Source organism: Photinus pyralis, unplaced genomic scaffold (assembly GCF_008802855.1).
Source record: "Photinus pyralis isolate 1611_PpyrPB1 unplaced genomic scaffold, Ppyr1.3 Ppyr1.4_unclustered_Scaffold3577, whole genome shotgun sequence".
Classification (NCBI taxonomy): domain Eukaryota; kingdom Metazoa; phylum Arthropoda; class Insecta; order Coleoptera; family Lampyridae; genus Photinus; species Photinus pyralis.
In genome coordinates, this window is record NW_022171424.1 from 18,980 (window position 1) to 91,068 (window position 72,089).

The following is a 72,089-nucleotide window of genomic DNA, read 5'->3' on the forward strand; positions in this document are numbered from 1 at the left end:
TGGAGTTCGGTCTTCGACTCGGTGAACTGACAAAAATTTACGGGAAATGTAATGCAACCAGTCGAAATATCAACGGGGATGTTGCCATTGCCAATGTCCAACAATTGTTTTGAAAATAATTCTCCAGCTTGATCGTTCTGCAACACGACACGCATGTTCATATTTAATTTGAGAACCTTGACGTGTTTCCACCAAACGGACGACTTCAAACATGCATTAAGTTCATAGGCTGGCGTTGACCGTGGAATCACCGGTAATGTTTGACGAAAATCACCTGCTAAAAGAATCATCGCTCCACCAAACCGGTGTTGATTGTTTCGTAGATCTTGCATTGTTCGGTCTAATGCCTCTAAAGACTTTTTATGCGCCATTGTACATTCATCCCAAACGATCAACTTGCATTGCTGCAATACTTTGGACATCGCACAGTTTTTCGAAAGGTTGCACGTTGGTGTTTCAATGATTTGCATATTCAACGGCAACTTGAGAGCCGAATGAGCTGTTCGACCGCCTTCCAACAACGTAGCTGCAATTCCTGATGAAGCAAGTGCAACTGCAATTTCATTCTGGGGGCGAATCGTTGCCAAAATCAACGCGATCAAAAACGTTTTTCCAGTTCCACCAGGAGCGTCTAAGAAGAAAATCCCTCCAGTCCCATCGTTAGCAACTTTCATAAGAGTGTCGTATGCATATTTCTGTTCTTGATTCAATAGCGGAACATTTGCTCGAACTGACTCTATCAACACATCGTAGTCATATTGCCTTTCGCGTGTCAGCTCCTGATTAAATGCGTCGTGCATCGGACGATTGGGCGCTGTGATGCCTAATTGCGCTAGTACCTTGTTCGACATCATCAAGCACATGTCCTCAATTAATATCAATACCTCATTGTAAATTTCATCGCTCAGTTGCAATTCTAGATTTGATGTTGTAGTACGCATCCGATGTAAAATATCGTCAGACATGTTATCTTTGTATTTTGTCCACAAATCAATTGGGTTTGATGGAAAGCACGTTGAGATCGCAAACAATGTTCGCACTTGATGAGCATTTGATGAAATCACAGCATCTGCAAGGGTGCAATCCCAATGAATGTCATTTTCTAACAATAACAAACGTTGACAGGCTTCTCGGTATGTGCCACACAGTACACCATTAACAGTTCGTAAATGTTGAAATGATGTTGGGCCACGAACGTTGACTAATAGTAAACGCAAATAGAAACACTCGTCGTTGCTTGGATGAATTGTATAAATGCGACCTAAGGCATCGGTGGAAAATACATGTGGGTAACCTGGAACCGGATTTCCTTGTTTTCGTCTTTGGAATTTCTTTAACGATTGATTCCAAGTATAATATCTTGGCATTTCGGAATATAGCAGCGTTCTTGCGAAATGATCATTTTGGCACATTTCAAAAAAACTGGTCAATGTTGTAGATGGCGGTCGATCAGATCGTTGTAATGCATTCTCCGCAGTGAAGTATACTCTTTGACCATTTTCCAAATGTACGGCCAAATGAACAACAGTGGGATGTCTTTCGTGAATGGCGAACGAAAAAATGCGCCAAACTGCTTCGTTGCTGCTAACATAGCGACCTAGTTGATATTGTGTGACTTCATCGTTGGAATTCTCCGTACTAACTCCAATCACAGCCATATCACTTCCTTTCGTCACATATTTGCAGATGTATTTGATGGATTTTACGGAATGGCAAGATTCGACATTGATATGCGCTTTGAATGTCTTAGAGAGTAACGGCGAATACGGAACAATCCAGCGATTATCAACTTCCATGTCCTGTTTATTCACATTAATAGTTGTTGATCTGCCATTGTCCATAGTGGATCGACGACGATACAGTGGATAACCATCATTTCCGGTAATTGTTTCTGCTACTAATGCGCGTGGATAACGCTTTGAACATTTTCCGTCGACCATACACGGAGCATTGATATTAAATATTCCGCAGGGACCATGAATCATGTTCTTAGTAACAACTTCATGCAGACTTGGATCTTCTTGTTCATCAGGAATTTCCGCTGATATCACATCATCGATTTCATTGGATCTTAACTTTTCAACCAACCAAATGAGAATATGTGCGTGTGGCAATCCGCGTTTCTGCCACTCCACGGAATACATCCAGCAGCGCGTCTCGCCGAAAACGCAATGCTTCACAATGAAATCCATCAGTGATTTCAATTTCTGTTTGAAGACTCTCGCTGTGATGTCATGACCATCGATGGGTGATTGGCCAGGAAACAACTCCTGTTGGATTTCTGTCCACTTGGGATTGCAGGTAAACGTGATGAATAAATCTGCTGTGCCATAATTGCGAACATACGACATGGCATCTTGAGCATATTCATGCATATGTCGCGGACTCCCGACGTAGGTTGCTGGGAGAATCGTCAATCGGCCCACATTTCGTGCATTTCCATCAGTCCTAATGGCATCTCGAAGATGAATATACTCTTCAGAGCGGAGTTTTTTTCTGGTTCAATCTGATGAATAACAATCGCTCAGTTTCAACTTTGACATACATACCGACTGCATATTGGTGAAATAGACGCCGGCATTTCAAGATGTGATTGTCCTCACCTTCACGAACCATCAGTCGATATGAATAATAGTTCATAGAACTGATATTTTTGTTCGATTCAGCGCCTGTCAATAAGTTTACTTCAATAAAATGAACTAAAAAAATTTGGTCTGGTATTTACCTGGACGTGGATTTATCATCTTGATCGAGAAATGACAGCCGTCTTCACCTTGCCAAAATATGATGGGATATTGCAAAGCATCATATGACCGGTGCGTTTCATACACACGCTGCAGTTGATCATTTCGCCGGTGTAGAATGATATCACGGGATTCAAAATGTTCATCAACGACGACAATGGCGACTTCATCAATAGTTGGCACATTGAGACGTCTTGGGTGTTCTTTCGTAGGCCTCTTGTCGGCTCTGATTACAATTTTGTGATCATCAGATGGCATGCGGTCCAGTGCAGCTTTGAACAATTTAACCAGTTTATTGTGTTCATGGAAAAAAGTTTGCAATTGTTTCACTACTGATTTTTTCACCGAACTGTTAATCGCACAACGCGTATCTAGTTCTTCTGATGAATTACCCATGAAATAAATCTGCAGGAATTTATAGTCTGCATCCGACGGTGGCAATAGCGAACCTGCTCGATGATATATCTGACCTTGAATCTGTAATTAATATTAATAATGTTGTTGTGGAATAACCATAACATAAAAGTGTCGAATTTTGTGAAAGATGATTGTGTTAGAAATACCTTAAAAGTGGGCATGAAATTGTCCCGAACTATATTTGTTGCGCCAAACGAAGTCATTTGGAAGCAACTGTTGTAACTTTGGATGTGGCTGAGGAATTGGTTGGATTCGGTTCCTTTTCCAGAAACCAATGAGCGCAGTGGCTCCGGTGGGGGAACCAATGGCGCCAATTTCACTTTGCCATTTGCACAACACAATCCAGGGGTTTCATGTCTGTATTTCAATGCTGTACAATGTGAACATACAACACTCATCGATCCGATAGCAACGGATTGATCTGCACTGTAATCAGTTGTCGCGTTGTAACGGAATGCTGCTCGATAAGTATTCAACGCACTATATGTTTGTCTTCATACACATTGCAGCGCGATTGGCTTCAACCGACCGATAACGTCTCATTCGAAGCATATCATCTTCGTTTGAATTTTCTCTCTGTTCTTGCGTATATGTTGAACGTGTTCGTGATAATCGATTCCGTTCAATTTCATTTCGATGTTCGCGTTGCTCTGCATTTTGTGCAGATCGAAAATTGCTTTGATGTGCAGCATTGCGAGTACGGCGACCTAATTTACTTCGTCTTATGGGCGGCATTGCAATGCGAAGACGCGAACACACAGCACTTACACTAAACTGAAACAATGTAATCGTATTGTCCGCGACAAAGAACCATGGAACGCACACGCGAACACACAGCACTTAAAGTGAACTGAAATAATACAAAGAACCATGGAAAGCAGCTAAGCGCGGGGCAAGTCGGGCAAGCGCGACGACCGAAGCAAACGATTTAGTTCGAAAACCTGCCACCGAGTATCGTAGATGGCGCTCGAAGTGCGAGCGTCACGGTAGCGCTACGGGTGCCCCGTTTTTTCAAATTCGTGCTCCCCGGAGCTCCGTCTCAGGACATAGAGCGGCCAAAAACCTTCTCTGGTTCGTTGTCCGTCTTTAAAAAAAAAATCAGCCAAATCGGTCCAGCCATTCTCAAGTGATGCTCTTACCAACGAACAACATTTCATTTTATTAATGATAAAATATAATAAACCTCTCGCCAGGAAAGATTGCCGGTCACAGAAGACCTGATCACGGTCTACAATCTGTTTTTCAAAAGATGTGAGCAACTTCCGGGATCCTATTCCGGAAGTCGCTCGCATCTTTAAAAAAACATACATTGTAAATTGACACAAGGTGTGCTGTGATCGGCAATCTTTCCTGGCGAGAGTTATATGTAAGATGGGTAGGGTTAAACGCAATCTTTCCCATGACCATTTTACGTATGACAAAAAAGTCAGGTAATATTGTTTAGTTAATGCTTAAGTTGGTAGAAATTAGTGTGGCAACCGTGCATTAATCAAAATTCTTCGCCCATTTAAACCTGGACTGCTAGCGTCGTATAATATTTAATATAAAAATTGAAGCCAACATCTGCAGCGCGATCACTGGGTATGACTAAAATGAGAACTAAATCTGAGGCGCTAAATATGCAATTTGCAAGGACAAGTATATCCACACAAAATATTTATACGATAACTGTTTAACTTTATACCTGATGAATTAATTTATATAATAAATAAATTTGAAGTAGATATAATTTTTGGATAATGATATCAATAGATCGTGGAATAAACTTTTATTTAACAAATGTACATGTTTATTGCAGCGTCGTCACCATTCCATGACGATGAGGGAAAGTGTGTAGGTACATTTTCATCTACTGTCATTTCTTCAACTTGTTCTTGGTCGGAGAAACTATCGACATTTTCATTTGATGTATTTGGGAAAATTGAAGGAACCGTTTCTGTTTTAATGTCCTTGTTTTTAAGGTTATAAACTACATCACATTTTTTTACCAAACAACTTCAGCGTCTCATTTTTAATTAATTATATAAAAGAACACAACTAACTAACACAAAATTACATAAAATCGCTATAAAACACCCAAATTAAATCTCGTAACATTGACGTGTGCCAAATTTCGTTTCACAAAACGCACAACTGCCCTGTGATGGCGCTGTAGATGTTGGCTTCATTAATTTGACTTTGCTAGCAATACAGTTATTTTTTCATCCAAGTCAAAATTATTCCTTTTATTCAGACTGAGTGTCATTTTAAAATTCAGCGACAACGGGTGATCTCGTAAGCCGGATTGTAACAATGAGGAGTTAGTACATTTTATAACATGAGGAATGAAGTAGTAGTGTAACTTTTTTAAAGAACTGATTGAGTCTAGCACATTAAGGAAGATTTAAAACTCTTGGGGGAGTAAATAATGTAGCGTAGACCAAAAGTTCTTACTTTCATTTGCAGCTGTCACAGTAGTTTCTACCAGTTTACCTTAATACTAGACAAAATATGGTTGAATGACTAATACCGAAAATGAATCAAAAACAGTAAGTGAATTGAAGAATGTCTGAGGAAAGCAATACTTAGTTGAAACTGCTGCGGAAAGTAGAAAAAGGCGAGCAGTTGACGGAGGTTAACGCGCAAGCTAAAAAATAGGTCCAAGTAAACCTAAAAAAATTATGTTTCTGCAAAATAATAATGTAAAATCTTGTCGGGGGCTACCATATTCCATTTGTCATAATTAATAATAATTTATTTTTTGATAATAATTTTATTTATTTATGGTGGAACCCTTGAAAACCGGAAAACAACTGGAACCTGAATCCAATATTACTAAAGCCATAGAACTTGAATCGGTACCCTATCCCTTAAAAATAATGCCGGCCAGTGTGGCGCAGTTGTGTGGAACCCCGTCTGCAGCACTTGTGCTAAGTTTAAAGTCAACATTTCCACCATATGTAAATGATGTGTTTCCAGTTTGCCATATAAAGTGTTCATGACGAAGCATCAAATGGACACAGTATTCGAGAGGGGGAGAGATAGTGGCGACGTTAGCGGATAAATGTTGTAACTAACGTATTCCGGGTAAACAACATGACCAAGTGCACAAATCCCACGAAAAATGAAAGTAAAAATTATTGTAGCGTTCCGCAGTGTTATACATCATATGAAAAAGGTGTATCTATGCATCGTTTTCCCATTAAAAATATAATACTTACCTACTCGCGAGTGGAAAAACCAATCACACCAACAATGCAAGTGTGTAGTAAACATTTTACCTTTGGGCACCGTTTAAATAAATTATTAAATCTGCCAAACTAATCATTATTGCGTACAGGAACACACATTTAACAGGTTAGAAGCAATGTAAACACTCTTGTAACCCCGTTTAAACCAACCATTTTGGATTATTGTAGCGCCATCTATTATTACTTCCTTTCTCGAATAATGCTAAACTCTTAGATCATATACAGTCTTGTTTCAAATTAAGTTAAGAAAACAAAACAACATCGCATTTGTTAGATAACAAAAATATGATTAGAACACCCTGTATATTATTACACCGTATGACAGCTTATTAAATTCTTCACATAATTACACAAGTTCTTAAAGAATAACTGGAACTAAGACTTATTATAATATGTGAAATAAGTAATACATAATAAGAATAACTTACCATAGATAGGTACCTACCTATGTTGAACAAGTTAAAAAAGTAATCGTTAATGATTTACAAACTGCGCATTTCCACTTACATTCATTTCCCATTTGTAAGATTCAACTTCTGTTACAATGTCGTAAAAATCTGGCCACAAAGAAGAAAATGAGCATGGCAATCTATTTTTAATGCTCTATTTGAATTTCAGTTTACAAGAAGAAAAATTTTTAGTCAGATCGAATTTTATGATTCAGCATTAGATTTACCCTTATTCAAGGTGTCTACATACAAAATTTCATTTAATTATCTTCACAAATAAAAAAAATCGAATTGTGCATCTGCAAAACAAATTTTTTGATTCGGCATTAATTTAACTTTTATTTATTTTTTATTTACCTACATACAATATTTCATTTAAGTATTTTGACAAATAAAAAAATTGCAAAAGTTATCGTGGACAACTGCACACGGACAGTCAGACGGGCAGAGGATCGTTAATAAACGACACAAGTGTAAAATTATGGTACATGATAAACCTTTTTTTGTAAGTGGCACAGACAAAATTTCTTTTTTGGTGCAAGTCTCGACACCATAACGAATCAAATAGCGAAAAAAGTAGAACAATAGCTCTTAAGAAAAAGAACTAGTAGCGACCAAATGGCTGTAGGGACGGACAGACAGCATAGTGCATTTTCTTTAAATTCATGTTGAAATGCGCTAAAAAGGTATTCAAAAACGTTTCCATTTTCTCCGCATAGGACGGGTAAAAAGTATATCTTCTAGGAAATAAACTATAACAGCACTATGTAAAAGTTGGCTGTCGGATACTTACAACTTTAGAGAAGGAAAGAAAGAAGAGAAATAAACGTGGGTTCACTTAACATCCCCCAATGAATATCTGACGCCCTCGAATAAATTCTGTTTTCTACCCTTCCGTACAGCCTCCCCTGCCATGCAAATTGGCATATTAACATACCTCCAATATCAGAGACACTACCTATCAATATCTGACGCGCTCGAGTATTTTAATGTAACTTTTTTGCGTTCAATAGGTCCCTACAGCACTCGAGTAAATTCCCATTACTATTAAGTATAAAAGTAAGAAGGAAGGTATAAAATACTACTTCGTGACATAAAAGTTGACAGCATAACTTCCAAGATGGCGACTGTGCGCTTTTATCTGCAGATTACCACCCCGCTCAGATGACGCTTCGTCAAAATTGATTGTTTCTAAAATGTATGGTTACAACATACCTGTAATTCTAGTTTTCCCACGCAAACTTTATTTTTTAGTACAAAAAGTACCAAATATGTTCTTAAAACTATCTTGCTACCTACCCTAATGTTGTCTATTGCGGTGCACAACTTACCTCTGAAGAAAATAATCTTGTAACACTACCTATGCTGTTAGCACTAACTAAATTTGAATTTAGCGATGCAAATCATCACTACTGAATATATTGATTATGTTATTGCATCTGCATTTCTTTAAACAAAGATTGTTTTGCCAAATCTTTAATAACCAAATTTCTGTTACAGGATAATTATAGGATGTTCCAAGAAACAAAACCAAAGAAATTACGTAAAAAAGTCAAACCTTCCGCAATGATACGTTCACAAAAACGCAACAAAAAGAAAAAACGGCCTCTTAAAACGATAGATGGTGTTCACTTCAAATGTAAGTTAGAACCGGTGTCCAATTCTGGTACGCACTGCATTCTCGTACTGGTGAATTAATTAACGCATTTTTTTCTGCAGTGGTATCAGAAGAACGGACGGAGATTGCTAGTGGTGATATCGTCGAGCATGCACTTTCGTTGCAAGAATCTGACGGTTTGGAGTTGGTATCTGTAGAGCAAGTACTTGTGAATCAGGCTTCAAACCTGTTGGAGGAGAGCGAAATTAATAATGTTTTAAGTACGATTCAAGCAGATGAGTTTAACGATTTCTTTGCCGGTATGTACTCTTGATTGTGTAATAGAAGGTCAATTAATAATATTCTCAATTTAGTGGATCGTAACGGAGAATACGATGAACCCACCAGAGAAGAAACGGAAGAATTGGAGAGAGCGCTGGCGGCAGTAGATAATGATGTAAAGTCGTTAGAAAAGCTAACTCAGTCTCGTGGCTTGTTAGATTCGTTTTTAGAAGAAGATACATTGGTAGAATCCTTGGTACAAATTCCTGACGTCTTTCACAATGGTTATTCCTCATGTGGAGATAACATAATAACACAAACCTCAAGATTTCTTTCGGTGGAACCACATTCGCAATCTTAATACTTGTATTATATTTTAGCATTGTACAAAGGTGTTATATATATAATAGTGTAAATTATAAGTTATTTTCTTTTTTGTACTGTTAAAGACTGTTTCAGAAAAAGTGTTTTAGGAATATTTTCTTTTAGATGTGTAAATAATAAAAAAAGTGTTTCGGTAGTAATGATGAACTGGTAAAATTTCATGTAATACTGTTTTTGTGACATGGTTGTAAAGATTTCGAAAATAATTAACACAGTTTATAATAGTACAACTTTTCACTAACGCTTCTCTTTCACAATAGTTTAACAAATGGCAAGTATCATGATTCAAGAGTGGGAGTCGAGTAGGTAGTGTTGATTCCAGGTGACGCTACAGTAAATTCTTTAGGGAAAAGGAAAAACTAACTTAATTCATATGATATTTAACCATGTTTTTTAACAAGTACCTACTTTAATTCTGTTATAGTCACATCCTAGACTTAATCATGATAAAAAGGTTTTCAATGGCCCGTATGAATAAAATGAAGCATATGCTTATACTTGCAAAATTCAAAGTAAATACTCGTAAGTGCTCCTTCACACTGGGCGACTTAGCAGCGCTGCTGAGCAGCAGGACAGGACGCAGTGCAGCGCTGCTAAAGAGACCAGTATGAAGGGGCACTTCTAAGTATTTACTTTGAATTTTGCAAGTATAAGCATATGCATCATTTTATTCATACGGGCCAATGTTTTGCAATGAAATTCATAGCAAAAATCAAACATTCCAACCTACTGGGTGATAACCATAATGAGACTCAAAATCTACCATCCAGTTGAATTATGCAATGTGAATCATCCATCTATCGTTCAATGATAATTAGTTCAATATAATCAAATTTTGAATTGGTCTACGCCACTGACTGTTTCCTAAAATTATGAATATTCAAATCTGCCAATCAGGAAGTAATAATAAAAAACGGATTTATGGCTCAGTGGTAAGAGCATTGGGTTATAAATCCGGAGGTCGGGTGTTCGAACCTGGGTTGAGGTGAATTTTTCATCTGTGGCGGAGATGGAAATTACCTTAGACCAGTTCCGAGCATTCTACCGGCTACTCCGAATTAGGTTTTCCTGCAGTTTTCCTAATTCGTAAGGTAAATACCGGAGTAGTATAGACCATCTTAAGACCTTCTGCAGAGGCACCTCTAAATAGCATTATGCGGGTCACTCTGTAATTGGGCGCATGCCTGTCGAGGGCCCAAAACAAGAGAGGGATAATAAAATAAAATAAAAAATAATTTTCTTTGAAAAGTATAATTACAGGTAGTAATCATTTTATTCTTTCCCTTACTAACTACTCTTCTGTGTAAGTAAGTATTTACCTACCATTACCTAAAACTGAATCATATTTTTTGTTGTGATCGATAGGATGGTTATGCCTTTAAATAATTTTATTAAAAATGTATTTATGTAGCTATTTTCACGAGAGGATATTATATAGTGTGAGTTGCCCTGTATGATTCGATCAACCGTTTATTCTGTGCAGACAGCACCTAGTACAGTTCCAATTTTTTGCTGTATCTGTTCCCTTATCATCTCGTGGGCGCTGGCGGACTGTGCGCAAGCAATACGAGAAGGGGAGCACTCTGATTAGTTTTTCTTCTGTTTAGTATGGGAGTTTGTTTGTGTGGTAATAGACTTGAACTTAAATACTACTTCCAGTCTCATCTGCACTTTTTCGTGTTAAATTAATGGTAGACTATGACGGAGCAGCGCCATTCTCAGTGTTTTAAAGAACATGCAATTTATCATTTTGTGAGTTGTTTTGTCTAAATTGAACCGTAAATGTGTTGCATGTTTTTGGTACTAAATTTATCTTTTTTCCATTTGTATTCATTAAGAATGTCACTTTGTATACTTATATCTCGTTTTTATTTGTTTCGCTACATTTGACGTTGACTTGATTATCTGATTTTCATTCCACGTTCTGTGTTCCACGTATATAAGTACAATTTCCATTTCGTACCAAGTTTCCGAATCGACTGGTACCAAGTTTTAAAAGTGGCGCGAAACGTCCATCATTATTATGACCTAACAGTTAGATGGCGCTGCTTGTAATTTTTCTCAGCGTTGCCAACTCTGTATGTATACGGTAAGTCAAAATAGTAGTCTCGGATCGGAAGTCCTTAAGATTAGCACAAGTTGGTGGTCCGTGGTGAAATGTTTCTTTGTGCAGGTATAATTCGTTGGCAATCTGGAATGGAAAATCTGTTATCAGTATATTTGGGTTGTTTGTCGTTGGAGTCATAGACATATGCTAACACCATTGAATTTATGCTAATACTTATATGTCTATGGTTGGAGTCTGCAACCCAGGGTTGGAAAGTTCCACGAAGGCCAGACTTGGACCATACACCAACTAAGTACCGAACTGAGACCATCGACTGTATGCGTGCACACACGATCGCGAGCAGAATCCCCAACGCGCCCAGCGCCCACACTAATGAATTTTATAGCGTTTTCGATTGGCAAAACTCGTACTGCACGAGTGTTGCACGAGAAACTGAAGAAATGCATGTGAAAATTGCTCTCAATGGAACATAAATATTTGTTATCATTTGTCCATAACCTCATTTTAGATTTGTATTTATACAATGATTTAGGTAATCGACAAATCTGTATTCTAAAAAATGACTGAAACGATTTCACTATTATTTATGATAAACAATGAGGAATATAAATTTGAAATTCCTGTAAAGAACCAATTTTTGGCGTTCAGTTTAAAGAGTAAATGCAACTTTTTGTAAAGTAGAAGTTATATGGCTAGTTCATCATCTTCGCTATCGCTAGATGACAACAAAAAACTCTCCAACGCAAGAAACAAATTCAAATTGTCGCACTTCGACATTCGGCTTTAAGCTGTGTCTTTGCATTAGTTTTATCCAAATGTTAATGGCAATAACTTCGCTTTTCATTGGGAAATAAAATAAAATCGGAAATGTTGTATAAATGATTAAGTATGTTTTCAAATGTTACGGACAAGATTTGAAACCCGATTTTGTCCCGCATAGCTATTGTAAAAAGTTGGCAGCCTTACCTCCGGCCCGAGGGATAAGTATCGAGTAATGGCATGAGAACATGCGTTTTTAGCGCATTTCCACAATTTAAAAAAATGCGCTATTGTGGCAACTTTGTCCGTCCGTTCGTTTTGAGACGCTACTAGTTTTTTTATCTTAAGAGCTATTGTTCTACTGTTTTCGCTATTTGGTTCGTTATGGTGTCGAGTCTTGCACCAAGGAAAGAATTTTTTCTGTACCGCTTACAAAAAAGTTATTGTAAAAAAACAAAAAACCGTTTTTTACATGTTCCATAATTTTACACTTTTGCCGTTTATTAACGATCCTAGAGATCGTTTATAATTTTGTATTGCTGTCTGTCGTCTGTCTTTTGGTCTGTCCGTCTGTTCCTTTGTCTGTCTGTTCCTCTATCTGTCCGTGTGAACGATAACTTTGTTTAGAAATATCCGATCGCTGTTACATCTTCGTTAGTTATGAACTGAATTGCATGAAATTCAGTATGGGCATAGCTTTAGCCATATAATACGCAGTGCCAAAAGTTGAGTCGAATCGATTCAAAATTCACAGTGCCCTTTTTGCATCTCGGCCATTTGTAAACCGAATTGCAAACTTTTTTAATTATAAAAGTATTTAAATGAAATTTGATATATAGCCACTTGGAATAAAAGCAAATTTAACGCATAATGCTTTTTAGAGGTGCCTCTGCAGACGGTCTTAAGTTGTTCTATACTACTCCGGTATTTACCTTACGAATTAGATTCGGAGTAGCCGGCAACTTGGAATACTTTGGAATAAAGGAAAAGCTAATGCCAATTTAAAAATTTGGTTTTGCGCATACGCAGTGCCAACTTTTTTATTTATGGAAGCATTTAAATGAAATTTGATACATAGCCACTTGGAACAAAGGAAAATCTAACGTTAGCTTCAAAATTTAGGTTTGCGCATGCGCAGTTCCAACTTTCTTATTTAGAAAAGCATTGAAATGAAACTCTTCTTATAAACTGAAATTGAAGTAGCACGTCAAAAATGGATTGCACATGTGCAACGCTATCTGTCATATTTGTGGCCGGATTTTTACAATTTTAACAAAAGTTGCATCTTACAAATGGGAAATGAATGCAAGTGGAAATGCGCTTTATGTAAATCGTTTACGATTACTTTTTAACTTGTTGTTGCTATGTCCGATATTCCATTCGATTAAGTACCTAAATCGTTAACGATCTTGACATACACTATCGCTTCGTCATTTCGATCGGTCTGAAGCGACGGATCGAATAGATCGATCGTACCGTGTATGGGTTCTTTAAAACACTTGTAAAACTATTTTGCGGTAAACAAAATGCTATCAATTATTGTCCTATCCAAATAAACCCATTTATTTTTAAGGTACATTTCCAATTTTATACATAAAATAGTGCCCAACAAATAATTTGTAAAGATAAGGAAATTCTATACAAGGGAAAATCTGCAAACTAAATGTCTCTTCAAATTAAATAAAAATAATCATTTCGCCTTTTTATCTAATAATACCCTACACTCAATTTAAATAAACATAGACGAATCGTCGATAGCGTAACCTACGGAAGCGCAGAGGAGCCACATCAATTTGATATGTTATTTTTTGCCGAATTTCGTGTTGTACTTAGGTCGAAATTTCGTGTTGCAAAAATGTTGACTTCAAGAAGAAATATTGTTGGGGCTCCTCCTGCGCTTCCGTAGTAACCAGTCTTTCTCATAATATAAAACCAGGTGTCAAATTCTTGACAGAATAGCTTCCTAGCTGAAACCAAAAATTGCCAACATATGTACGCACTTGCGCATGCATTTTGTTAGCTTTTATTAAAAGGACCTACCATCTAAATTTCGTTAAAATTGTTCCATAAATAAGAAAGTTGCATTTCTGCGCATGCGCAACACGATTTTTGCGCATGCATTTTGTTTGCTTTTATTAGAGGGACCTACCATCCAAATTTCGTTAAAATTGCTCCATAAATAAGAAAGTTGGATGTTGCACATGCGCAACTCAATTTTTTGCGCATGCATTTTGTTTTCTTTTATTAGGAGGACCTACCATCCAAATTTCGTTTTAATTGTTCCATAAATAAGAAAATTGCATTTCTGCGCATGCGCAACACGATTTTTGCGCATGAATTTTGTTTGCTTTTATTAAAGGGACTTACCATAGAAATTTCGTTTAAATTGCTTCAGAAACAAGATCGTTGCGTTTTGCACATATGCAACACAATTTTTTGACTTTGACAATTTTTTTCTCCGTTTTTTGATAATATAACCCGGCCCAATTTTTTGTAGGTTGTACACAGGAAAATAAGGTCTTCCAAACAATAGAATAAAAATTTTAGGTTGCTATTTGAAAAAAAAAGTTCAATGCCGTTACGGCGCTCCAAAATTTTTTTTCAAAAATCCGGCCCGTTATTTTTCTGTTCGGTATGCCTAAAACATATATACAAAATTTCAACAAAATCCGTCGAGCCGTTTTCTCAGAAAATTGCCAACAAACGTACGTACGTACGTACATACGTACGTACATACAGACGGAAAAAAATTTTATTCTTTAAAAGTTGCTTAAAATGGTCTAAAACGTCGACATTTGATGAAATTTTGAAATGTTCAAAAAACGGCTATCGCAATAGCTACCTAGCACTACAGTGGCACACTGATCGAGGATCGAGGCTGCAAGTCCGATGTTTTCCAAGCAAAATAGAGTCATAAATTGCAAACCGAATCTGAGAACGGATTCTAATAAGTTAGTATCTGTATCATTCAGGAGCTTTCAAAAGTTTCTTGTTGAAGAAATAATATCCCCAAAAAGCGAACACAAGTCTCGAAAATATTTACTGAATCGACCTAACGCAACAAAATATAAATTAAGGCTGTCATTACAGCAATCTCGCTAACTTGTGGATAACTCTAATTGCCAATTTTAGTAACCATAGCGACCCTTATAAGAGGATTTTAAATCATGTTAAAGCACTTTTTACATAGTAACTCTTTTAGTATAATCTAATAAACGCAAACTTCTATTATTATTATACATATTTACAAAATCGATTACAACTGACGTCAGAATTGCGCGTCCATGGCGTCGCAGTGTAACCCGAACTGCATTGATGGTTTAACATGCCTCTGTACTGGAGGCTTTTTTCGTTATTCTATTTAGTGTGTTTATCTTCATCAGCAACCGATTTCTTCAGTAACTCCTTCCTCGTACGCTTTCGCAGAGATGTGGACGCGGACGAAGCTCACACAATTGCTCGTAGAAACGGATTCGTCAATATGGGACCGGTAAATATAAAAACATATGTTCAATGTTATTTACATGCAATTTTGAATTTCTGCTCATCTTTCTGTTAAAATTGCTTGTGTAGATGTTTGTTCGGTGTAACACCGCAAAGCCACTGCCTAATTTTTCCAAAAATTCGTTACATGTATCTATAATTTTGAATAATCAAAGCCTTGTGGTATTTTTCTAGTACAACACCCACAATGCAAGGTTAATTTTTCTATAGGTATGTTGAATTGAACCAATGAGACACAAATAGTTCCATATGTTACCTTATATTTTGTAAACAGGCAGCGCTGATGTCGTGGTACCTACGTTAAAAAAAGGCAAATCAGAAGTTTTATTTTATTTTATTATTATTGTCTATTCATAACTACTACCCTCTTGGGGTACTGTAGTAAATAATTAACAAAAGTAGCAGAAATGTATTGCTGTGTAACCCCCTGGTTGTCCCGTATGACCCATGCACAAATGTGCAAAATGTCACTTCAGGTCTACTATTTATCAAAATAAAGCCACATTCTTCATCACTGAAAATGACTTCAATAACTCAAAAATTAGATTTTAAAACAAATGTCATTGTTTTTTGTTAAAACAATCGGCTTGCCCAAATTAACAAAAGCCTTACAACCTTACTAGTTTCATAAACACACGTGAAATATTAAAAACAAAACAAATACCCCAAGGACAAAGAAACACCCTCGAAAATACCATAAATTACATAGAAATACAATATACTTATGTTACAACAGGTTAAAATGGGCGAAAAGAAAAAAAATGAAAAAGAAGTTGTAGCCTTATGGCGAGTAAGTAACTTTAGCGCATTTTCCATGGTTAATCAGGTCATGTATAACGGACTATTTACGTGTACAAAGAAAAATAAGTTATGGCATACATTATATTCATTATAAATAAGAAACTTAGCATTGTAGAGTCTGCGCATATGCGGTGGCGATAATGGGCCAACATTAAGTTGGAAAATGCGCTAAAAGGTATGTCGAATAGGTTTCCGTTTTTGCGCAAGCGCATCGCAACCGTGTAACGAAATTTTAAATAGGTACCTATATGTACTTACTTCTGACAAAGTAGGCATGTGGAGAACTAATAGAAAATTATTCAACTTTCACCGTGGTCCGTGTAGGTACTTAATTTATAACTGTCAACGAAGTTAATTAGATGGGTGAAACCAGCGACGTCAGAAGTGGAGTTGGTGAGTGGGGGGGGGGGGGGGGGGATCAGCGACCAGGGAGTCCGAAAGGTCCCTCCCATGAAAAGTTGTGTACAAATTAATGCAAAGCAGTGGGTTTTTTAGTGACCTTGAAACCTGTTTATTTAATCAATCAAATAATGTGTTTAAAATTTTTTAAAAAAGTGTCGGATGATGTTTAGTGATGCAACTGAGCAACTCAGAGATACTTGACTCGATTGAGAAAACCATAGCCATAGATCATTAATATTTATTTAAAAAATAATGAAGAACAATAAGAATATACAACAGTCATGCGCAAACCCAAATTTTGAAACTGGTTTTAAATTTTCTTTCTTGGAGATCTTTCATTAGAGTACCATGAAGGATAAAACTAGTTCCACTCTCCCCCCTTCCCCCTCCACCCCGTACTTTGATAGGAGGACAAAAAGAAGAGCAGTAGTTTGTAGAAAACTGTTCCTTTCGTTGAGACCTTTAATTAGAATACAATGAGAGATAAAATCCCCCCCCCCCCTCAGGCCCTGTCGCTCACTGATCTCGAAAAAGAGACGCGCGGCAAAGTTATAGTTTGTACAAACCAATTTATTTCGATGAGACCTTCCATTATAGAATACCATGAAGGGTAGAACATGTGCCCCCCCCCCCCATTTCCTATAGTTTACCTTGGCACCATTAAAGGCATGCGTATGCAAAATCTGAGACCAATTGGTTATTGTATGTAAAAGCTATGCATCTTTTACTTTCAAAAACAGCATGTCAGGAAATAATTCGTCGGAGGGACTCCCTTTTAGACAGCGAAATTTGATGGCCGTCTGGCACACCTTCAAGGTATAGGCTACCTACTGCAAAAAATTTCAGGACTCTTTTATCGAATTAAGCAAAAGGTCCTTAGAAACTTTAGCAATAGGTACCTACCTACTTGCTTCTAACAATTTTGGTATAACTCTCGCCAGGAAAGATTGCCGGTCACAGCACACCTTGTGTCGAGTTATATTCTCTATTTTTCTTAAGATGCGAGCGATTTCCGGAATACGTTCGGGCCAATGTTCAGTGAAAAGTCTTTTTGTTTAACATTGACATGATACTTTCCCGGAAGTTGCTCACATCTTTAGAAAAACATAGATTGTACACCGAGATCAAGTGTTCTGTGACCGGCAACCTTTCCTGGCGAGAGGTTTATGTACTTATGGGTATGCGTAGTTACTGGAAGGAGATACAAAGACCATTTAATCAGATTTACCCCTACCTGTACACCAACTTTACCCTCAGACACTTTGGTGTTAATGTAGGATTGTGATGGGCACCGCGTGCCTACTTGATATGCGCCCTCCATAAATGCGGAATTGCGACATTTCTCAAAAACAAAACAAGTAGGGAGGTAGGAAAACGCAATTTGAATTTTTAACATGTAAATTTTAAAAGTGTTTCAGCACCTCGTCGAGGGAAAGAAATTTTAATTTGCGTGCCTAATGCTAATGAGGATATAACAATACATAAGAGACATTCATGAGCGTATTATGTTGCAACTGCCTTGATATCTTTTTTTTATTTTTGAGAGAATATTATACAAACTTCCGCCCGTTACGTTAGCTAAATTAACATTTTACATATGGGAACCTTTAGAATGAAAGAAAACAAGTATAAATTGTGCACAACTCTTGTGCAGATAAAGCGCATTTTTTTAAACTGAAATACCTTTCGTTTTGACATCACCGATCGCCCTTTGTGAGTACCCTATGCCGACAATCCGTTCTGGAGGTATAAGGGAATATATCCGATCACGATAAGAGGTCGAGGAGGACAACTATGGTTGGTAGAAATTAATTCCTTTCGTTGAGACCTTTCATTAGAATACCATGAAGGATAAAACTAGTTCCACCTCCCCCCACCACCACCCCGTACTTTGATAAGAGGACAGAAAGAAGGGCAGTAATTGGTAGAAACGGTTCCTTTCGTTGAGACCTTTAATTAGAATACCCCCCCCCCCTTCAGGCCTCGTCGCGCACTGATCTCGAAAAAGAGTCGCACGGGAAAGTTATAGTTTGTACAAACCAATTTATTTCGATGAGACTTTTCATTAGAAGGGTAGAAGTAGAACATGCGTTTACCCCCATGCGTAAGTGGGTCCGGACGGACGGACGGATAAAACGGAAACAATAGCACATTTTTTTAATTCTTAAAAAATGCGTTAAAAAGTTACGAAGTATAGGCAAATATCGAAAAGCAACAATAACATTTAAGCTGGATTCACATGCATACGAAATCCGACGATACGATCATCCGAAATGACTATTGACCAATCATAAGCATTTCGGATGACCGTATCGTCGGATTACGTATTTATATGAATCCAGCTTAATGCTTAGATCTTCGCAGTTCTTACCGGAATAAATCAAGGAGTTTGTTGGTTTTCAATTCCAAGGGTTTTTTAAAAAATATGATTGTCGTATTATCATTATATCATCCATAATTTTTTTGGGTGTTTAGGCCGCTATAAGCGGGTGTTTTATTCCTATGTAAGACCTCATTTTGTTTCGGAAAAGGGCACTTTTTCCAAATAAACCAAGGGTCCAACGTGTTTCGACCTAAATCGTTATTTTTTTGGTTATTTGCGACATTTTCAATTTACTACATGCGAAATTGGACCACCCACTAGTAGGCGGGGGACACTTTGTAACTCGAAGGCCCAATTCAAATAAGTATAACTTTTGTTTGAAACGTGATTTTAAAAAACTGTTCGACAATTTTGTTCCTTAACTCATCAAGTATATACACAACGAATTTCGTGGAATTATCTCCATTTTCGTTGTCTTTTTTTTGAATATTCAAAAACTAATTTCAAAATCGTGATATTCATGTTCAAAATACCTAGATACCAAATTTCGTCCAAATCAGAATTTTTTCGCCCCCCATGCAGATGAAGAAATAGAAAAAGGGCAATCTAAAATTGAGTTGGTCAAACTTTTACCAATACTTATGCAAAATCTAAAGCGTTCCCTCTTTCCCTTTCTCTCTTTCCCTCTTTTCCCTTTCCCTTTCCATTTCCCTTTCCCCTTCCCTTTCCCTTTCCCTTTCCCTTTCCCTTTCCCTTTCCCTTTCCCTTTCCCTTTCCCTTTCCCTTTCCCCTTTCCCTTTCCCTTTCCCTTTCCCCCTTTCCCTTTCCCTTTCCCTTTCCCTTTCCCTTTCCCTTTCCCTTTCCCTTTCCCTTTCCCTTTCCTCCCCTCACCCTCTCCCTCTCCCTCTCCCTCTCCCTCTCCCTCTCTCACTCCCTCTCCCTTTCCCCAATATAATTTATTTTTGAAATTCTATAAACAAATTAATTCATTTAAAAAGATCCCAAGAATTTTTGGGTGAGATTTGTTTCACGTAGCCCGAGTGTAGTAGATTGCATTATATAGCTAAAATTAAAATACGAGAACTCAGTTTGCATGTTAAAACCACATTATGGATAACCCACCCTAATGATTATTTCCTTATTGGCATATTTATGCGTTCCCGATGTGAGATAGCAAATCTTTTTAATTAATGGCCTATATATTGAAATAGCCAGTGGCGTAGGATTCTCACGTTTTAAAATGTCTGGATGGTAAACAGTGAAGACAGGTAAAATTGGTGTCATTAGGTTCTGGAAGATTTTGCATATTGAGAAATAGTAAAACAGTTTTGACAGACTCTTGCAGAAGCCTGTTTCTCTTACTATTTTATTTTCATCCTTAAACCTTTGGCGCTCGCCCCCACAAAAATGCTCATTGAGGAAGCGTTATTTCAGTTTCTACACGGGAAATCATTAGCGTCCATCAATAGTTATTTGTATACTTAGGCCGCGAAGTCATTCTTTAACGTACCGAAAAGAAGATTGACGCCGAGGCCGCTTGCGGCCGAGGCAAGGCAACTTTGAGGGCGTTAAAGAATGACGCGGCCGTGGTATACACAACATTTTTTGTGCAATTGCGTAGAATCGTCAATAAATAAAAATGAGATTTCAAAAATAATAATTTTCTTCGCAAATAGAAAGACGGCCAGTTTTCATTTTACCATGGAAATGAGATAAACAATGAATAATTTTTCGTGATAGAAAAGTCAAAATGTGTGACTCCGAAAGTGATTCTTCGATATCCGGAACTCCTCCGGAAATAAAACTTGTTGCGAATTCTGCTGTGTTGCAGTTATGAGTTAGTACCTGAAAAATCGAAGCGGCAGTACGAAAAATGCTACAAGAACTTCAAGTGTACCTGTCAGTTTGAGTTCTAATGAAAATCAAAATGTTACAGTTTCAAAGTATAACGCTTCTAACACTTTAGACTTTATTTCAGGAGTAAGTATAAGTAACAATACGAACTGTACGCTTAATATTAACATTTATCCAAAAGATTTGTAATTGCCTACATGCTGATTGTCAAAATATATGTGACAATGGCCCATATGAATAAAAGGAAGCAAATGCTTATACTTGCAAAATTCAAAGTAAATACTCGTAATTGCTCCTTCACACTGGGCGATTTAGCAGCGCTTCTAAGCAGAAGGACAGGACGCAGTGCAGCGCTGCTAAACCATGCTAAACAGACCAGTATGAAGGGGCAGTTACGAGTATTTACTTTGAATTTTGTAAGTATAAGCATTTGCTTCCTTTTATTCATACGGCCCATTGTCTTACTTTAACGGCCGTCGCTATGACAGCGGCCGCGAAAGTGAATTTCGCGGCCGCCATGGCGAACGCGAAGTTGTTGTTTCGCGTCCAATTGCACAAAAAAGTATTTTATTTCATGCATCTCCCATTTATCCATAACAAAATACAACGCAATAAAAACGTACCTATGTATAGGTAAATAAATGTCTAATAAGTGATTTCATTGGATTATATCAACGATTATATGCAATAGAAACATTTTTGAAAATTGTCACTCGGATAATATCAGACGCAGAAGGTTCTCGGCGCAAGAAATTGTTATGCGATGTCAAACAATGGGTACTTCGAGATCGATCAAACCCGTGCAACAGAAAAATTGACAGAATGTCAGATTAGAATGCGTTATGCAATCACTAAGAACCGAAAGGTACAAGGAAGCTATACAAAACTGTAAATTATTGGAAAAATAATGGATTACGAAATTAATGCATTGAATGAAAGTAACAGAATTGCGTAATGAAAACATTCACCTAGGGCAAGGTCAGCGTTCTTTGGTATGTGCAGTTTATTTCTTTACGGAAAATGGAAAATCCGCGACATAAGTTGATAATTTGAATTGTAGTCTTTGATTAAGTGGCGTCACACCCATGTGGTCAACCAATCTCAGCATTCCACCAGGTCATTCCACAAGTTGGTGCTGGCGATGTGGATCAAAGTTTATAAATATACGCGCTGTTTCGGATATAATGTCGCGATTTGACTGACAATATTTTGCAACTTCATTCTTTTATACACTACGGCCACAAAAGAATTAAATTTTCCGTAAGGAAATTTTTGTATGAATATTTCCAGAAACGAAACGAGTAATTATAGCGTGCACCGCAATAAATACAATTCACGCACAGAAGTAGTCACGTCAAATAATCTTAAATTCATTTTATTTACTCCGAAGCTATTCATGTGCATATTAGTCAATTTCAAAGACACATTCACGATTTCAATGCCATATTTCTTTCAAATGCGCTGAGCTCGCATTCAGCTGCCGGGCGTTACGCGTGACATTCACAGAATGGAAGTAGTCACTTCAAAAATAAAGAATTTTTTAATACATATTATTATACGGCCAAACAGCACTATATAGTAACGGGCGATCAAAAATGAGTCGCTATCGAGTCGGCTTTGAAAGTTCAAGTTAAATACGAATTCCCATGTACTTAAACAAAAATTTCAAAAGTGACTCGACAGCAACTCATTTTTGATCGCATTGTATGTTATAGACGAGAGCCGATAACACGTTGCGTTGATTATTTATTTATTGTCCATTTCTTGCTCTAGGCCCTCAACAGGCTTGCGGCCAATTACAGAGTGATCCGCATAATCAGGGCTGGATTTAGCATGGGACCATGTGAGCCCGGGCCCATAGCGACAAATTTTTAGGGGCCGCAAAAAACAAAATCTGGGAAATAATTCTACAATAATATTTTAGAAAACCTTTTAAGAAATTGAAGTAGGAATGTTACGCACACTCTTACCAACTTACAAAATAATCATGAATGTGAAGTAACATATTAACCTCACATTTCGACGAAATTATGTGAACTTTGTATTAAAATTGGTGAAAATTTAGGGCTTCTCCCGCAAATTTTTTTGTTGAAAACGCTTAATTCAAGTGCGCTCTACTCTCTAAAATCTAACGGTTACGTGACGTTATTAAGCCTCCCAGGTGCGATGATGAAATTGATAAAAATCAATTCAGTGGTTACATTTACACGTTTGTACGTTGGATTTCATTGTTAAAACTATCTATAACATAAACTTGAAATACATTAGTTAAAAATTGATTTCTGAATTTCACAATGTACCTTATTCCTACTGCACGTGAATTCCCAGATTATATTTATTATGATAATTGAAAATTCAAGCAATATACCTACCTACATGAAATAACACCAGAAATGATAAATAATGCTATTCATCATGTCCAAACACGTGCAGTGCAGAAGCATGTTTAGCAGCAAATGGTGCACATTTTGAACAGCTATTATAATCTAAATTTATATGTGCCACAATTTCGTTTTATTATTAGTTATTACCTACTAATTCAAATAAAAAATATTTCGCTTCATTTATTTCTCATTTTCTTACAACCTCGTATTTATTTATTAATTTATTAACCCTCTCTTGAAAAGTACCTATTTGTCTGAAACGGTCTAATGTAGATACGATCATGGATACGATATGAAATACTAAGGCTATGTTCAGACTGGACGGTATCAAGCGATGGGCGATGAGATTTCCGATGCCATCAGCCATGCGATTAGTCGCAAGCAAATTTCCTTTCATTTTCTAACACGTTGCGATCAGATGTAATTAATCGCAAGCAATTTCTAGGGGTCCGTGAAGTTAACAGCACATTGAAGGCACAAATGTCGAGACTAGGTGGGTTGGTTAGTGCTTCGTTTGTGCCGTAAAAAGTTTGCCAGCAAAACATACGGTTTGGAAATTATTTCGATTGTTAAAGGTTCTGCTAATAGGCCAGTCATTGAGGATTTTTACCTGGAAATAACTCGGGAAGTACAGAAATTTTGTATGCTTGAGTGCGTAGAACTAAAATTCATAAAATGCACAATTCTAAACTTGCCGCCGGGGCCGCCATCTTATGGACTCCTCACAGTCGCTTGAAAGGAAAATTTCTTTTTTCCATTAATAATAATAAAATACTGCCTTGAAGGAATTGTTTTATGGACTAAAATCTCCAAAATAAATTACTATAGCATGGAATGGTCAGAATAAACGCTTTCCATTATTATATTATTATATGAATTAGAAATGACAGTAAAAAAATTTCAGATAATGATCCACCGTCAAAAAAACCTTACGGTTTGGATTCCAGTTTAAAGCTTTTAAATGAGTATTTGAAGTTGTTCTTTGATCAATTTCAATATCAATATCAAAAATCAAAACTTAACTTTTCCGCACGGTAGCATCTGTTGAGACCCAACACTTTCTTTTCATTGGATTTACTTCTCATACATCGCTTCGCCTTTTATTGAGCGAAGTATGTAATCGATTTGGCAATTAACTACATGGATGTTCAATTTGATTTACCGTTAAAATTTCACAAAAATTGGTCAACAAATAAGAAATTTACTTTTGCACATGCGCATAAGATTACGGCCTACCAGTTTGGAAATTAATGGGTGCCTTCTCCACGCGGCAAGGACTGAAAAAATGTACGCAATTTGTCCCATTCAATTTTGAGTTATCGTGCTAATTACAGCCCGGACAACGACAACGGACTTTTTTCTGTGATGAAAACAATACTTTACTTACCCATATATGGGTGCGGAAAAGTAATATCATAGATGATACCTATATGCGATTTATGTACACTTTATATACTACTTTAAACCACAGTAGGCGATGTGAAACAAAAGCTGATCTAGAAAGTAAACTGTGTTGACATTGTAACTGGAAACATTTTAACAGACAGAGTCTGGCACAAGAAAGTAAATAAAAAAATTATAGAAACTTGAGAACGAAATAAAAGATTATTTTTCATAGCCTACTGTGACTTAAAGTAATAAAGTTTAAAAAAATCGTATAGAAAACCAGTATCATTCATGGTGTGTTATATTTTTATCGGGCCGTGTGGCGCAATTCATAGCAGATTTTGACTTATATAACAGTTATCCCCTGAGTTCTTTACCATTTGGAGACCCAATCTCACGAATGACTAAGTACACCACAGACAGATGCTAATTGTAACTTCAATTATTTTACATTTGGTACAACACGCCGCGAAAGGCTTTCATTGAAAAAACGAAGCTAACACACACGTTCTTCTCCAACACAAGGATGATCTTATATAAACAAACCATCTGCAAATCTATGGCATACAATTGTCAACAAATTAGACAATAAAGTGTCATTAAAAGCACACTACACTTGTGTGAAAGCTATAATACTTATTAAAAACATGCTGGGAGTTTTCACACATTCCCTTTTTTGGTCAAACATTTTACTATACATTCCGGCACAAAGATAGCATTAACCCATGCGTGACATTAACATTATACTCACTTTCAACAGTATAGCGACAAAAGTGTACAAGGTTTCCAGAACATCTAAAAATTGAGATAACCTTCAAAGGCAATGCTTTGCTGGCAAACTTTTTACCCCACAAACCGGCACAAACGTAGCACTAACCAATCCATCTAGTCTCGAAATTTATGCCGACAAAAGTGTACGAAGTTATAGAAAACATCTACAGACATCTAAAAATCGAAATAACTTCTTCCAGGAAAATATTTTCCTGGCGATACAGCACAAACCGGCACAAACGTAATTTGTGGAATAAGTATCGAAGTAGTAATATATAGCCGCTACGAAATCTCACTAGATGAAAATCCCTAGAAAAGTCACTAGAATTGAGTGGTTCTGAACTGTGGTAGCGAGGTTTGCGCCTGTGCTAACGTCAAGGTCAAGGGGTTGAGGTTTGTGCTCAAGATAAAGTATCAGAGGTTATAATAATAATAATAATGCTTTTATTAATCCAGGTGATCCATTATAATAGATATAGGACATGTCAGAAATCATAAGTATAATTTAATGTAACTATGATATTGATAAACATAATATATTATGAGTACTTAATTTAATTTACTTAATACCTAAATTATCGCTAATAAACTCTTCCAGGGAATAGTAGGCTTTGAGAACTAGGATTTGTTTTATCGTCTTGACAAATTTATGATACAGTAATTGTCTTACGGCGGGCGGGAGTTTATTGAACAGTGTAACGCGCATGTAAAAAGGATTCGATTCAAAAAGAGCCAATTTGTGGTTCGGGTATTTTAGGTCAAAGCCCTTTCTCGTATGATAAGAGTGGTTTTGATTTAAATGACAAAATTTGTGTGTATTCAACCGAAACAAACTTTAGTACTTCAAGTATGTATACAGGGTAATGTCAGAATTTTTTGTTTACAAATGTTGTTCTACAAGTATCACGGAAAGGAATATTAAACATACAACGTATGATTCGTTTTTGTACAATAAAGACTCTGCCTACATTTGAGGAATTTCCCCAGAATATAACGGCATAGCTTAATAATGACGCAATATGCGCGTAATAATAGGTTTTGCATACATCCTTATTTGTTATGTGAGATAGTCTCTTAAGTGCAAACAATTTGGTGCAATTTTTTGCACAGATAGGCAATGTGATCCTTCCAGTTGAGAGACATGTCAATGTAACAACCCAACAATTTAAATGCACTGACGTGTTCGATGGATTTTTCACCTGTTTGAATAGGGCGCTTTCCCTGTATTTGCTTTGCTTGGTATAAAACTGCATAAAGCAAGTTTTGGATTTATTTAGTATCAATTTAATATCATCTAAATGATTATGAACAGATCGCATGGTTTTGTTCATGTCAATTACCATGTCTGACATGTTATTCTTAGATGCTAATATTGTCAAGTCGTCAGCAACATACAGTGATCACTACTCATGACATTACCAATGCTATTTACATATAATAAAAATAGCAGGGGTCTAGTACGCTACCTTGGGCCCCTCTGTATATCCAAAATCAGAATTGCAAATTTGCAAGCGTGACGTACTGTTTCCTATTTGATAAGTATCTAATAATTTCATTGCTTTTTTCCTCATTAGACCAAGTGTCCAGTTGTCACAAGTATTCTAATGATCAACTAGTCAAAAGCCTTAGTAAGATCGATAAAAACAGCTGTTACTTATTTCCATAGTCAAGATTTTTGTAGACAAAATCCAGCACTGAGGCTAGCCCAGTAATGGTAGAGTGGTTGGACCGAAACCCATGTGGTTTGCCGATAATAATTCATTATTATTTACGAATTCGATAATTTCGTTTCGCAATTAACTTTTCAAGTATTTTGGAAAATATTGCGTCCGAGCTAAAGTAAGTCGGTTTGTGCCTGACGGTTCTTGTCGATGGTAGTGTACGGCCGATTCTAAATCTCACTAGATGAAAATCCCCTAGAAAAGGCACTAGAATTGAGTGGTTCTGAACTGTGCTAGCGAGGTTTGCGCCTGTGCTAACGTCAAGGTCAAGGGGTTGAGGTTTGTGCTCAAGATAAAGTATCAGAGGTTTGCGTCCGAGCTAAAGTAAGTCGGTTTGTGCCTGACGGTTCTTGTCGATGGTAGTGTACGGCCGATTCTAAATCTCACTAGATGAAAATCCCCTAGAAAAGTCACTAGAATTGAGTGGTTCTGAACTGTGGTAGCGAGGTTTGCGCCTGTGCTAATGTCAGGGGGGTCGAGGTTTGCGCTCAAGATAAAGTATCGGAGGTTTGCGCCTGTGCTAAAGTTAAGGTCAAGGGGGTCGAGGTTTGCGCTCGAGATAAAGTATCGGAGGTTTGCGTCCGAGCTAAAGTAATTTGGTTTGCGCCTGAGTCGAGAGTAATATATGACCGATTCTAAATCTCACTAGATGAAAATCCCTAGAAAAGTCACTAGAATTGAGTGGTTCTGAACTGTGGTAGCGAGGTTTGCGCCTGTGCTAACGTCAAGGGGGTCGAGGTTTGCGCTCCAGATAAAGTATCGGAGGTTTGCGTCCGAGCTAAAGTAATTTGGTTTGCGCCTGAGTCGAGGGGTATTGTCGATGGCAGTGTACGGGTGATTCTAAATCACACTAAAATCCCCCTAGAAAAGTCACTAGGATTGAGTGGTTCTGAACTGCGCTAGCGAGGTTTGCACCTGTGCTAACGTCAATGTCAAGGAGTCGAGGTTTGTGCTCGATATAAAGTATCGGAGGTTTGCGTCCGAGCTATTTGGGCTGGAGGTTTGTTGTCAGGTGACGGTGAAGTTTCAAGGTCGTTTAAGGCAATTTGATCGTGGTGGTTTACTTCCGGGGTAGGATAATTTGATCGGGGCCTTCAAGTAACTAGGTTTGTATATGTGCTGCGTGGGTTCGAATGTGTTGCTTGTACGGTTCTGGACTGGGGTTTGTAAAACTAGTAAAGCTACTCTCAATAATGTAGGACTGAAATCACACTAAGTTGCTTTCGGGGTTTGCGTCCGGGCTAACAATTCTATCTCCTGTCAATCACCGTGCAGAAATCTATTACTGTAGATTTCAAGGCCACACTTTGGAAATATAAGGTGAGCTGCAGGGCGTTTTTTCATTCAGTCCGATAGTGCTTTCCAAACAGTTAAAAAATGGATCTTAATGCGCTCAACAATGAAACATTCTGTAAAGCATTTAAGAACGTTAAGGATATGGAAGTGGAGGAAAAGTTTAAAATTCTGAATATCGATATCATAAACACAAAGTATGGTGACCGAATAGTACTGGAAACAGAAAATTATAAATGCGTACTACCACTGCGGTTCTACGAGTATTTCAAAGTAGGTAATCGGCTGAGCGAGTTCCAAGAATCCTTGAAGACAAACGAGGTGTTCATTACAAGTGCAGGACCGTCAGGAAAGACCACAAACTTAAAATTTATGTAAACATTAGCTATTTTTGAAAAAAGATTATGTAAATAGTGTTGTAAATAAAACCATTAGACTACAAATAATCGTGTTTCATTAAGAAAAGAAAAAATGCCATCTCTGGTCATCCTTTGAATTCCATCCCGCCTCTTGTGTTGAAATATGTAGTTTGCGCTGCAATCCCCTCGAAGGTGTAGGTTGCGAATATCCCTTGGATCGTTAAATGGGCTCCAACCACAACGTACCTTTGGTGCGGAAAAACGACGAAGGGCATCGAGAGAGATTCAAGTTGTTTTGCGTCCCTGTAAGCAATAATTCGCCCGTTACGATAAAGTTTCAACCATGGGCTCCACCTGAGCTGTTGGTAGTGGAGGCAGTGTAGGTGATCTCATCGTTTCCAGCAATTTGAGGGATTATTTTCAACTTTAAAAAAGAAAATTGGAGAATGAAAAAAAATCGTTTATTGAAGGTACTAACCCACCAGGCAAACAGAAAATCTGTAGCAAATCCTCCTTCTAACCGCGCTACGGATGTGTGTCCACTAAATTTTCTGTTCTGTAAAAACAAGAAAACAATTACTTTTAACGTAGTATCTACATGCCCCAACTCAAAAGGTATCAGAGTAATGTTGTATACTTACACAATCGTGGGGCGAATTGATTGTGATGACACGGGCATCTATTTCAATGGAATCCCATTTTGATACGAATTTACCTAAGAGACACCGCGTTGTTTACCACAGCGTTTATTTCTGGAGCCAACGCCAACGTGTCGTTGATAGCCGTTGTTGATCGACAGGTGGCTTTAGAAATGTTTGTTGCGAAATTTTCGCGCCCGATGCTCGAAACGTTGAGAATTTTCGTGATGTCATATTGTGTGTGACTCGCGCGCGCACTTTACGTTTAACTATAGTAAATAGGAGGCAAATTGCGATCGTAGCGGAAAACTAAAGACGGAACGTGTAACGAGTGAGAAAACGATACATTCTTTGTTTTAGATCTGAAATGCATACTCCCATTTCCAGGAATAACGGTCGGAAACAAGGGCGCTTTGTTTTTTTGAAAACGCCTTACGCGGTAAAATACGTCAAGGAAGTCACCTATTTATTCTTTAGGATATCTAGGTAAGTAGTTTTGGTTAAAATCAAATAAAACATGTCTCGTTAGGGTAATTAATATTGGACGTACCTACTAGCATTTCGTAATATATATTCCTCATTAGAAATAGTGGTTTCGGAGAACTAGAATACAGTTTCGCATTTTGCGGTAGCCCTTCATACGAAATAAATTTTAAATTGGTTTTTTTTTTTCGTAATACCTATCTGTCTATAAAGCGCAGTTGGCCAGTTAGCTGTTAGCGGAACATCAAAAAACAATGACAGGATTTTGCGAGTCGTTTGTTTTTTGTCAAAAAGTTGGAAGAGTAATTTTTTCCCCATCACCTTTTAATTAATCATTACTTCGCGAGAATGCTTGCAATAGTTAAGGCAGTAAAGAAATGCAGCAGCAGCAGTTAGATAAGCACCTTTTCCATTAGCGTTTAGTGGGGGCATTTGCCTATATATACGTAGGTACTTATGCACCTACATCGCGTTTTCCTTGTTCTTGTATAAAGGGCACTACATTGCTCGGGGGAAAATTTCCAAAAAGCAAGGATATAATTTACGTGTGGCTGTAATTGGTTTCCACGAATTGCTTATCATTGAGAATCTATTTTGTAGACATACAACTACGTATGGAACTAAATAAGAGTAGGTACGTATAAGAGGGTAAATACGAATATTAGTAAATCTTCATTTACAGTAGGTAAACCGGCAAGTTGCGCTATAGGTATAATTGGTAAATTAGAAAAGTATACCAAAGAAAAATTGTATAGCGCGCTTGCACTTTGGAATCTAAATCGAATACATTCCCCCCCGGACCCTGCAGGTGTTGAAACAAAGACGTCTGTTGCAAGCATCATGTAGCAGCTCATCCCTCTTCTCTCCGCTAAAGACACTGGTTGAAATTTTCCATTAGTTCATTCGCGTCTCTCTTCTTACATACGTCATGGCGAAAAAGTACCCAAACCTTACAACCAAAAACCGGAAATGCAAAGGAAGAGTTTACAAAAAAAACGGCAACCAAATTAACAACAACAGTCCTTAACTAAAATAATGCGAGGACTGCAGAAAAACGCAGTGGCAGTGCACCCCCGGCGACCTCCCCGCTTCCCCCCGGTATTATACGAAGGACGACGATAATTTGAATCTAATAATTAAAAAATTTGGTCAACTATTGCGGAAGTAGGTACAAACTGTTTTATATTTCTCTCCCACCCCTACTATTTTTGCGCACGCATGTTAAAAATAATAACTTGTTTACAGTAAATATGGGGGAACATTTCGAGTAGGGTCATAGCACAGCTGATAGAATGGAGTTGCTGCTGCATATTTTCTTTTTGCATAGCTTTATCACTTTGGGATACCAGCACCATCGCATGCCTTAAATTAACTTCAATTAATATCTACTCAGGTGGTGTGGAACCAATCCTACGAATGTACCGTAAGTTTTTGTGGAAATATTTTGTAGAACCGTAACCGATGATTGATTACAGTCACACAACCACATCAACAACCCTCGAGCGGCAAAGGTCAAGAAGACCTAATGAAAAGCGTCAGCCTACTTTTCGGCTCTGGAAGCGACCGACCTGTAAGGAACTGGCGCACAAGACCTACGGGCGGGCCTAAAAAATATGGATACCGCTGCAAACTGGTGGATGCGCAAACCGTCGACAAAACAACTGGACTCTTCCAAAAGAGAGGCGCTTGGAAAAAAGGATTTTCAATTTGTTGAAGAATTTCTTAAGTTCACTTTTAAAATATATTTATATTGAAAGATGTAAATTAATAGCTTTGTTATGCAACCCAGAATGCAGAAGCGAGCTAGTATGGTTGCAACACTGCATCCGACATTTCGCGAAGATGCAGTTAATGCAACTAAACACAGTATCATACTTTTCCGAATGCAGAATGGGACTGTCACTAGTGTGGTTGCATAATCACAGTTGCATCCGAGCATATATTGTGCGTATGTTCTATCCATGATTTCATAAATATTTTAAGGTGGATAACCGACTTCAATAACTCCTTGCCCCCTACAAATAAGTCTTCATGAGTGCTGATAGGATGGCGCAGAAATTTAGCATGAAGAAAAAAAAGGATGTGCATGAATTATTTAAAAAATAAACTGTATATAAGAAAGCTCTCTTAACGGCGCTCCCCCCTATAACATTTCCTATAATAGCAAAACAATTTCTTACCCCCCTAAGATAAACATTCCCAAAAGTAGTAGATTACATACCGAGGTGGGAAGTGGTTCATTACCTACGCCGAGAGGCTTTGGGCAATTATTTTGAGGAATATAATATGAGGTACCCGTGACATCCACGCCTGTCGGTCAATGAATTATTTTTATTTGTTACTCAGTTGTAAACGTTGATTAACAAGACAAAACGCAAACGGGTAAACGTCATCTTTAAACGCTACTGACTTGTAAAACTGACAGCTGACGTGTAAAAATTTTACAAGTTAGTAATCTAGTAATTGCATTGGCCAGAATTAATGCGAAGTCTCGGTTACATGGATAATATGATATTTTAGAAATTTCTTCGAGATCAATTTAAGAACTAATTATTTACGTTTACCAATGAGTAACAAATAAAATATTGTACATTATACGCCAGGTAATAGTTTTTACTGGCTCTAGGAGATGACAGGCTCGCCTGACGGCTCGCCAGTCAACTTCTCCTATCGCCAGTAAAAACTCACTTACCTGGCTAATAATGTAAAATACTATTACATTACAGTATACATATAAGCAAAAGTACCTATACCTCGTTTTGGTCTAAGATTTTGGTATTCAACGTTACAGATTCTATTTTCCCCTAGACACTACAAAACTAATTAGAATTACGGTTGGGGGCCTTTTCGGTAATGTGCTTGGCGTTTGAAATTCGCACCTTTGTAAATCGTATCGACGTAGCAGTGGAGTCATGCTATTTAGAGAACTGGAAACGGAAGAGGTGACAGGTGAATAGATTGAGGCTGTGTATATTTATGAGATCCTCATTTTTGGCAGTTGTAATAATTCCACCACCGCTGCCGAGGGCTCCTTTCTGCGTAAGAGGAACCCGCGCTACCCGAATTTGTTTGCCGTTGATACAATTCCTTTCGGAATAACTGAGGCAGTTCACATATAACAAGCGCCAATCATCGCAGTCAACCACTTTCAAGGTTACGGGTTGGAAATATAAGCTATATCGATGCTTTCAATCAGTACAGTAGTGCTAGTAGTCCAGTAGTACCTATAGTGCTCGCAACAGTTGGTGAATCAATAGCAGAAAATGGTTATTGCGATTGACGTTCAAGGATTTAAATCATCCACAACGACATTTACGCCAAAGGAGTTGGCGGTATTTAATGGGCACCAAGTTGCACATTTTGTGTTCAAACCTCCATTTTCATTTAGCAGCTTAGATGTGAACTACCAGAGACAAGCAATCTGGCTGATGCACAACCACCATTGTATTAAATGGGAAGAAGGACATACACCGCCCCACTTATTTCCGATTATATACATTGCCGGACTAGATATACCAATGGAAGGCTATATATTTGAACAGGAAAGGAGAAGGCAGAAATTTATACGAAAAAACTTATCGCAGGATTAGTCGAAATCAAAACGAGGGAACCTGCATTACCTAAATTGGAAGCCAGCTGTTTATATCATTCCTATCCAAAATGTCATTGTGCATTGGCAAACGTGTATTACATACATAACAATTATACAATGTCGTAATTGTTTAGTAAATAAAGCGATCAAAGTTTAACATTTATTCTTTCTCTTAATACCCTATAAATAAGGATGCCTATGTGCAAAACGATCGTTTCAGAAAAGGTTTCGATCACTATGTATAATACCTACCGTGAAAACGTGCTTATTTTTCAGTTGAAAAAACACGGTTATCAAGTACCTATACCTACAGCTTTCAAAATAAACAGATAAACAGGTAAACAGATAAACAGGTAAACGGATAAACAGGTAAACAATATCTGTTTTTTTAAATAAAGCTGTTTCTGTTATAGCTGTTTATCTGTTTACCTGTTCAGTTGTTTACTAGTTTATCTGTTTACCAGTTTATACGTTTGGCCTTCTGTAAAAATAGCTATGTTTATCCTACTCAATTTAAGAAGCATGTATGTCTTAACGTCAATTATTTGCATTCGTTTTCCTAGCAGCTGAACAGCTGAACAGCTATAACAGCTGAATAGCTATAACAGCTGAATAGCTATAACAGCTGAACAGCTATAACAGCCGAACAGCTATAACAGCTTTATTGGGGAACAGACCCTGTTCCAGTTGATCTGTTTTTTGATATCTGTTTACCTGTTCCGTTGATCATGGATAATAAAGAGATGGCTTTGAAACGACGAATAGTTCAGGCGCGTAAAACGATACAGCAAAAGTACGATCGTCTCAAAGCGGATCGTTTTATTTTACAACTTTTATCGCAGATTTAAGAGCAAATAGTGTAAATAATGTAATTAGTAGTAGTATGTATAAGGATAGTTCGTATGTCATTAACGATGCTATGTGCACAGTGGCAGAATACGCAAACTTTAATGCGCTGCAAATATTTATAAATTGATGTTTGCCAAGAGTCGAATGTTAGGTATAATTTTAGTCCACGGCAAGATGCTCACCATTGGAAAATCTACGAGTGGCTATTGAAAAATATAAGAACCGGTACACAAGATCCTAACGCTCTCCTGGGTTGGAGGTGTGGTCCAGATAGCAGCATATGGCCCTCGCCGCTGCTGAACGATTACCATAAAACGTACGATATTCTTGTTAGCGTTACTACTACTACTAGAAAAAATGAAAAATATGTTGTATGGTAATTGGAAGGAAAAATAAAAAAAGATCAAAAAAGCTTTTGTTTTTTTCTATTTATTAATTTACAGCGAAAATTACAATACGATATTATCATTTTCTATCCAAGATTTTTCGTCCAGTCCCCACCACTAGACGTACACTTTATCTTTCTTACGTCGCAGCACCTTCTCCACCAAATAGATATCGGAATACTTAGCTTTTTGCAGTTCCTGCTCATAAAATCCTCCCATTATCGGCTTTCCTTTCATGTCTTCCAGCAAGTACGTCACCGGATTGGTTATTTACACTTTTGCAATTTTAAACAGTTCACTGGACCAGTTCGGAGTATATCCCTTGGCGAACACACTCTTGTGCTTACTAATTCGAACTACATCGCCAACATTAAAACGATGTCTCTTGTTGAAGAGCTTGATGTGGCTGTAGGCCTTCAGCTGTGTATCGGCCTTTACTTCGATCGGCTTCATCCCCGTTGTTCGATGTTTACGATTATTATACTCGCTCGTGATTGATTCAATTGCATCAATCCATACATATTTTCCACGTAGACTAAACTGACGGTATAAATAATTTTTGATTGTCCTAATTGTTCTTTCGGCTATGGCAGCCTTTTTTGTACTGTACGTGGAATAGTGATTAATATGTTCTCGCGCCATCAATTTGTCAAATGATTTGTTATAGAATTCCTTCCCCGCATCGGACTGTAGATTTTTCGGTCTACGTCTTGTAGTTTTGAAAATATCCTGTATGGCTTTTGTCACCTCCTCACCCGTTTTAGTCTTCAGTCCTCTCGTCCACAGATATTTTGAGAAACAATCGATAACTACCAGTATGTATTTGTAGCCTTTATTCTGTTTAGCGTAAGGTATAATTTGCTCGTATTACCACGAATCTGTTCGGTGGGGTCGTAATTGCGCCGTGCGACATGAGTTGCTATTATTATCTGCTTATAGTTACTCTATCCTGCTTGGATACCAGCGATTCATCCGGTTCATTCATGATGATAAGTTTCTTATAGCCCTGCAGTACCTTTGTACCGGTTCCCGTTAATGACCAAACCTTCGTCATCTATCGTCACCTCCGTCTTGCCCATTCTCCACTTATCCGTTTCGACATTATAATGAATTCCAAAAGTGGTGTCGATTGCATTGCTCGTATCTCTTATCATGCGCTCGACGTATATACGTGGTAGGTGTTTGTATTGTTCAAAAAAGGCTTGCGAACCTTGCATATCAAGTAATGAAGTAGATGATTCTGATACAATAGAGGACTCTTCTTCTTCTTCCTCCGGTTGATGCTCTCCTATCACTGTACTCTGTAGAAATGATGGCGGCTGTCTCAATGATGGAGTAGCCGTGGGGTGAAAAGGTCTAACCATAGGACTAATATCAGTTGGCGGATAATTTTGAAAGTAGGGAAGTCTAGTCAGCGGACTGATCTCGGTAAGGGAAGAGGGCCTTCGTCTCACTCGCGATTAATAAGGTATCGCAGGAGTCGTACGTTGTTGTGGTGACTTTCTTTTTGCAGGAGATTGACGTTTTTTGGGAGGTGATGTAAATACTTCGTCCTCTGATGGCTCCTCCTTTTTCGTTTCCATAACCGATGATAGCAGCGGTTCGATTTTCTTTACTATCTGAGCTAGCGGTTGAATTAGCGGTTTATACGTTCGTACAAATTCCACTTGTTTAATAAAACGATCCGCTTTGAGACGATCGTACTTTTGCTGTATCGTTTTACGCGCCTGAACTATTCGTCGTTTCAAAGCCATCTCTTTATTATCCATGATCAACGGAACAGGTAAACAGATATCAAAAAACAGATCAACTGGAACAGGGTCTGTTCACCAATAAAGCTGTTATAGCTGTTCGGCTGTTATAGCTGTTCAGCTGTTATAGCTATTCAGCTGTTATAGCTGTTCAGCTGTTCAGCTGCTAGGAAAACGAATGCAAATAATTGACGTTAAGACATACATGCTTCTTAAATTGAGTAGGATAAACATAGCTATTTTTACAGAAGGCCAAACGTATAAACTGGTAAACAGATAAACTAGTAAACAACTGAACAGGTAAACAGATAAACAGCTATAACAGAAACAGCTTTATTTAAAAAAACAGATATTGTTTACCTGTTTATCCGTTTACCTGTTTATCTGTTTACCTGTTTATCTGTTTATTTTGAAAGCTGTAGGTATAGGTACTTGATAACCGTGTTTTTTCAACTGAAAAATAAGCACGTTTTCACGGTAGGTATTATACATAGTGATCGAAACCTTTTCTGAAACGATCGTTTTGCACATAGGCATCCTTATTTATAGGGTATTAAGAGAAAGAATAAATGTTAAACTTTGATCGCTTTATTTACTAAACAATTACGACATTGTATAATTGTTATGTATGTAATACACGTTTGCCAATGCACAATGACATTTTGGATAGGAATGATATAAACAGCTGGCTTCCAATTTAGGTAATGCAGGTTCCTCGTTGNAAGTGTACGTCTAGTGGTGGGGACTGGACGAAAAATCTTGGATAGAAAATGATAATATCGTATTGTAATTTTCGCTGTAAATTAATAAATAAAAAAAAACAAAAGCTTTTTTGATCTTTTTTTATTTTTCCTTCCAATTACCATACAACATATTTTTCATTTTTTCTAGTAGTAGTAGTAACGCTAACAAGAATATCGTACGTTTTATGGTAATCGTTCAGCAGCGGCGAGGGCCATATGCTGCTATCTGGACCACACCTCCAACCCAGGAGAGCGTTAGGATCTTGTGTACCGGTTCTTATATTTTTCAATAGCCACTCGTAGATTTTCCAATGGTGAGCATCTTGCCGTGGACTAAAATTATACCTAACATTCGACTCTTGGCAAACATCAATAAATATTTGCAGCGCATTAAAGTTTGCGTATTCTGCCACTGTGCACATAGCATCGTTAATGACATACGAACTATCCTTATACATACTACTACTAATTACATTATTTACACTATTTGCTCTTAAATCTGCGATAAAAGTTGTAAAATAAAACGATCCGCTTTGAGACGATCGTACTTTTGCTGTATCGTTTTACGCGCCTGAACTATTCGTCGTTTCAAAGCCATCTCTTTATTATCCATGATCAACGGAACAGGTAAACAGATATCAAAAAACAGATCAACTGGAACAGGGTCTGTTCACCAATAAAGCTGTTATAGCTGTTCGGCTGTTATAGCTGTTCAGCTGTTATAGCTATTCAGCTGTTATAGCTGTTCAGCTGTTCAGCTGCTAGGAAAACGAATGCAAATAATTGACGTTAAGACATACATGCTTCTTAAATTGAGTAGGATAAACATAGCTATTTTTACAGAAGGCCAAACGTATAAACTGGTAAACAGATAAACTAGTAAACAACTGAACAGGTAAACAGATAAACAGCTATAACAGAAACAGCTTTATTTAAAAAAACAGATATTGTTTACCTGTTTATCCGTTTACCTGTTTATCTGTTTACCTGTTTATCTGTTTATTTTGAAAGCTGTAGGTATAGGTACTTGATAACCGTGTTTTTTCAACTGAAAAATAAGCACGTTTTCACGGTAGGTATTATACATAGTGATCGAAACCTTTTCTGAAACGATCGTTTTGCACATAGGCATCCTTATTTATAGGGTATTAAGAGAAAGAATAAATGTTAAACTTTGATCGCTTTATTTACTAAACAATTACGACATTGTATAATTGTTATGTATGTAATACACGTTTGCCAATGCACAATGACATTTTGGATAGGAATGATATAAACAGCTGGCTTCCAATTTAGGTAATGCAAGGTTCCTCGTTCTGATTTCGAAGACATCTCCTGCGATAACAGGTTTTCGTATAAATCTCTGCCTTTCTCCTTTCTTTCACATATATGCCTCCATTGTGAAACTAGCCGGCTAAAGTAATAATCGGAAATAAGTGGGGCGGTGTATGTCCTTCTTCCCATTTAATACAATGGTGGTTGTGCATCAGCCAGATTGCTTGTCTCTGGTAGTTCACATCTAAGCTGCTAAATGAAAATGGAGGTTTGAACACAAAATGTGCAACTTGGTGCCCATTAAATACCGCCAACTCCTTTGGCGTAAATGTCGTTGTGGATGATTTAAATCCTTGAACGTCAATCGCAATAACCATTTTCTGCTATTGATTCACCAACTGTTGCGAGCACTATAGGTACTACTGGACTACTAGCACTACTGTACTGATTGAAAGCATCGATATAGCTTATATTTCCAACCCGTAACCTTGAAAGTGGTTGACTGCGATGATTGGCGCTTGTTATATGTGAACTGCCTCAGTTATTCCGAAAGGAATTGTATCAACGGCAAACAAATTCGGGTAGCGCGGGTTCCTCTTACGCAGAAAGGAGCCCTCGGCAGCGGTGGTGGAATTATTACAACTGCCAAAAATGAGGATCTCATAAATATACACAGCCTCAATCTATTCACCTGTCACCTCTTCCGTTTCCAGTTCTCTAAATAGCATGACTCCACTGCTACGTCGATACGATTTACAAAGGTGCGAATTTCAAACGCCAAGCACATTACCGAAAAGGCCCCCAACCGTAATTCTAATTAGTTTTGTAGTGTCTAGGGGAAAATAGAATCTGTAACGTTGAATACCAAAATCTTAGACCAAAACGAGGTATAGGTACTTTTGCTTATATGTATACTGTAATGTAATAGTATTTTACATTATTAGCCAGGTAAGTGAGTTTTTACTGGCGATAGGAGAAGTTGACTGGCGAGCCGTCAGGCGAGCCTGTCATCTCCTAGAGCCAGTAAAAACTATTACCTGGCGTATAATGTACAATATTTTATTTGTTACTCATTGGTAAACGTAAATAATTAGTTCTTAAATTGATCTCGAAGAAATTTCTAAAATATCATATTATCCATGTAACCGAGACTTCGCATTAATTCTGGCCAATGCAATTACTAGATTACTAACTTGTAAAATTTTTACACGTCAGCTGTCAGTTTTACAAGTCAGTAGCGTTTAAAGATGACGTTTACCCGTTTGCGTTTTGTCTTGTTAATCAACGTTTACAACTGAGTAACAAATAAAAATAATTCATTGACCGACAGGCGTGGATGTCACGGGTACCTCATATTATATTCCTCAAAATAATTGCCCAAAGCCTCTCGGCGTAGGTAATGAACCACTTCCCACCTCGGTATGTAATCTACTACTTTTGGGAATGTTTATCTTAGGGGTGTAAGAAATTGTTTTGCTATTATAGGAAATGTTATAGGGGGGGGGCGCCGTTAAGAGAGCTTTCTTATATACAGTTTATTTTTTAAATAATTCATGCACATCCTTTTTTTTTCTTCATGCTAAATTTCTGCGCCATCCTATCAGCACTCATGAAGACTTATTTGTAGGGGGCAAGGAGTTATTGAAGTCGGTTATCCACCTTAAAATATTTATGAAATCATGGATAGAACATACGCACAATATATGCTCGGATGCAACTGTGATTATGCAACCACACTAGTGACAGTCCCATTCTGCATTCGGAAAAGTATGATACTGTGTTTAGTTGCATTAACTGCATCTTCGCGAAATGTCGGATGCAGTGTTGCAACCATACTAGCTCGCTTCTGCATTCTGGGTTGCATAACAAAGCTATTAATTTACATCTTTCAATATAAATATATTTTAAAAGTGAACTTAAGAAATTCTTCAACAAATTGAAAATCCTTTTTTCCAAGCGCCTCCCTTTTGGAAGAGTCCAGTTGTTTTGTCGACGGTTTGCGCATCCACCAGTTTGCAGCGGTATCCATATTTTTTAGGCCCGCCCGTAGGTCTTGTGCGCCAGTTCCTTACAGGTCGGTCGCTTCCAGAGCCGAAAAGTAGGCTGACGCTTTTCATTAGGTCTTCTTGACCTTTGCCGCTCGAGGGTTGTTGATGTGGTTGTGTGACTGTAATCAATCATCGGTTACGGTTCTACAAAATATTTCCACAAAAACTTACGGTACATTCGTAGGATTGGTTCCACACCACCTGAGTAGATATTAATTGAAGTTAATTTAAGGCATGCGATGGTGCTGGTATCCCAAAGTGATAAAGCTATGCAAAAAGAAAATATGCAGCAGCAACTCCATTCTATCAGCTGTGCTATGACCCTACTCGAAATGTTCCCCCATATTTACTGTAAACAAGTTATTATTTTTAACATGCGTGCGCAAAAATAGTAGGGGTGGGAGAGAAATATAAAACAGTTTGTACCTACTTCCGCAATAGTTGACCAAATTTTTTAATTATTAGATTCAAATTATCGTCGTCCTTCGTATAATACCGGGGGGAAGCGGGGAGGTCGCCGGGGGTGCACTGCCACTGCGTTTTTCTGCAGTCCTCGCATTATTTTAGTTAAGGACTGTTGTTGTTAATTTGGTTGCCGTTTTTTTTGTAAACTCTTCCTTTGCATTCCCGGTTTTTGGTTGTAAGGTTTGGGTACTTTTTCGCCATGACGTATGTAAGAAGAGAGACGCGAATGAACTAATGGAAAATTTCAACCAGTGTCTTTAGCGGAGAGAAGAGGGATGAGCTGCTACATGATGCTTGCAACAGACGTCTTTGTTTCAACACCTGCAGGGTCCGGGGGGGAATGTATTCGATTTAGATTCCAAAGTGCAAGCGCGCTATACAATTTTTCTTTGGTATACTTTTCTAATTTACCAATTATACCTATAGCGCAACTTGCCGGTTTACCTACTGTAAATGAAGATTTACTAATATTCGTATTTACCCTCTTATACGTACCTACTCTTATTTAGTTCCATACGTAGTTGTATGTCTACAAAATAGATTCTCAATGATAAGCAATTCGTGGAAACCAATTACAGCCACACGTAAATTATATCCTTGCTTTTTGGAAATTTTCCCCCGAGCAATGTAGTGCCCTTTATACAAGAACAAGGAAAACGCGATGTAGGTGCATAAGTACCTACGTATATATAGGCAAATGCCCCCACTAAACGCTAATGGAAAAGGTGCTTATCTAACTGCTGCTGCTGCATTTCTTTACTGCCTTAACTATTGCAAGCATTCTCGCGAAGTAATGATTAATTAAAAGGTGATGGGGAAAAAATTACTCTTCCAACTTTTTGACAAAAAACAAACGACTCGCAAAATCCTGTCATTGTTTTTTGATGTTCCGCTAACAGCTAACTGGCCAACTGCGCTTTATAGACAGATAGGTATTACGAAAAAAAAAAACCAATTTAAAATTTATTTCGTATGAAGGGCTACCGCAAAATGCGAAACTGTATTCTAGTTCTCCGAAACCACTATTTCTAATGAGGAATATATATTACGAAATGCTAGTAGGTACGTCCAATATTAATTACCCTAACGAGACATGTTTTATTTGATTTTAACCAAAACTACTTACCTAGATATCCTAAAGAATAAATAGGTGACTTCCTTGACGTATTTTACCGCGTAAGGCGTTTTCAAAAAAACAAAGCGCCCTTGTTTCCGACCGTTATTCCTGGAAATGGGAGTATGCATTTCAGATCTAAAACAAAGAATGTATCGTTTTCTCACTCGTTACACGTTCCGTCTTTAGTTTTCCGCTACGATCGCAATTTGCCTCCTATTTACTATAGTTAAACGTAAAGTGCGCGCGCGAGTCACACACAATATGACATCACGAAAATTCTCAACGTTTCGAGCATCGGGCGCGAAAATTTCGCAACAAACATTTCTAAAGCCACCTGTCGATCAACAACGGCTATCAACGACACGTTGGCGTTGGCTCCAGAAATAAACGCTGTGGTAAACAACGCGGTGTCTCTTAGGTAAATTCGTATCAAAATGGGATTCCATTGAAATAGATGCCCGTGTCATCACAATCAATTCGCCCCACGATTGTGTAAGTATACAACATTACTCTGATACCTTTTGAGTTGGGGCATGTAGATACTACGTTAAAAGTAATTGTTTTCTTGTTTTTACAGAACAGAAAATTTAGTGGACACACATCCGTAGCGCGGTTAGAAGGAGGATTTGCTACAGATTTTCTGTTTGCCTGGTGGGTTAGTACCTTCAATAAACGATTTTTTTTCATTCTCCAATTTTCTTTTTTAAAGTTGAAAATAATCCCTCAAATTGCTGGAAACGATGAGATCACCTACACTGCCTCCACTACCAACAGCTCAGGTGGAGCCCATGGTTGAAACTTTATCGTAACGGGCGAATTATTGCTTACAGGGACGCAAAACAACTTGAATCTCTCTCGATGCCCTTCGTCGTTTTTCCGCACCAAAGGTACGTTGTGGTTGGAGCCCATTTAACGATCCAAGGGATATTCGCAACCTACACCTTCGAGGGGATTGCAGCGCAAACTACATATTTCAACACAAGAGGCGGGATGGAATTCAAAGGATGACCAGAGATGGCATTTTTTCTTTTCTTAATGAAACACGATTATTTGTAGTCTAATGGTTTTATTTACAACACTATTTACATAATCTTTTTTCAAAAATAGCTAATGTTTACATAAATTTTAAGTTTGTGGTCTTTCCTGACGGTCCTGCACTTGTAATGAACACCTCGTTTGTCTTCAAGGATTCTTGGAACTCGCTCAGCCGATTACCTACTTTGAAATACTCGTAGAACCGCAGTGGTAGTACGCATTTATAATTTTCTGTTTCCAGTACTATTCGGTCACCATACTTTGTGTTTATGATATCGATATTCAGAATTTTAAACTTTTCCTCCACTTCCATATCCTTAACGTTCTTAAATGCTTTACAGAATGTTTCATTGTTGAGCGCATTAAGATCCATTTTTTAACTGTTTGGAAAGCACTATCGGACTGAATGAAAAAACGCCCTGCAGCTCACCTTATATTTCCAAAGTGTGGCCTTGAAATCTACAGTAATAGATTTCTGCACGGTGATTGACAGGAGATAGAATTGTTAGCCCGGACGCAAACCCCGAAAGCAACTTAGTGTGATTTCAGTCCTACATTATTGAGAGTAGCTTTACTAGTTTTACAAACCCCAGTCCAGAACCGTACAAGCAACACATTCGAACCCACGCAGCACATATACAAACCTAGTTACTTGAAGGCCCCGATCAAATTATCCTACCCCGGAAGTAAACCACCACGATCAAATTGCCTTAAACGACCTTGAAACTTCACCGTCACCTGACAACAAACCTCCAGCCCAAATAGCTCGGACGCAAACCTCCGATACTTTATATCGAGCACAAACCTCGACTCCTTGACATTGACGTTAGCACAGGTGCAAACCTCGCTAGCGCAGTTCAGAACCACTCAATCCTAGTGACTTTTCTAGGGGGATTTTAGTGTGATTTAGAATCACCCGTACACTGCCATCGACAATACCCCTCGACTCAGGCGCAAACCAAATTACTTTAGCTCGGACGCAAACCTCCGATACTTTATCTGGAGCGCAAACCTCGACCCCCTTGACGTTAGCACAGGCGCAAACCTCGCTACCACAGTTCAGAACCACTCAATTCTAGTGACTTTTCTAGGGATTTTCATCTAGTGAGATTTAGAATCGGTCATATATTACTCTCGACTCAGGCGCAAACCAAATTACTTTAGCTCGGACGCAAACCTCCGATACTTTATCTCGAGCGCAAACCTCGACCCCCTTGACCTTAACTTTAGCACAGGCGCAAACCTCCGATACTTTATCTTGAGCGCAAACCTCGACCCCCCTGACATTAGCACAGGCGCAAACCTCGCTACCACAGTTCAGAACCACTCAATTCTAGTGACTTTTCTAGGGGATTTTCATCTAGTGAGATTTAGAATCGGCCGTACACTACCATCGACAAGAACCGTCAGGCACAAACCGACTTACTTTAGCTCGGACGCAAACCTCTGATACTTTATCTTGAGCACAAACCTCAACCCCTTGACCTTGACGTTAGCACAAGCGCAAACCTCGCTACCACAGTTCAGAACCACTCAATTCTAGTGACTTTTCTAGGGATTTTCATCTAGTGAGATTTAGAATCGGCCATATATTACTACTGTTTTGTAAGTAACGAAATTTTGAGCTTTACCGTAACTTTTCTTTTGCAACCGTAACGTATTTCTTTTCTTCTTTTCTTTTCGCTTTTGGCGTTTACCCGAATAGTAAGTAAATCTTTTCGCGTTTGCATTTTTGCCTATTATATTTGTAAGTACCGTATTAATCTTTATCACTGCCATTCATTCATTGGAATTGGCTTTTAGCTAACAACTTTTGGCTACCGCTCCGATAACTGCAAGGTGAGCTTTACTATCCTTTACATGAGTTTTGGGGGGGGGGGGGGGGGGGGATATTGCTCGCTTTCTCGCAATTGCTTTTCCACCGCTTCCGCCGATTTGTGTTTTGTTGCTTCCGTTCCCGCTAGGTAATTTTGTGTTAGTTTTGCCGAAGTGACCGCAGCCATTTTCTGGACCCGTCCGATTCCTGGCTGCCGTTTTTCAGGTTGCGTTCACCCGCGGCTTCCATAACCGATCCGCAAGAGCGCTGACCTCGACCAGGCGCGAGATTTTTTGGAGTCCGTCCGTCCGTTTCTGCCGACAAGTCAGGTCGCCGCCGACTGCCGCTGCTGTGTTTAATGCATATAATTTGTATGTTTAGTTATTTATTTTAAATTAAACTCCAATTATTATTCCGCCATTATTTTATTTTAAAGCTCGAGAGAGAGGTTCCACCCTGTATATACAACTTACGACGATACATACATTTTTGAGAGTTGGCAACCATGCAATTTCTAGGTGGGGAAAAAGCTGCCTGCGCCATCTAAAAGCACGAACGGGCGTTAAGTTGGGCATCTTGTCTTGAATGGCGGTCGTGAACGCGTCGTTCCATAAATGTTTGTTGTTATTTTGTGTTATTTAATGCAGGTAGTAATTTTTGCATTTCTTTATATCGTATTTGTGTTTTGAATGCCGCATTTTATATTTTGTGTGTGTTTGAATCTTTGTTTTTGAAATTTACTTGGTTTAACCAAATGCATATTCACATATGTGATACCTTTATGCTATTGTTTGTAGTTGTTTACGTTTTTGTTGTAATGTTTGCTTAATTTATGTTTATTGATGTTGATTACTTGGTCTTGTCCCTGAAGTTACATTCATATAAGTTTTGATCGTTTTATTTTAATATGTTGAAATTACCGAATCGTTTGTTGTATGTACTGACTTGTTGCTTGTTGCTAACATTTTTTGCCGTGAATGACGCACTCACGGGGGTGGTAAATACTGTAACCGTTTGAAGTACGACACCTAATTCCGTGATTGTCTTCGACTATCAACTGTAGGCTCGAAACCCCGAAACCAGGGGCGGGTTACCTTTCTTGCAGGAGCGGGATTACGCTAATCAAAGCTCTTCAGCTTAGAATCTATGTGCGATAAATGAGTGGCGACTCAATAAATTCCACATATCTTGTTTTCAGTTAAATTTTCCTACAAGGCCATGTAATTTCCCATCCTGCTTTTAACAAAAGGAGTTTATTGCACCAAAGATGAGTCACATCCTGTGTATTTCACCCTTTCTTAGAATTTTGATACCTGCTTACCTGACCCATAAATCCCAAAACTTGTTTTTAACCTATACGATACCTCTTGAAGTTTAGCTGCTACTTTTTGTGATGTTATAATTTTATGTTACGCATTCACATCATTACAAACAATTAATTTTACAACAAAATTTGATATTAATTTGACGGCTGTTTTTTTTATTGGTAAATTCTTTTTTTTCCCAGCCTATTTCTATTTTTATTCAGTGAACTGCCATTTTCAAAGTTAGGTTTGCAATGTAATTTATTTCGACTTAAATTTCCGAGCGTTCACAATCTTAATAATTGCGATCATTATTTCATAATTTCAGTGTTTTATTTTACGTTCCTTCTCGACTGTGCTTCAGGTCAAAGCGTTGTCTACAACTAACGTAAGGGGGTCCTGCCTTAGATGTTTTACCACGTGCCACTTTTCAAATTTAAGCGGGAACTTGTTTTGTTTTGGAATATCCGAGTAACTGAGCGTGATGCCTATCCACTTCCCTATGTGACTGGCTATTAGACAAATTTTGGGACGCCAAATTTCTATCATCTTTAGATATTAAATCTGTGTATCGACAGATTCCGTGGCGTGTGATTCAGCATTCATTGTTCCAAATATGTTTCCATTTTTTAAGGTTGTCATTTGGTTTGCATAACGCTCCGGCGACATGCCATCGATTTATTGTCCTAGTGCTAGACTATGAATTACATCCTTATGCATTTGTTTATCTAGCTAGATGATAGTATCATCGCAACAAGCACGTTTGAGAAACATATAGCATTCCTAAAATTAGTCATTAACATTTACAGTGCGCGAGTATTACTTTAAATCGAGACAAATGTCGGTCGTGAAAGAAGAATTAAAGTATTTGGGTTACGTAGTAGACCGTAAAGGTCTCCAAGTCGATTGAAGAAAGGTCGCAGCCATTATGAGTATTCCTGTTCCAACCTTGGTCAGCCAAGTCAGGAGAATAGCAGGATGCCTTTTTGGTACAGGAGTCTCAACTATTATGTTAAGTGCCAAGCACTTAAACAGTAAACACCCCGAATATATAAGTCAAAGCACGTCGATTTAGCTTCTAAACAAGCCTTTTCGATGACTTCGAAACACTTCTGATTAACCCAAATCGACTCGCTTTTATTCATTAATATCTAAATACCTACATCGCGTAGACTATTCAATTTAATTCCTCATTAATAATGACTCGTTTCCTGCACGCTAATTTGTCCGGTAACTATACAGGAAATTGCATTGTTAAGTCCTTGGATTACATCTTTTAACCACTAATTCGATCGCGGATCTGCATTATAATTATTGCCATTAATTGGTGTCATGAAGCCGTACATTAGTACTCAAATTACTTCTAGCACTAGGTCTAAACTTGCTGCCAATGTAATTACAGATTTGCCTCTTATAGAATGTAAGCTGTGAATCGATTTTAATTTCGTACCAAGTATTAGAGACACCAAAATGTTTGAAGGCGTAATTCTTTTTTCCTGTAGACGCCAACCCCTTAATTGTGCGATAATGACAAATTTCCTGGAAAGCGGTGTGCGCGGGTGCACCATCCTGTTAAAACCAACAGTTTCCAACTTTTTTTGTGTGCCGCACGTCTTTGTATTCGTAATAAAAATGCTACCCAACACAGTATGTATAAGATATAAAAAGAGTTGATGATGATTTCTCTGAAACGAAACGTATTGAAATCTCTCAACGCTGCGCTGTCTGGTAGATCTCAAAACGTGACAATGAGAAAGTGTTATTTTCATTTTTTTGTATTGTCAGAAAAAAATAAAAACGAAAACGGTAAATTTCGGTTTTTCCGACATATCGTCGGAAGTAACCGGAATTTATTTAAATTTAAAGCATGATAATGACTCTTTAATTGCGCATCCTTTTTCTAATTTGACCATCGTCGTATCTCCATGATAGACATCCTTATCTCGGCCACAGTGTATACATAATGACTAATGTGCGCATGCGCAGGTTGCGCATTATCATCTTTCTTATTTATTAATATATTTTGTTGCAAAGATCGCATATAAACCTCTCGCCAGGAAAGATTGCCGGTCAGAGAAGACCTGATGCCGGTCTACAATCTGTGTTTTTCTAAAGGCCGATTCTCACTTTCGTGCAAAGAACCGGCTCGGCAACGGTACGGCACAGACTCGGCACGGGCAAAGTTTTTTGAGTTCAATTCACACTGCGACACGCTTGCCGCAGGTAAGCAGTTTCTACGTGAGTTTCAACTGTGGAAATGTTCGAAACTTCCACGTTAATTAAAATAGGTCTAATATTAGATGACGAAGAACAAGAAAGTACATATTGCAGAAAAATAAAAATACGTTTTTGTGTATATAAAATGCATAAGAAGTATCTTTTATGACCGAAATCATTCTCTCGGACACATTCAATCACCATCTCATCTTGTTCCGCTGAAAAAGTGTTCATTTGCTGACCCTTCAACCTTTCTTGTACTATGAAAACTGAACTAAAGTCGGTGACCTGCACAGATTGTATTCACACTTGTCGGAACGTGCACGGTACATGCCCGGCAAATATTGTTTCAGAAGAACACCGCGTGCAAAGGCCGTAGCTTGCCGAGTCGTTGCTCGCATAGTGTGAATTACACCCCAAAAATTCATAAGATTCAATAATATAGATATTTTGCCGAGTCGATGCCTTGCCTGTGCCGAGTACGTGCCTTGCACGAAAGTGAGAATCGACCTTAAAGATGTAAGCGACTTCCAGGATGGGAGCGTGCCAATGTTCAACGAAAAGTCTTTTCGTTCAACATTGACACGATCCTATTCCGGAAGTCGCTCGCATCTTAAAAAAACATAGATTGTAAATTGACACAAGATGTGCTGTGACCGGCAATTTTTCCTGGCGAGAGTTATAGTAAAAATCAGATGTGCGCATGCGCAGATTATGTAATGCCAAATTTTTTATTTATAGAGGCATTTCTACGAAATTTTTACCATAGATGCTGCTAGTAAATAAAAACATAGCTCACATACCTATGGCCTTTTGAGAAGTACTTACTGGTTTATGAATGTAAAATGCACTTTAGAGTCTCCTCTTACAACCTTTACGTCGCCCCTATAATCCGCGGTGAACTTAAACAACAATAGAAAGTACTTACTGTAATAATTACCATTCTATTTTTGCATCATCTTTATTATCTTAAATTGTTGGATCACTCACCACCCATATAAACACCTGGCCTGGCCACCTAACTAAAAAAACTAAAACTCCGCCACAATTTTTTTTAAATCTCCCAAAGCACCTCGAAAATCTCGATGATTTAAATTTTGTTAATACGAGTAACTTAGCGACCTTAACTACATCTCCACAATTCCAAAGAATTATTTCACAAATATTTAATTAACACCTAACATAACCCTGCGTACGAATAGAAAAACTGAGAATTCTTACATCCTGGGTCGTAATATGGGCTTGATTAAACACACAGGTGATCATTTACCCAAGATACAAATTCATTCGACAAAAATCAATCAATAAAGCTGTAAGAAAGAAATGCACTCAGGGCCTATTAGACAGTACCACGCCCATGCGATCGATTGAAACAAATTACATTTAAAATAAAATAATGGTAATTATCTTTAATACTAATGTCCGATTATAACTCCGATTTTGTTTAACAGGCGCACAAAACACAAACACGTACCTACTGATGATACTTCGGAAATTCCACTTTAAAATCTCTTAGAACAACATCTAGACTTTCTTCTACAAGAACTTTACAACCACCAAGATTGACTGTCTTGGACCAAAATGCTCTCCAAAAAGCCGTGTTTTTCGTCTGCTACGCCTATTTACCTGATCTTCCCTTCTTTCAACTTTCCGATGCTGCTTCTTTATCAGTTTGGTAAAATTAGCGAATCAAATTCACTAGAAAACAATGCCGGGCTCCCCTTCTACAAGCATGTTACGCCGCTTATTATTCCGAAAGTTTACGTTTGCAACACGAGCGAGCTTGCGAGTGAGTGGAACAAGTGATCCCGGGGTTATTTATGTTTTGCATATGGCGTTATACGGTTGTCATTCCCAATGTTTTATTTTTATTTTATTTTATTTTGCCTTTATTTTTGAGTGGGCTGGGTTTCAGCCAATGCTGCTCTACCAACCCAACCTACTATAAATTTACAAAAATCCATGCCCGAACCCGGATTCGAACCAGGGACCCTTAGCACCACAGTCCAGCTTTAACTGAACTACGCCACACGAGCCGGCATCTTTATTTTTATTTATTTATTTATTTTATGGATTGCGAAATCTGTGAACTTTTTTTTAATTAATTCATAAGTACGTCAGCCAAATCTGATTTTGTGGGTATTCTGGTAAGGAAAATTGTAAGGCTCGATGGGGGGAGGTCCATATTATAATTATACAGATGGGGTAACTGGGAGTGCGAGGGTGAATGCTAAAACTTAGGTAGGTCTTCCATTGCCGTCTAAATTTTTGATTTTTTCTAAAAATTTCAAATTGGAATCGGTGGATCGTGTTGAAATGAAAGCCCTGCATTGCATCGTGACAACACTCAGCAAATACTTGCGCTTGCTCCACTTCTTATGTTTATTATTTCTCAAGTGTGTCATTTAATGCAATACCATTACGTTGGATTCACTTTAGCACTGGAGCAAATAAAAACCACTTCAAGTTTAACTGAGTAAACCTTACAACCATCTGTAGCTGACGTACAAAATGGAAAAGAAATTCCTTGTAATTTTTGGTGGCAATAAGTACAAATTAGAGCGGGGAGCAAAACAACCCACTAGCAGTAAAGGCGTAAGGTGGCATTCAATTGGAATGTAATAAGAGTAGGTAGGTAATTGCTTTGTAAGATAAGCTAGGCTAATCAAGTTTTTCTCCTTACATAACGATGCTCATTTCAGTAACACCCTCTCGGTGTTGTGTACGAGCAATCGGCGTTCATTTTCCTAGGGTTTCCATAAAATCGATTTCATATCCTCTGTTTTGTAAAAGTAATAAATCATTTAATTGGGTAAATCTGGCCAATCTGATGAAATTTTTGTTGCTCTGGGCGAAAAGTTTTCGCTCCTTCACTATCTTTAATTGCATTTTCAATTTTTATGAGAGCGCCGTTTCAATTGCCCTGCAGTTTAAAAAGATCAACACGCTTGACCTTTTCCGCTGACCAAATACCTACGATCTTTGCTGTAATTTTCCCCATAAACTAGTAATATGAAACCATTGGATTGTAAATTACAGAGATGGATCTTAATATTATGCAGCAATATGCTATAAAGTTTAGATCGCTTAATTTTATGGCCACTTCAACCTAAAATTACAAGCATCGCTAACCTATTTTTTTAAGGGTGAATTAACACGTAGGTTCCCGTGTTTTTGTCTGAAAATGTAATATTCCCATAAAAAGGGCACAAACAGCGGCGATGCCCATAAATTTGTAAAATATGTATTTTAATCAGGGAGAAAAACGGCTTTACGGCCCAGGGAATAGACATTTAGAAACGAGAACTTGAGAAAAGCGACCCTTTCCGTTTTGAGAGTGGAGTTGGGTGAAGAGAGGAACTTCATGAAAAACTTCTCAGCATTAAAGAACAACGCTTATAATGGACTTGCCAACTCTATACGTATATCTAGCTCAAAGACTCCGAATTAGACCGTCGCATATTTCAGAAAGACAGAACACATCAAAGCTGTGCCAAAAAATGAAATTTCACTATTAGAAATTACCATGTGAAAGTTAGAAGGCAAGTACTTGAGCTCTATACAACCTACAAATAACCTAATATCCAACTCCGCTGAATTTGGAACGCATTTTTGTAAAAAAAATTTTTTTCTTACCAAAAAACCGAACCCCGACCGCCCGGGCCCAAGCCGGGAACCCTAGCCACATTGTGGCACACATTGATTCGTGACTGAACTAAGTTAATATTTCAACATTTTGAAGGGAAGAGACACCTAAAAGACCCATGCTTCCCTGAAAGTAAATACTCTGTGCATAGACTAAAAAAACCCAAGACTTTTACTGCAATGTTAATTTCTTACCGCTCTTAAAAAGGACGCAAACTATCTGAGCTTTGGGACGCAGCCACTGTATAACAACAACGACGCTAGTGTTTTATGTCAGTTAAAGCTAAAGAACACTGTAAAGAAAGACAAAACGCGCGCCGGATAAAAATCGGAATCTACCGAAAACGACATGTATAATTCTAACGAAAAACATCAGCTATACACATATCATGGACTTTAGTCTATGCACATATTGTTAGGGTTTGCATTTAATATAAATTAGTGCATTGAAAATTGAAAAACACTTTCGATAACTATGAACAAAACATAACCGCCCGTTTGTCGTTTCTAAGTGGTCACCCAAACTTGTACAATCACAAACAAGATCGCTTTCTGGTTACCCACTGATTTCTACCAGATTCCAATTATTTATTTCAAATTTTAGTCTAGACTAGAACTAGACTAGAACACAAGAAACCTTATCGGCATTAGGATAAAATGATGCTGGACGAATTATAAACTGTTTACATGCATGTTTCATTTCCGCATTTTGTTATATAGATCATTTGATTAATATGTACCTACTATTTTTGTTATTCATTTATAAATAATGCCATTATGTATGTTATATTAATCCTTAGTCCATGCCACAGTCGCTTATATGTCTTCGTAAGTTGCTGCACTACTTTGTGTTTTGCACTACAAAGGCAAAGAGTACCTACTCTCTTTGACAAAGGTCATCCAATTAAAAAGTGTGTATGTTATCTAGAAATATGAATCGTGCGGTGCGAGGCAACAAATGTTCTTTTTTTAATTGTGGCAAAACGAAAAGAGACGATCCGAATTTGAGACACCACCGTTTTCCAAAGGATGAGATGATTTCCAGGAAATGGGTTGTTAAGTCAGGTCAGTTTTGGAGTGTATTAATATTAAAAGATTAAAATTAAGTACAATTACAATTCGTCATAATTTCGTAATTTTTAGCGTATTTTCCTCAAAGTGAAAAATCGCTATTGGCTGCACTTTGACGTCCGTACGTCTGTCCGTCTCACGTACTCCTAAACCACTGCATCTATTTTGGCGATATAGGGCTCATTTGAAAGGACTTGGTCCAAAGATTCCGTGCATACCCACAGGGCCGTATCTGGACAAAAATTTGGGGGGGGGGGGTTAAACCCGAGGTTAAACCATGGAATTTGATTTTGATAATAAATTAGGGATTTAAAAAAACTGTCATTTTTTAATAGGTGTATGTGTATTATATGAAAATATCAGGTTATAGAAAAAACAAACAATTTAAAATTTTACAAATAGTAATCATAGTAACAATTGAATATTTCTTTGCTTTTCCCTCGCAAAACGATTTACCACATCCTCGGTATCAATTTTAATATTTCTGTGAATGCTTAACAGAGCAAGTCCTGTTAGTCGCTCTTGACCAGTAGAATTGCGCAAATAGTCTTTCAAACGTCTTAGCGAGGAAAAGGATCGTTCTCAGGAGGCAGTATAGATACGGGTAACGTGGCTTCTTGACTGACTACTATTGTGTTGTCTGTTGTGATTAGTAAAGGAATTTTTTTATCTTGAATGCAGAAAAGAATGAAAAGATGATTTTGCAGTTTAAACTCTGATATTAAAAATCACGTGTTTGATAGTTTTTTCTCGTTTCACTAAATCAATTCAGGGAATTGATCAGATCATTTCTCGCACGGATTAATTAGGTTTTTTCAGGGGTTTTTTAATCCATGTTTCTCGCACGTCATATTATATCGAGTTGTCATTTTATTTAACATCTCACGCGAATTCATCTTCTCTTCAAGTAGGCAGTTGAATTTGTACTTAGATACAGTCTATTATTGTATAGTTTTAATTTTATTTGTTTATTTTGAAGCATTGTTACCTAACTACTAAACTACAATGATAAACTTTAGAACAGGTTTTATAAAATTGCTAAGTTACTGAATTGTTACTTTAAATTAATCATCTATTTCTTTATCGCACATAAATAAGAGACGCGAAAGAGGTGCCGTTATCAAGTTTTAAAATGGGCATGGATACCTGATACGTCAAGCACAATATGAATAAAATTATGCAAACGTTTTTCAGTTAGGTAGTACATTTGCATACCAACACTTCTTTAGTCTTGAAACAAATGTAACCTGTAATCAATCATGTAGCATAAAATTATCATTTTCTTAAAATACAAGCCGCGCCATCTCTACTCCCATCGCTGAATCATATTTAGAGCGGTAAAACGGCGCATTTACAGTGAAAGTCTTTAGTGTAATTAGTCCATGCTCTGTGTAAGCGCTCGTTGAACACCGCACATGCGCAGTTTCATCTTAACGCAAGAGACTACCAAGAATTTAAAATGTGCCCAGTGTGACTATGCAACGAATGAAAAATCTAATTATAAAACATTGATTAACATACAAGTTCACCAAGTGTGCCCAGTGAGCTTTCGTCACCAAACATAAATTCATCCTTAAAGCACATCTTAACATCCAACGTATGTCAAGACATGGACTCTACCAAGGATTTAAAATTTGACCAATGCGATTTTGTCACCAAGTAAAAGTCCCATTTTAAAACACATTTGATAATACACAAGACCAGTATACATTTCAAATGCGCCTGGTGTGAACTACAACAACGTAAACCCCTGTATGTCCTAAGGAAATGGCACGAAATGCGCCAGTGAAATGGGAATATCAACTCAGTGCGCATTATCGGTAGTACAGTACAGTAGAAACTGTTGGCTATCTCTCTCACATATATAGACACAGGTTTCCGCGAAAACAATCGTCGTATGTAATGAATTTAATTTTTCTCATTTTTTTCTTATACCTACACAAAACTGTTAATTTTATTCAATTCCCTTCCCGATGGTGTCTCACGTCTCAACACACAAAAGAACCACCATAGTATCAACGTAGACTGTTACCAAAATTTGGAGATAGCGCGAAAACTAACGACTGTGGCGTCCTCTACTGTGACCCGATGGAATCATATTTTATATATTTTTTTTACCGCAGTGAACGAAAAAATATATAAAGTTTGGTCAAAAATATATAGTTTTCATATTACAAAATATTCACTTTTGATGTGATATACTTATATATTATTTAGGAAAATATATATTCTTCTGAGTAAAAGTTTATACATTTGTTAATTTCTCTATTTGTTAATTTGTCTACATTATTTCCGGTTTTAATTATGCCACAAACGGAGCCTCATACGAAACGACTATCATTTTGCCATGAAAGTTGTGGTAGGTTAAGTCAAAACTGCAGTGCTGGATTGAGGACCCATAAGATCAACACAAATGTAAAAAAAGCAATATTTTATTGCTGCGAATCAACTACAAAAAGAGCCGATACGAACACACTTCCTAAATACAGAAAATTAAAATTTCCAGCCTAGAATCTGTGGGGAGATACTCCTACGTTAGGCAACACATCTCACATTTGAAAGAATCACAGTATGGGAAAACATATGAAACGCCCTGTATATACAGTAACCAAACAGGGAATTTTTGCGACAAAGGTTGGCAGAAAGTTAACGTGGGTCGGGAGTTCCGATGGCGGGAAAGCGAGCAGGGTCGATTTGTCCCAATGTTTATTTTGTTTGTTCTGTTTTAAAAAGTGCAATTACATCTTTTATTGTTTCTCGTATTCACCATTAATCTTTCGTGTTACAATTTGTTGTTATTAACATTATGCTGATATTTGTTAATGAAACAAGGCGCGCTTCATGCTTTTGTTTTGAGTACCGTTCCCTGAATCATGTTACTTGGCTATACTGTACAGATGGGTATGCTTTTATATCATTAACGGACTTTCTGTCCGTCCGTCCGTCTACTTGTGTGCCTACATGATAACTCGCGAACGGTTTCGAATTGTTTTCAGTAATAGGTAGACAATGTGAAAGGGTCTTATCAGTGTGATAACGGTCTGTATCTGTCCATTAGCAATTTATTCCGTGAAGGGAACACCACAGACAGTTCCGATTCTTCGCTGTATACTGCCGGATGGTACGTAAGCAAGAAGAGAAGAAGGGTCCTCTAATTAACATTTCTTTGGTTTCGGACGTAAATTTTGTTTGTGCGATAATAGACTTTAACATGAATACTGACTGCTTGCTTTCTCCTGTACTTTGTTACTCGTGTTAATTTAATGGGAGGCTATGCTCGAGTAGAAAAATGCCTTTTTGATCTTGTTTTTTATGTACACGCAATTTATCATTTTATGAGTTGTTTTGTTAACACGTCAAGAGAGAGTGACCTGAATGCAGATCCGTTTTCCACGAATTGGCAAGTACTTCCCGAAAGGTGAACGTTGATATGGCGCAGTTTGCATCTGATTGTTACAATATGCGATATGCTTATCTTTACTGAAAGTATCTGTGGTTAAAATTTCAAAATGAATAAGAATGTTGACATTGCGCAGTTCTGATTTTTACAATATGCGATATGCTTGTCTTTACTAGAAGCATCGCTGTGGTTAATTTTTCAAAAAAATATTTCCATAATTAAGAAAGATAACATTGCGTAATCTGCGCATGCTCACGTTTAGATTTTTCTTGGTTGAGGCGCCAGAACCAGAAGCTACCGAATGCAAAACAAACGAACTAAATATCTTGATAACTAACATGAATTGGAAAATGATATTATTAAAATAATTTCGCAAATTTAACGCCCTGACTACTCCTATAGTTTTCAATATATTTACTTCGTTTTTTTTAATTCGGTAGCTTATAGCACTGGCCCCTGAGCCATGAAAAATCTTGACGATTAATGTACGCATGCGCAATATCAACTTTCTCATTTATTAATATATTCTGTTGAAATTTTGACCACAGATACTTCTAGTGTAGCCAAACATATCGCATATAGTAAAAATCAGATGTGGGCATGCGCAGATTGCGCAATGTCAACTTTCTTATTTATGTATATCTGTTTGAAATATTAACCAAAGTAAAAACAAAGGTATTACATTAGATTAATGTGCGCATGTCCAGGATGTGCAATATCAACTCTCTTATTTATCGAAATATCTTTTTGTAATTTTAATCACAGATGCTTCTGTTAAAGGCAAACACATCTCATATTGTAAACATTAGATGTGTGCATGCGCAGTCTATGCTTAGTGTGTCAACTTCCTTATCTATGAAGATATTTCTTTGAAATTTTAACCATAGATGCCTCTAGTAAAGAAAAACGTAACGCACATAGCTTTGGCCTCTTGGGAAGTACTGATCAATGTGTGGAAAATGATAATGAATGTCTATAAACTGAGTAATCCATAAAACCACGTTTTTGTGTATACAATGCGAGTGTAGTCTGGACCAATCACAATAAATCTTTTAGTTAAATGAGACATATTTATTTATTGTAATTGTTGACGTAAGCGAAAATTTTTTTAAATGGGGACCACATTTTTTATGTATAATTTGGAAAGATCTTGAAATTCTAAGACCAAATACGCTAAAAAAAAGTATGATACTGTATTCTGAAATATTCGAGATAATTGCTTTTGAAGTTTTAAAGCCAAAAGCGTAATAACAATCAAGAGTTCCAGGTTTAAATTTTAAAAAATCAAGTAGCCATGTAACAATTGTCGTTAAAATGATGATAGTTCTCAGCTTGTTTATCTGTATTTGTTGTGCAATTTTTACGTAATTAAGTACATATTGGTCCGATATTTGATTGAAAAAGAGGGAATTTAAAAGCAATTATCTCAAATATTTCAAAATACAGTATCATACTTTTTTAGCGTATATTTGGTCTTAGAATTTCATGCATGAATTCAACATAAAAAATAGAGTTCTCATTTAAAAAAATTATCGCTTACGTCATATCTGAAACACAAAAGACGATCCTGACGTGACAACTACAGTACAATATGGTTCATTTTATTCATTTAGGATAAACATTTTTTCAAACATATTTACTAAAAGATTTATTGTGATAGTTCCAGACTTTATACTCGCACTGTATATTCAGTTTACTGATCACATGCGCCGCTTTATAAGAATCATCTGGCGCGTCGTATACCCTTGCAGTGGACTGCTGTTTCTACTATCTCGTTCCCTTTCCCATTTTGTCGGTGATGGTTCATGATAATATTGTTTTCTTGTATCGGTACACACAACAATTTTTCAAGTATCTCTTATAATAAGCGACTAAACGCGACTGCGTCTGCCATTTCTGAGTAAATGTAAACAAAAAGATAAAGATTGAAATTAAATGTATATTCTTTCGCATATACTTATAAACATGGATACCTACATAATTTCGTTGTAATTAATTCATACAAATTCGTAGAATTTCATTGGAAAAGATACATTGTGATAATCCACCCTGATGGTTAGGCAACACACGTTTACAGCTGAAACAAAAATATAATATGCTCTGTATATAACCAAAGACCGTTTTGCGCAGATGCCGAATACTAGGGGATTTTTCGTAACGAAGCTAGGGGAGAATGGAGAGAAGATGGCGACGAGGTTGACGGAAGACACACGCTTTCCCGTTTTTTTTTTATTATTCTTGATTATTTTTGGTGATGGTGTTTTGAAGGTGTATTTACAGGTAGTAACCATTTTATTCTTTCTTGTACTAGCTGTTTAATCATTGAATTTCTTGCCACAATTTGATATTTACATTTTGCTGATTTTGCATAAACTACGATATCTGAATGATGGCGTACTCCATGCCTTTGTTTTGAGTACCGTTAGATGATTATGCCATTATTTTGTTTAATTAAGTATTTACTTCTGTTATTCATGAGGAGTTGATTATCGGTGTGATGTTGCTCTGTTCGATTGACCCGTAACTATACCGTGAGGGAAGTACCTAATACAGTTTGATTATTCGCTGTATCTGTTACTTTCTGTTTCGTGGCGCGCTACAGTTCTTGTGCGTTAGCTATACGAAGGGGGGCTCTTGTATTTGATGTTTCGATGTTTGTGTGTGCGAGTGGGTAATTCTGTCTCCGTGGAGTAGGTACCTAATGCAGTTAGATCTTTCGCTGTATATGTTGCCTACTCGTCTCGTGCGGATTGTAGTTCTTAACATCTTAGCAATACGAGTGGGGGCCCTCTCATTTACATTTCCTCTATTTAAAATATGTTCTGTTTGAGCGATAATCGATTTTCACCTGAATACTTGCTATTGACCAATGGCATTCTCACATGTACTTTTCGTGTTAAATTAAATTATGTTAACTGAAGGATGGAGTAGAGCCACACCATTTACATGTTTCATATGTACATGCAATTTGTTTATTTGACGAGTTGTGTTATCTCTATTGATCGTACAGGTATTTTGATGTGTTTTTGTACTGAATTGATTTATCATGTTTTCCACTGCATTTATGATGTCTTGTGTATTTTGATTTTATGAACTTGTTTAATTGCATTTGATTTGATTACCTGATTTTTATCATACAATTTGAGATGTTTTATTTATGTGTATTTTCTCTTGCATTTTATTGCTGTAGGTGATTTATTTTATGTATTTGTGTGGCCTGTGCCAGGGTTTTAGTCCCGGAGAAGGTTTCCCTGGCATGGTCTTGTGTGTGCGTTAATATATTTATTTGATCTTGTCATTTCTTACTTTTATTTAATTCCCTTCCCGATTATGTCTCACGGCCCAACACATAAAAGAACCGATTACACAACGTAGGAGTCCATTCCTGCCACCCATATCGAACCGACTGTCATCCAAATTCAAAAGTGCCGCGAAACTACCGTCGTTTCGACTTGAAAGGTAGGTGGCTCTGCTTGTAGTTTTTGCCAGAGTTGCCAACCGTAAGTATAGGGTGTCAACGTTTTCCGTGTCAGCTTGATAGACCCCCCTAGGAACATTACAACATATTCCGTTATAAAATCAGTTGAGTAGTTTTTTTAAACATAAACTTCTAAAGGCAAAGTCAGCAGACAAGATATCTTACTATGATACTAGAAAGAGGAGTAAACTCCCTGAAGTGCCTGTAAATTCCCATAAAGGCAGCTCCTTCGAGTTCTCACATTTTTTTAAAATTTACAATTATATTGTACGTTCCTCCTACGGTGATCGGTGGAAGTTGTGACCAGAATACTAGGACGTGATTGGATCAACGTCAGTGCCTCGGGTGGAGGATATGGCATCGGTAGCCGGTTGTGGATCAGAGGACGTTTGCCGTTTTTTGACATTTGTGAGTCACCTGTAGATGTAAATGTCTCCGTCTTGACAATCGAATCCGAAAAACTTGCTGCCCTTTTGTGAGAGTAATTAATTATTATTTATCAAAACCGCATGAATCAGCATAGGTGTGGAAATTATACGTGTAGGTTTTAGTGGTCGACCGATGTAGACTGTTTGGGAAAGCATAATTTTCGATGTCATTAATAAATATGCGACCGCTTTAGTTCCCAGAATGGTGCAGGATAATTAGAAATGAACCTCTCGAATTTTCCCCCATTTGTCAGCGTATTTCCTTCGATGCAATTATACCCACCCATTGTAAGCTGTGCGTTTATAGAAAACGAGGTGGCGAACTTTCACCTGACTAATTTAATTCGACGCTTACAGTGCATAATTACTCTTTGAAGGGTGCGAATTTATACAAAGTCCGATCCACCCATTCTCCACTGTCTATTTAATTTGCACGCAAATCTAAAGGAGATTCTTTGGCATTAGAGGCGTATCCGGTTGATGGCGGGCTCGATATCCTAACAATGAAAATCGAAAATGGAGATTCATTGTTAACCGATCAAAAAAAGGTTAATTGAATGGATGCTCTATTAGCTTTTTTTGTGTTTAAGGGCTTCCACTCTTGTTATTTATTGATTGCGCGGATTACAGGATCGCAAACATTGTTGCTCGACCCAGTTGGCACAAGAACAGTCAACTGGAATATTTCGCCCGAGGCCCTGATGGTTTGAGGTGATCCTCCGGGTCCGGAGTTCGCTGACCGCAAAGAAATTAACAGTACCGGTCTCGCTTGCTGATGGTGTCGTTAAATTAAATTCCCGTACACATTGAACTGATTTGTTTTTTTTTTTTTATTCAATTTATTACGCACAAGCTACTGTTATACTATTTTCTGGTCATTTTCTTTCGGTTGCATTCCGTTACTACGATACGAGTACGAGGTGTCTTTGTATCAAATTAAGGACGAGGAAACTGGTTTTTTTTTGTGCGATGGATGGTTAGATAACAGTTTTTTGTGCGTTAATCCAATTATTTACTCACGAACCATTAATGCGTATCGAACAAATTCATTGCAGAGGATGTAGGTAATGCATTGTTACCAGCCATGAACTTACACTTGAAAATGGATTACGAATGTTATACGAGAGCCGCAAAAAGGTTACTGTCCCAAATTCAGCATTTGCGATTGAATGCCAAGTACACCAATTGATGATTCACTTGGCAATGCGTCTGTTATGTCAAACTTTACGGTCATTTGTTAATTGCTGTTTTACCGCTGAGGTTAATATTAATTTGAGTGTAATTCAATCATCCGGATTAGGGGCATGTGTCATTTTATGATACATCTCAGAATAAAAGACTTGTATTCAGAGCCACAAAATTTTGAAACGTCCATAACCGATGAGAAGAAACGCGTAAGTCATTCTTCGGCTTATTAACGAGCTCCTAGCGAGTTTATAATTTTGCGGTGTCTGCCCGTCTGTCTGTCCGTTCGTTAGCACGATATCTCGATAACGAATGGACCGATTACGATAAAATTTAGTAGATGGATTCTTTAACAAATTTGTAGATCGGAGTTCGTGAATTGGCAATGTAGCCCAAAAAATAAAGAAGGCCCTTTTGACATCTCCGTGAATGATGAACCGAATTGCAAGAAATTCAATATGCGTATAACTTCAGCCATATAAAACGCAATTCCAATAATTGAGCCTAATCGAATCATCATTCACAGTGCCCTTTTCGCATCTCGACCATTTATAAACAGAATTGCAAACTTTTTTTATAATGAAGGTATTTAAATGAAATTTGATACATAGCCACTTGGAATAAAACCAAATTTAACGCCAGTTTCAAAATTTCGTTTTGCGCATGCGCAGTGCCAACTTTCTTATTTATGGAGGGATTTAAATGAAATTTGATACATAGCCACTTGGAATAAAAGCAAATGTAGCGCCATTTTCAAATTTGGTTTTGCGCATGCGCAGTGCCAACTTTCTTATTTATGGAGGCATTTAAATAAAATTTGATACATAGCCACTTGGAATAAAAGCAAATATAACGCCAGTTTCAAAATTTAGTTTTGCGTATGCGCAATATCAAATTTCTTATTTATGGAGGGATTTAAATGAAATTAGATATATAGCCACTTGGAATAAAAGCAAATGTAGCGCCATTTTCCAAATTTGGTTTTGTGTAGGATGTGCAGTGCCAACTTTCTTATTTATGGAAGAAATTTCGTAGGGGTGTTTAAAAAAAATGCGCTTTACCTGCACAAGGGTTGTGCACAATTTGTACTTGTTTTGTAGTATCCGCGAATTTGTTAGCGTGTTATGGAAATTCTGACAGGTTCAGATTCCCCGAAAAAAGTTCCAATAGAAGGTGCTAATATCAACCGCCCATTTCCCACAATTTAAGCAAGGTGGAAAAATTGAATTTGACATTTTCCGTTTTTTGGTGATATCTCTGTTATCTTCAAAGATTTTTCAAAAATTTCAAATGCGCTTTTTTAGTCACAAAAAGGGACAATTTTGTCTGCATTAACCTACACTGTATCTCACCCTTACGGAAATCCCAATGGTGAGAATTTGAACCGCCCTGTATAGTGTACAGTGTGTTTCCTGGTGACTGCCGGAATTTCGTCCACGCGGAGTAGATTTTTGTCAATAAATCTTATTGGACGAAAAAATTAGTTTTGAGTGGTGGACACGGTTTGAGCCTCGGAATGGGTAGTGAGAATTAGGTTGTCGGGAGAGATTTATTGGAAATTCAAATTGAGTCGCGGGGCAATTCGCGTCGAGCCGCGAGAGACAATTAACGCGAAATTACCAGCCGATCCCCTGTAAAGTACCGTGGGGTATTGTTCTTTTATTTCGTGTTAGAAAAACTCGCTTGGAGCCGCGAACGAAATTAAATTAGCCACCGAGAATTTATTGATTTATTACACGGTGGATTTTATGTGTGTTATTTGAATACAAGCAAAGAGTCGTGTCGTGATCGGATGGTCGGGACATTGTGAATAATGCACGATACGTGAGTGTTTCTGTCACAATTCAGAAGACGACCTCAATACTGCAAGGTTTCAACAAGATGGGGCGTCGGGGCGACAGCCTTTGTTGCGTTGACAACACTACTAATTATAATATAATTAAAAGGTTGTGACATGCGTAGGAATGATCGTACTTAATATTCACGCCAACCACTGTCACAACGATAACTACCATAGATCTTCCACTTTCCTTTTGAAAGTACCCTCTTCCCACGCATCTAATATGAGATATTCGAATTAGAAGATTTTACGGATACGTCGGGTCCAAACCTTTCACTTTCCTTTGAGATTACCCTCTTTCGACACTTTGAAGATTTCAGCCACCGACACGGATACGTCTCTTAAACTCACTAAAGCTAAAACCTCATAACAGCTGGACATTTCGCATGATTTTCCATTTTCCCTTTGAAATTGGTGCATAAGTATACATTTTGAAACTTTGTATGGCAAATAAGTGATCCTTTGAACTAACAGAAGTAGACGCTCCGAAAACCTATATACAGTGCGTTTCAGATAATAGGGTCACCTGAATATCTCTTTTATTTGTGTTAAATATAATTTTATATGTAACATTACGATCTATCTGATCGCATATTCATTCATATTCCGGTATCACTTCCGGTTTAACCGGAAATCGTTGCAACTTTTGCTTTTCAAATCCAATGCATATGTGTTTTTAAGATATTTGAAAAGAGCAATCAATTTGCTGTACGACAACGTGAAATATGCATATGATTGATATAAAAAATGGAGAAATTCATGATTCAATAGTTAGAAAATTTATGAAATCTGGCATGCCGTGTGCTGTCAGGATGCGGTCACATAGACCCTATTATCTGAAACGCACTGTATAAATAGTGAAAATAGATTTGAAAGACTTTGTTTGAGCTCCATATATGTTTGAAGTGTTAAATTAGGAACGAATAGAAGAATCGAGACTCAAAAAATGTATATTGTTTCTATAGGCTATCGACTGTTAAACGTCGAAATCGATAGCCTATAGAAACAATAAACTTTTTTGAGTCTCGATTCTTCTATTCGTTGAGATTTGAAAAAGTTTCTTATACCAAGGTAGACCCACTTCAGTTTAAGTTTAGTTGACTGTAATTGTTAAGGAACTTAAATGGATAATTTTTGAAATGTTATTCAATCAAACTTTTTCATTCGTGCATTCTACTGAACTGATGTTGAACTATCGTGATACAACTGATTTTAAAATAGACCATTCCAGCGAACAAAATCTCTATTAAATTGCCTTGCCAAACATTAAGATCTAACCGAATAAGTCAGGCTTAGTATCTTACAATAGAAACCCAAAATTTCAATAAATGTCAATAGTTCTTTAATAAAATTGACGCGGATGCGTCACTGGCCGGTTAATCGCATGGCAAAGTGGTTGGTGCCCGTCTGGTGGTCGATAAGACGAGATAACAATGTTTTACGTGACCAAAACCGCTAAATCAGAATTGCTCATAACGATCTGGTTACTAATTAATGGCCATTATACGCTCATGATTGGTTTAAGTAGATAAGTAACTAATTAGCGCCATTTTGTAAGCGGGATAAAAAATTTAAAAAGAGGAGGGACGCGTCCAACAGAATTTTAGAAAGGACATGCTGTCAAGGCGGAAGTTTTGGAGCTCGCGACATTTTTACGCGGGTAGTTGCTAAAGAGTAAAGTTCGTAAGCGGGAATAGATATTGAGCCTTGTGATGTATCAGAAACGTCGAACGTAACGTTATCTAGTATGGGAAATATAACGATTCCTACTGTTAACTTGCACGGTGCTTGACACATGGCAGGGCTGATTATATGGGCGGACGCGAAAGTGATACGGTTAAAATGGATTTCAATAGGTGCCAAGAAAATCAGTATACGCGTTGGGATTACGTAAAATTAGTGACAATTTTGATTCAAAGGACAACTGTTTGGTTTGCAACTAGAAACTGTCATGGGTAACGTTGGGCAATAATAATAACAAGTATAAATTGTGCACAACTCTTGCAGATAAAGCGCATTTTTTTAACCGAAATAGCTTTTGTTTTGACATCACCATTAATATATTTCTTGCAGATGTCTCAATCGCCCTTTGTGAGTACCCTCTTCCGACTATCCGTTCTTGAGGTATAAGGGAATGTACCCGATCACGATAAGAGGTCGAGGAGGAGGGCTATGGTTGGTAGAAATTAATTCCTTTCGTTGAGACCTTTAATTAGAATACAATGAGAGATAAAATTGATTTTTACCCCCCCCCCCCTCTCAGGCCCCGTCGCTCTCTGATCTCGAAAAAGAGTCGCACGGGAAAGTTATAGTTTGTACAAAGCAATTTATTTCGATGAGACCTTTCATTAGAATACCATGAAGGGTAGAAAAGTGTTACTCCCCCCCCCCCACCCCCCTTCTATATGTAAAATCTGAGACCCAATGGTTGTCGATGATGTAAAAGTTATGCACGTTTTACTTTCAAAAACAGCATCTCAGGAAATAATTCGTGGGGGGGGGGGCCTTTTAGACAGTGAAATTTGATGATCGTCTGGCACATCTTCAAGGTATAGGCTACATACTGCAAAACATTCCAGGACTCTAGGACCATTCCCCTAGACGGACGGACGTACGAACGGACGGACAAAACGCAAACAATACCACATTTTTTTTATTTCTTAAAAAATGCCCTAAACAGTGTATGGTGCCTAACACATAATAAGTTCATCGAATTTTTAGCGCATTTTTTATGAATTATAACAAAATGTGCTATATGTTGTTTGCGTTTTGTCCGTCCGTCCGGACCCACTTCTGCTGTTTCGAACTACTTCTAGGGGAATGGTCCTGAAATATTTTGCAAAAGGTAGGGTATACCTTGAAGGTGTGGCAAACGGCCATCAAATTTCACTGTCTAAAAGGGCTTTTTTTGAAAGTAAAACGTGCATAACTTTTACATACCACAACCAATTGATGTCAGATTTTGCATACGCATGCGGCATGCCTTTATTAGTGGTGCCAAGTTAAACATCGTTACAGTACACAATTTTGTATGCAATTAATACGTTTCAAATTACCTCGGTCATTTGGATTATAGTACAGTACAGTAAAACTTCTCTGCTACGAGCCAGGAATTAACATCCGAAATGTTTAGTTTTATTCCACGAATCCTAAGTGTGGGTTGTTGTGTGGTAATTACCTTTGCAGTGGCAATTTACTGAACTCGTGGGGTCCACAATCCCACTGTGATAATTTGCGGCTATCACCAAAAAAATAATGTACTTTACATTGATTTGTAGAACTTTGCGGCGTCTAACCAAAATAAAACAAATAGGTAGCGTAATAACAATTTACGACATTTAATTAACAAGAAATATATACATTGAGGTGAACAAGAAGGTGCTTACTGTTCAGCAGTTCGAAACCGAGTCTGCTTCATTTAGGGATACTTGTCCCTGGAATCTTAAAACTACCGTTAGGCCTTGTCGAAATACCAAGAAGGTCTCTTCTAAATAAAAATACTAGGAAATTCTCAACAACTAAAAGGTCTTTTGTGAAAATACTAAGAAATTCTCAACATGCCCCCGGCCTTGAAAGAAGGCTTTCAATAATATACTGCATTTACTTAACCTAACAATATAACAATGAAAACTGAATACAAATTGAATCTAGAGTGTACATCATGGTTTCTTAACAACTAACAATTTTCAAGAACAAGAAAAAACTATCATCACTGCACAAATAATTAATCATTTGCACTTCATTATAATTAACTATACGATTGGCAGAGGACAAATTTTTGCAAAAGAACGTTTCACCACTCCATTTATAGTTTTCACAGATGCAACTCGCGCTACTCCGTCTGCACCGGGATGAACAGCTACAACAAGACCCAGCTTCCAATGTAGAGGTGGCTGGTTATCTTCTTTCAAGAGCACCAAGGTGCCATTTTTGAGGTCGGACAGATGAGATCGCCATTTCGTGCGCTGCTGTAGCTCGCTTACATATTCTTTACTCCATCTCTTCCACAGGCGTTGATGAAGTTGTTGAACTAGCTCAAATGCTTTGAGACGTGGAATCGGTATACTGCTGACGTCTGGATCTGGCAGTGAGGTCAGTGGTCTTCCAATCAAAAAATGTGCCGGCGTGAGGGGTTGGAAGTCATTGGGATCGCTTGATAAGGGAGAAAGCGGACGGGAGTTGATAGTCGCTTCAATTTGAGATAGCAAAGTACTAAATTCTTCATACGTGAGTAAGGATGTACCTAATACTCTCCTTAAGTGTGATTTTACGGATTTTATACCGGCCTCCCACAGGCCTCCAAAATGAGGACTATGGGCAGGAATAAAGTGCCAGGTGGTGCCTTCAACAGCAAACGTTTTATTGATGTGATCGCCGTTACTCTTTAAAAATAAGCTCAAATCTTTCAGTAGCGAATTGGATCCAACAAAATTGGTTCCGTTGTCGGAATACACGTGAGACGGTTTTCCTCGGCGGGAAGCAAACCGCCTGAATGTCATTATGAAAGACTCCGCTGTTAGACTAGTCACCAGTTCCAAATGAACTGCTTTGGTCACAAAGCAGATGAAAAGGCATAAATAGCTCTTAGAGGTTTTGGCACCTCGGCCCTTGTGGTTTTTAATGAGGAAAGGACCTCCATAATCTACGCCAACGGTGGAGAATGGAGGTGCAGCTTGTACACGAGAAGGAGGTAAATCGGCCATGATGGGTTTTACCAGTTTGGGAGAGAATCTGAAACACTTCATGCATTTGTGTACCGTCTGCTTAGTTAGACTTCTTCCAGAGATAATCCAAAATTGGTTCCTAAGGGAATACAGAAGAAGCTGTGGGCCAGCGTGTAACAATCTCAAGTGCTCTCGGAGAGTGAGTAGTTTGGCCAATCGATGTTTTCCCGAGAGTACAATAGGGTGAATCTTATCAAATTGATAATTTGATTTGCGAAGTCTGCCACCAACGCGCAGGATACCTTCTGAATCCAAAAATGGATTCAGACTTATTATAGAGGAGGACCGCTTCAGGGGGCGATTTCGTCGTAGCTGATTCAGATCTTCACCAAAGGATTCGATCTGAGATATTTTTATCAGGCATAAAAGAGCGGCTCGAATTTCGAGTACTGTTAGAGGGCCAGTGATGCGATTTTTCATGACCACGCGACAATTATTAATAAATCGCAACAGAAATGCAACAACTCTTTCCAATCGAGATATATCGGAAAATTTGTCGATTAGATTAAATGATGTTGTAGTAATAAGCGAGTGAGTTTGAAGCTTGAACTCAGGTAGGTGTGGGAGTGAATCAGGTGGTTTTGGCCATGATGATTCACAGCTTGCGAGCCAGTCGGGCCCATTCCACCATAATTGAGTGGACTTTAAAGATTTTGGCGTGACTCCCCTGGATAGCAAGTCAGCAGGATTGCATTTGGTGGGAACGTGTCTCCAGATTGCGGAAGAAGTACGCTCCTGTATATCAGCGACTCGATTGCATATAAAGGTTTTCAATAGATTAGGGCTGGTTTTTACCCATCCTAACACTATTGTAGAATCTGACCAAAGGTACGTGGCGGATACTTTCATATTTAGCGAATTAATTACCTGTTCAACAAGTTTAGCTAACAGGACAGCAGCGCTGAGTTCTAGTTTGGGAATGGTAAGGGGCTTTAGGGGCGCCACTTTCGATTTGGCACATAACAAACTTATATGAATTTTATTACTTTGATCAACAGATCTGAGGTAGATACACGCGCCATATGCGCTGATAGAGGCATCACAGAATCCATGCAGTTGAATGTTAGTTGATCGAACGCATATGGAGTGCCTGGGTATTTGGAGTTCAGTAAGCTCTATTAATTCGCTCCTATAAGAGGACCACTTCAATAAAATGGGCTGTGGCACCGGATCATCCCATCCTAATTTCTCCAGCCAAAATTGTTGTAAGAGTATTTTAGCACTAACGGTGCATGGACTGAGAAGGCCAAGCGGGTCAAAAATTTGAGCAATTTGAGAAAGAATAGTACGCTTGGTTATCTTACTTATGGGAGCTGGTGAGATGGTGAAGGTAAAACTATCGGTTTGAAAATTCCAAATTAGTCCCAGAGTGGTAGTATGATCATGGGATCCCAGTTCCAGTAAGCCTGGATGGATGTCCTCCTCGGGTAAGTGAGCCAGTACCCTTGGATCGTTGGAAATCCACTTACGAATCGGAAAGCAGCCTTCACGAAGGGCATGTGAGACTTTAGAGGCGAGTACTTGGGCTTCAAAAAGATCATCGGCGCCAGTTAAGAGGTCATCGACATAGAAGTCGGACTTGATGATGCTTGACGTTTTGGAATCGAATTTTTCGATGTCTATTCCAATTTGATATAAACATCGGATGGCGAGAAATGAAGCAGATGCTGTACCGTACGTAACGGTGTTCAAGTCATAGGACAAAAGCGGCTCTGAGGGAACAGGTCTCCACAAAATGCGTTGCAGGGGTCTCTGATCTGGGTTTACTAGAACTTGTCGGTACATCTTTTCAATATCAGCGGAAATCCCGTAAGTATATTTTCGAAATCTCACCAATATAGAAAAGAGGTCCTGTTGTATGGTTGGGCCAACCATTTGAAAATCATTGATAGACCGTCCCGACGTAGTCGATGAGGAACCATTGAATACCACTCGAAGCTTGGTGGTAAGGCTTGAGTCCTTCATCACTCCATGGTGGGGAAGATAATACGAAATGCCTCTAAAGGATGCATTTGAAAGTGACATGTGGCCTAGATTTTGGTATTCCTCCATAAAGGCAGTATAGCGCTCCAAAATGATGGGATTCATTTGAAGACGCCTCTCCAAAGCGAAAAATTGTCTTTGAGCCTTATTGTATGATTCTCCTAGGGTGTCGAGAGGAGCCTTAAAAGGAATGTCGACAATAAATCTTCCGTCTTCATCTCGTGAGACGGTTTTCGTAAAGTGGGTCTCGCATTCCGTCTCCTCAGCTGAATGTACCTTGTCAGAGGGATAGCTTTCTAATTCCCAGAATTTGGCTAACTGTTCAGGAAGATCGTTTAATACACTCAAATTGCATTGCGATTTGGTAGAAGGGATGGCACCTATAGGGCCAGAAATTACCCAACCCAGTTGGGTTTTTTGTAGAATGGGCATGTTTGGGCCTAACCTTATTTGACCCGCGCATAATAAAGAAAAGAATAGAGGCGATCCGATTAACATATCAATATTTCCGGGAGTATTGAATGATGGATCAGACAATTTGATGTGTTTTGGCAGTTTGATGTTGCAGTTAAAGCGGAAACTAGGCATTGTGCCAGTGATCTCTTCAAGAATCAAACAAGAAACGTCCTCTTGAAAACCCGAATATTGAGATCGTAAAATTACACGACATTTTGATCGAATAGTGGAGGATAATTTACTTAAACCTGACACCGTAACGTTAGCATTTTCGACGTTCAGCTTCAATTTCTGACAAATGCTAGCGCGAATGAAATTAGACTGCGAACCAGAATCTAATAAAACACGAATTGTGTGTGCCGCTCCAGTAGAATCAAGAATTTGAGCTGAAGCGGTTGGTAGAAGAACTTGAATGGTGTTCGTGCAAAATGCAGCAATACTTTGACTTGGTTCATCGTTATTGCTACTAGAAGGATTGGACTCTATTTTCCGCCCAGTAGGCGCCTCTTGGCTAGCAGGACCAGAGCTTAGGTGCAGCAGGGAATGATGCCGCCCCTTGCAGGTGCGACAGCTGTATTTAGAAGTACACTGAGTTATCATATGACCCTTGTACAGACAATTCAAACATAGTTTTAATTCTTTAACTTTGGCAATTCTTTGAGATGGAGAAAATTTTAGAAAATGCTCACAAGAATTGAGTGTATGGGAGTCTTTGCATAATATGCATATTGGAGAATTCATCACAAAGGATTTTGACATTTGAGGTTTTCCTTTGGCGTATACTGGCGTAGGGGTAGATTTCGAATCCGATTTGGATTGCAAGCTATCTAGCAAGTTTGCAGTGTTTGTTAAGAAAGTTTTGAACTCGTCAAAGTTCGGTATTGCGGTACCAGCATCATTTTGGTTTCTTTCCCATTGGCGTAATGTGGTAGAATCTAGTTTGTGAGACATTATATATATGATGGTAGTTTCAAATAATTGGGCGTCGGAGGCTAGCGAACGTAAAGCGGTGACGTGTTTGAATAATGCATCAGAGATCTTTCTTAATGCGGGAGACGCCTCCTTGACACAGGATTCTAAATCTAGTATAGATCTTAAATGATTGCGTATTAGCATGCGAGGCTGATCATACCTAGCACAGATTGCTTTCCAAGCAACTTGATAGTTGCCGGCGGAAAATTGTAGCGATTTGATTACCTGGCTTGCGTCGCCAGTAAGGCTTGACTTCAAATAGTGTAGTCGTTGAACGTCGTTTAGCTCCTCATTTGAATGAATGAGGCTGTTAAAAATTTCCCTGAACTCTATCCAGTTTTCTAAATCACCACAGAATTTAGGAATTGATATCTTAGGCAGATTAAAAAATGGGTTCTTGTGGGAAGAACTGTTAACGCTTCTCGCATCGGAATTGCACGACGGAGATATTGAAATGCGT

At 37.9% G+C, this 72,089-nt stretch overlaps 2 protein-coding genes and 4 long non-coding RNA genes across 11 annotated transcripts in view; 3 read left to right on the forward strand and 3 right to left on the reverse strand.

Moving 5' to 3' along the window:
• The window catches only part of LOC116182105 (INO80 complex subunit D-like), a gene marked incomplete at its 5' end in the record, with an annotated part of 13,970 nt that extends 4,727 nt beyond the window's left edge, over positions 1-9,243 (forward strand). The window contains 3 exons of the mRNA XM_031502606.1: positions 8,341-8,506; positions 8,560-8,757; positions 8,812-9,243. Coding sequence (XP_031358466.1) covers positions 8,341-8,506; positions 8,560-8,757; positions 8,812-9,080 — 633 coding nt within the window. The remainder of the gene's footprint in view (positions 1-8,340; positions 8,507-8,559; positions 8,758-8,811) is intronic.
• A 19,496-nt stretch (positions 9,244-28,739) lies between these two features.
• Positions 28,740-29,506, reverse strand: LOC116182108. 2 transcript variants are annotated; one of them, XR_004147425.1, is made up of 3 exons: positions 29,370-29,506; positions 29,211-29,284; positions 28,740-29,152 (listed from the first exon to the last, which is right to left on the reverse strand). It is a non-coding gene; the product is annotated as an uncharacterized LOC116182108 (long non-coding RNA). The 2 variants fall into 2 exon arrangements; XR_004147426.1 differs by having other exon boundaries at positions 29,207-29,284.
• Positions 29,507-30,006: 500 nt separating this feature from the next.
• LOC116182107 lies at positions 30,007-31,970 on the forward strand. Of its 3 annotated transcripts, none has more exons than XR_004147423.1 (3): positions 30,007-30,483; positions 30,532-31,272; positions 31,325-31,970. It is a non-coding gene; the product is annotated as an uncharacterized LOC116182107 (long non-coding RNA). The 3 variants fall into 3 exon arrangements; XR_004147424.1 differs by having other exon boundaries at positions 30,007-30,479; XR_004147422.1 differs by having other exon boundaries at positions 30,007-31,272.
• An 8,016-nt stretch (positions 31,971-39,986) lies between these two features.
• LOC116182109 lies at positions 39,987-41,922 on the reverse strand. 2 transcript variants are annotated; one of them, XR_004147428.1, is made up of 3 exons: positions 41,458-41,922; positions 40,665-41,405; positions 39,987-40,612 (listed from the first exon to the last, which is right to left on the reverse strand). It is a non-coding gene; the product is annotated as an uncharacterized LOC116182109 (long non-coding RNA). The 2 variants fall into 2 exon arrangements; XR_004147427.1 differs by having other exon boundaries at positions 41,454-41,922.
• Positions 41,923-42,430: 508 nt separating this feature from the next.
• Positions 42,431-43,197, forward strand: LOC116182110. Of its 2 annotated transcripts, none has more exons than XR_004147430.1 (3): positions 42,431-42,567; positions 42,653-42,730; positions 42,785-43,197. It is a non-coding gene; the product is annotated as an uncharacterized LOC116182110 (long non-coding RNA). The 2 variants fall into 2 exon arrangements; XR_004147429.1 differs by having other exon boundaries at positions 42,653-42,726.
• Positions 43,198-67,246: 24,049 nt separating this feature from the next.
• LOC116182106 overlaps positions 67,247-72,089 on the reverse strand; it is a 5,136-nt gene continuing 293 nt past the window's right edge. The window contains exon 1 of the mRNA XM_031502607.1: positions 67,247-72,089. This exon is cut by the window's right edge and continues 293 nt beyond it. Within this exon, the coding sequence (XP_031358467.1) occupies positions 67,247-72,089 (4,843 nt within the window).